This window comes from Trachypithecus francoisi, unplaced genomic scaffold (genome assembly GCF_009764315.1).
Source record: "Trachypithecus francoisi isolate TF-2019V2 unplaced genomic scaffold, Tfra_2.0 Lachesis_group15, whole genome shotgun sequence".
In the NCBI taxonomy this organism is placed as follows: Eukaryota; Metazoa; Chordata; class Mammalia; order Primates; family Cercopithecidae; genus Trachypithecus; species Trachypithecus francoisi.
Window position 1 is genome coordinate 97497276 of NW_022681460.1, and position 72089 is coordinate 97569364.

Here is a 72089-nt window from a genome sequence, read left to right on the forward strand (position 1 = left end):
GATATAGAGTTTCTGTTTTGTAAGATGAAAGTTTGTGGTGGTGTTTTTTGTTTGTTTGTTTGTTTTTTGAGACAGAGTCTCGTTCTGTAGCCCAGGTTGGAATGCAGTGGCACAATCTCGGCTCATTGCAATCTCCACCTCCCGAGTTCAAGGGATTCTCCTGCCTCAGCCTTCTGAGTAGCTGGGATTAAAGGTGTATGCCCCCAGGCCTGGCTAATTTTTGTGATTTTAGTAGAGATGAGGTTTTGTCATGTTGGCCAGACTGGTCTCAAACTCCTGACCTCAAGTGATCCGCCCGCCTGCCAGAGTGCTGGGGTTATAGGCATGAGCCACTGCGCCTGGCCAGATGAAAAAGTTTGATAGATCTGTTGCATGACAATGCCACTATACTTAACACTACTGAACTGTACATTAAAAAATGGTGTGAAGATGGTAAATTTAATGTTATTTGTTTTTTACTACAAATATGTTTTGAAAAACTGTGGTGGATTTAGCGCTTGACCCCATGTCTCCAGAATCCAGTGAAGTTTGAGCTGCCTACAAATGAATGTTGCCTACTCTTTTTATTTTGTTTTGTTTTGGTCCAGGGCTATGCTTCTATCTCAGGTTGGGTGTGTTATTTTCTTTGCCATAGCAACTTTGAGAAGTAAATGGGTGCTTTTGCTATACCTCAGAGGGAATCAGATAAGTGAGGTAAACCTACCAGAGAGTCCACCTCTTCCAAGGTGCATTCATTCATCTCCCTTAGAATGGAGATGGACCTATGAAGTAACCAGGGGTGGCATTATCAGTCCCACATGAGGAAACCGACTCAGCATGACCAGTGGAGTGTTCAGGGTCACCTGAGGGTATTGCTGATGGAGGGTGGGGTAAGACAAGATCCCAGGAATTCTGATGCTGGGTCCAGAGTTAGTGAAGTGGGAGGAGTGGCACATTTTTAAGACTTGGACCTGAAGAAAGTGGTGAGAAACTTACATGCTTTTCTTATTTTTATCATTCTATGTAAAGAACTTTCTACAGCACTGAAGTGAACAGTTGCATTGAGTTGTCCAGCCCTGACCCTTGATCCCAACGCCCATCAGTGGCCTCAGACTTGGGCTTTCTTGCAGGCTGCCAGACCATCAGATGTGTGTGACAGGCACATCCTCCAGGCCGTGGGGCCTTGTGAGTCTTCCTCTTCCCCAGCAGATTTTTCTTTTTAATGCTTGAACTCCAGAGGCCCCCAAGGGCTTCTGCCTTAATTAAAATTTAAATTCACAAATCATTTCTTAAACCATCTCACAGGCAGCCAAATAATCGCAATCATTAGAAAGTGGTCAGAGTTGCTTTTGCTTTAATGCTTTTCAAGGGTGATGGATACATGGGCTTAGTCCCATCGTTACTGCTGTCTTCCACCACCCCTCTTTCCACAAACCTTGCTCAGAGAACTTTGCTACAACACCTTTGTTTTCTCTTGTAATAGAGAAGCCTGTATTCCTGGTTCGGAATGTATTAATGTGTCTTGGTCTGTCCCTACCCCTGTCTTCTCTGCAGCTTGCCCGTGTCCCTGGGGTCATTCTCATTTGGGGACCAGTCAATTACCAGGTAATGGCTTGGAGCACAGACAGAGTGAAGACCCATCACAAGGCTGGACAGGCCTCTCTAGGAGCCACTTCTGGACCTTGGCATTGGGATAGGTCCTTGAGTCTGGCTATTTGCTCCTAGGAATTTGCAGGGTGCCCCACAACTGTCCTTCCCCTAGTCCAGGGTTGGTCAACCTTGGCACTGCTGACATTTTGGGTTGGATAGTTTGTTGTAGGGAGAATGCCCCATGCATTTTAGAATGTTTGGCAGCCTCCCTGTTCTCTACTTACTATATGTCAGTAGCAGTCCCCAGTTGTGACAAAGAAGTGTCTTGAGACACGGCCAAATGTCCCCAGGGGCAAAATCTCCCAGTTGAGAAAGGCTCTAGTCCAATAGCCTCTGTAAGACCAACACCCTTGTCTCAGTTCGTTTTGTGTTGCAGGAATACCTGAGACTGGGTAATTTATGTAGAAAAGAGGTTTATTTGGCTCTTGGTTCTGTAGGCTGCACAGGAAGCGTGGCGCTGGCATCTGCTTGTAGTGAGGGCTTTAGGGAGTTTCCAGTCATGGTGGAAGAAGAAGGGGAGCAGGTGTATCCCATAGTGAGAGAGAACGAGAGAGAGAGAGAGAGAGAGAGAGAGAGAGAGAGAGAGAGAGAAAGAGGGGGTGCCACTCTCTTTTTAAACAGCCAGCTCTTGTGTGAACTAATGGAGTGAGAACTCCCTCATTACTGTGGGGAGGGTACCAAGCCATTTGTGAGGGATCCTCCCCCAACATGACCTTGACTTTGTATGACTTACCCTTGGAAGTCACATAGCATTCCTTCTGCCAAACTTTATACATTGAGGCAGTCATAGATCCACCCATATTCAAGAGGAGGAGAGACAGACCCCACCTTTTAATGGCAGGAGCATCAAAGAATTTGCAGCCATATTTGAAAACCTCATTTCTATTCCCACGTTCAGACATGTGAATTTTTCCAAGCCTTTAGCAGAGAATTCAATCCCACTTTGAAAAATTTCTCCAGGTGTATTTACACCAAAAGCCTACTTCAATTAATCAATTCTAATGCTCCAATTACTCAGCTTATATTTTCAGACACTCTAATAAGCACCACAAATGAATAGGAACTAAGCTGATAGTGCATCACCCTCCACTATTAAAAAGACCACACTTGATTTCTCAAGCAGCCTTTACCTTTGTAAAATGAACTTCCTTCTCTCACTTGTATTTAGCACAGGAAAATGTTTCCTTAGGGTTGTGGTGGAATTGGAACAGATGGGAAGACATCTAAGAACATGTAGCAATTGTAATAAAGGTAAATTTTTCTTTCTTTCTTTTTTTAGACAGTATCTCATTCTGTCACCCAGGCAGGAGTGCAGTAGTGTGATCTCAGCTCACAAAGGTTACATTTTAAATGAAGACCAGAGCCTTGTTAGTTTATGATTTTTGTCGTGTTGGGAAGGATGTAGACTCCTATTCAGGCTCTGGGATTAAACAATCTGGACCTCAGTTTACTCATCTGTAGAGTAAGGGGTTGTGCTTGATATTTTCCAAAACCTGTACCAGCTCCTAAATTGTCTGTGATTATAAGAATATTTGCCAAGGGCGATTTTCTAACATCAACACCCACAAGGAGCACCCATGTAATAATCACATTCATTTGAATAACTTGCCTTCAAGAAATACTGTGGCACTTCTAGTAACCATACCTTTTACTCTGCATTTACATAAATACACACATGCATTTTTGTTGTTGTTGTTGTTGTTGTTGAGACAGAGTCTTGCTCTGTCGCCCAGGCTGGAGTGCAGTGGCCGGATCTCAGTTCATTGCAAGCTCCGTCTTCCGGGTTCAAGCCATTCTCCTGCCTCAGCCTCCCGAGTAGCTGGGACTACAGGCGCCCGCCACCTCGCCCGGCTAGTTTTTTTGTATTTTTTAGTAGAGACGGGGTTTCACCGTGTTAGCCAGGATGGTCTCGATCTCCTGACCTCGTGATCCGCCCATCTCGGCCTCCCAAAGTGCTGGGATTACAGGCTTGAGCCACTGCGCCGGCCCACACATGCATTTTTACGTAAGTGGTAGTATACATTTTCTTCTGCAATTTTCTTTTTTCCCCTACCACTATAAAATATGCTGAAAAGCTTCCATCTCAGTACATATAATTAAGCTCAATTCTTTTCCACTGCTACCTAATAGTCCACTGTGTGGATAACTTAAAATCTGCTATAGGAATTATCTAAGTAGACCATTTTAATGTAAATTTAAGTTATTCTATTTCTTTTGCTTTTATATTAGCAATGCTTCAATGAATAGCACTGTGCATATGTCATTGTGATGGTTAATTTTATTTGTCAACTTAACTGGGCTAAGGGATGCCTAGTTAGCTGGTCAAACATCGTTTTGTGGTATATCTGCTAACACATTTCCAAAATAGATTAGTATTTGCATCGGTAGACTGAGTAAAGAAGATGGCCCTCGGCAACGTGGGTGGGCATGGCATAATCTGCTGAAGGCCCAGATAGAAGAAAAAGGTGGAAGAAGGGTGAGTTCTCTGTCTTGTTGAGCTGCTACATTCATCTCCCACCCTTGGAGACTGGAACTCCTGGTTCTCAGGGCTTCAGACTCTGGGACTTACACCAGTGGTCTCCCCAGTTCTTGGTCTTTGGACTTGGACTGAATTACATCACTGGCTTCCTGGGTTCTTCAGCTTGCAGGTGGCAGATCATGGGACCTCTCAGCTTCCACAGTCATGTAAGCCAATTCCTATAATAAATCTTTGCCTACATACACTCTATTGATTCTCTTCCTCTGGAGAACCTTGAGTAGTACAGTCATTTTGCTGCTGTGTAGCTACACTGTAGAATAAATTTCTAGAAGCAAATTTGCTGGGTCAAAAGTTATGGGCTTTTATAATTCTGATAGCTATTGACAAATTTCTCATCAGAGAGATCATATCAATTTGTTCCTCAATCAATAATGTATAAAAGAGCTTTGTCATTGTTCAATTCCCACCTATGAGTGAGAACATGTGGTGTTTGGTTTTCTGTTCTTGCAATAGTTTGCTGAGAATGATGGTTTCCAGCTGCGTCCATTTCCCTACAAAAGACAGTGGGGAAAGGAGGGAGGGATAGCATTAGGAGATATAACTAATGTAAATGATGAGTTAATGGCTGCAGCACACCAACATGGCGCATGTATACATATGTAACAAGCCTGCACGTTGTGCATATGTACCCTAGAACTTAAAGTATAATAAATAATAAATAATTTTTTTTAAAAAGAGCTTTGTCCCCCTACACAGGGTATGATCAAACTTTACAATTCTTGGCACTCTTATAAGGCAGAAATGGCCTCATTATGGTTTTAAGTGGCATTTCTTCTTTGTGAGTAAGCTAACATCTTTTCTTATATGGAAGAGTCTTTCGTATTTCTTTTTCTCAGAAAAATGTCCTTATACACTGTGAAAGGGCATAACTTTAAACATTTATTTATTTATTTCTAATTATTATACTTTAAGTTCTAGGGTACATGTGAACAATGTGCAGGTTTATTACATATGTATACATGTGTCATGTTGGTTTGCTGCACCCATTAATTCGTCATTTACATTAGGTATTTCTCCTAATACTATCCCTTCCCCACCCCCCACCCCATGACAGGCCCCAGTATGTGACGTTCCCCACCCTGTGTCCAAATGATCTCATTGTTCAATTCCCACCAATGAGTGAGAACACGCGGTGTTTGGTTTTCTGTCCTTGCGATAGTTTGCTCAGAATGATGGTTACCAGCTTCATCCATGTCCCTATAAAGGACATGAACTCATCCTTTTTTTATGATTGCATAGTATTCCATGGTGTATATGTGCCACATTTTCTTTATCGAATCTGTCATTGATGAGCATTTGGGTTGGTTCCAAGTCTTTGCTATTGTGAACAGTGCTGCAATAAACATATGTGTGCATGTGTCTTTATAGTAGAATGATTTATAATCCTTTGGGTATATACCCAGTAATGGGATGGCTGGGTCAAATGGTATTTCTGGTTCTAGATCCTTGAGGAATCACCACACTGTCTTCCACAATGGTTGAACTAGTTTATACTCCCACCAACAGTGTAAAAGTGTTCCTATCTCTCCATATCCTCTCCAGCATCTCTTATTTCCTGACTTTTTAATGATGGCCATTCTAACTGGTGTGAGATGGTGTCTCATTGTGGCTTTGATTTGCATTTCTCTGATGACCAGTGATGATGAGCATTTTTTTCATATGTCTGTTGGCTGCACAGATGTCTTCTTTTGAAAAGTGTCTGTTCATATCCTTTGCCCACTTTTTGATGGGGTTGTTTGATTTTTTTCTTGTAAATTTGTTTGAGTTCTTTGTAGATTCTGGATATTAGCTGTTTGTCAGATGGATAGATTGGAAAAATTTTCTCCCATTCTGTAGGTTGCCTGTTCACTCTGATGGCAGTTTCTTTTGCTGTGCAGAAGCTCTTTAGTTTAAGTAGATCCCATTTGTCAGTTTTGGCTTTTGTTGCCATTGCTTTTGATGTAACTTAAAACATTTTTAATAGATGTTTTTATATTTTTATAGTGAATCCACTCCATGACACATGACATCACCTTGCCTTCCTCTTTTTTTTTTTTTTTTGAGATGGAGTCTCGCTCGGTTGCCCAGGCTGGAGTGCAGTGGCACGATCTCAGCTAACTGCAACCTTCATTTCCTGGAGAATCAGTAAACTGATTCTCCTGTCTCAGCCTCCTGAGTACCTGGGATTACAGGTGTGCACCACCATGACTGGCTAATTTTTGTATTTTGGGTAGAGATGAGGTTTCACCATGTTGGCCAGGCTGGTCTCGAACTCCTGACCTCAAGTGATCCTCCCATCTCGGCCTCCCAAAGTGCTGGGATTACAGGCATGAGTCACTGCGCCTGGCCCTTGCCTTCCTCTTTATGCATTTCCGAAGTCACATGTAAGCCCTTAGGCAGATGGTAGGATCCTCATTCTATCACTCCATCCCTTTATGGTTTTTTTAGCTGTGTCTTTAGGTGGAATGAAGCGGGACAGCTGACACAGTGACCTCCAGTAGCCACAGAATTTATTTGTATTTGCTAGAAATACATTTGGCGGATAATACGAACCATCAAAGCTTTACTTTGACTCCCCACTGCAATTTTGTCCAAGAGCCTCAGGAGATGACTGCACTTCATTTTTGCTGAGGCCTGTTTCTCTGCAGTACATTTTGTAATCATTACGGGTTTTGTCATAAGAAAAAACAACTCATGGTCTTTCTAGAAAAAGTCAAACATCGGCTGGTTTCATCATTTATCGGCATCAGCTCTTTCTGCTGATAATCATGGTAACAAAACTTCTTTCTCTCAGCACCTCCTTCAGCCTGACTTTTAAGATTTGGATGGGGAGGAGGTAGGAAGCCCAGGCTTGGCTCTAAGCCTAAGCCACACGTGTCAATGCAGTTAATCAGAAACTTTGCATTGTTAAGTTAATGGCCCCTGCCCAACTAGGGATAAAGATGATACTTTACTTAGATTTTCATGTGATCTTTATGTCTGGGAACAACTGGTTAAAATCCCAGAGGAAGGAAGTTTGGGCAATTGGCTAGATTCCAGCATTTTCCGCACACTGGATTCTGTGTTAGGGATACTAAAATGAATTAATAAAATGCAGCCCTGGCCAGGTGCGGTGGCTCACGCCTGTAATCCCAGCACTTTGGGAGGCTGAGGCGGGTGGATCACGAGGTTGGGAGTTCGAGACCAGCCTGACCAACATGGTGAAACCCTGTCTCTACTAAAAATACAAAAAATAGCTGGGCGTGGTGACGTGCACTTGTAATCCCAGCTACTCAGGAGACTGAGGCAGGAGAATCGCTTGAACCCGGGAGGCGGAGGTTGCAGTGAGCTGAGATCGCACCACTGTACTCCAGCCTAAGTGACAGAATGAGTCTGTGTCAAAAAAAAAAAAAAAATAGCAGCCCCTGGGCTCAAGTAACTCCCACATCAAAGCAGGTCCCACCTATAAGCAGATATTTATAATGCAATGTAGTAAGTACCATGATAAAAGAAATCCTCCCAATCTAACTCATAGAGGAAGGGTTCCTGGAGGAGATATACCTTGGTAAAAACATTAGTATGAATTGGTGTTAGACAAGGTGGCCAGACTATGTGATCAAACAAATGGAGATGTGAAATAAAAATGTGTATGTATGTGTGCCATGATAGGTGGTATTTCCGGAGCAGAAATTATGTCATGAGTTAGTGGTTGAAGAAGTAGACAGAACCTGGTGAAACCTGTTTGTTCTCTAAAAGACTTGTAATTTATCCCATAGATTAACTTGTTCTTCCCATGGCCAGACACCCACAGATAGCATTTCACCCTGTAATAACTTCTCTTGGGTGTGCCTAGGCTTCTGCATGATTATCAGCTCATGGGCTGTATTGACAGCCTGTTTTTTTCTATCCAGTGAGTGTGAAAGAGATGAGGTTTCCATGGTCCTTGTAAAGCCTGGATCCATCAGCACTGGAGCTTGCAGAGGAGTTGAGGTAAAAGAAATGCAATCTACCAACAGATATAATGTTTAAGTAGCTCAAATTTTTACTATAGAGTTGAATCATTTATGCATTTGGTTTAACTTAATTCAATTTTTTTTTTTTTATTTTTTTTTTATGAGACAGCCTCTCGCTCTGTCACCCAAGCTGGAGTGTAGTGGTGCAATCTCAGCTCACTGCAACCTCCACCTCCTAGGTTCAAGTGATTCTCCTGCCTCTGCCTCCCAATTAGCTGGGACTACAGGTGTGCACCACCATGCCTGACTAGCTTTTGTATTTTTAGTAGAGACAGGGTTTTGCCATGTTAGCCAGGCTGATCTCGAACTCCTGACCTCAGGTGATCCACCCGCCTCGGCCTCCCAAAGTGTTGGGATTACAGGCATGAGCCACTGCGCCCAGCCCTAGTTCAATTCTTTATGCTGATTAAAGAATGCAAAAAAGCAGGAGATGGGACATGCGAGGGACAAAATGGGGACAGTGTAACTAGCCCAGCCAATTCTGTCCTCCCCTCATGGCATAAAATAGCATGAGACAGGAGGACTGACGTTCAAGCCCCATCATCAGCCTTCGTCTCCCATGTGGCTTTCATAACCTGAGCATCCCTCTGAGCCAAATGGGAGTCTAGTGTTTAGAAATATGTGTTTTTCATACAACCTGCCCACTAAACACAAGGTAAACGGTTCACCAAAGAACCAGTGAGTGATCACCTTTCGCTGGGAGACAGACTGGCCTGGTTGGCCCTATGAAAAACCCAGCATACAGAGTTGACCCTCCGTATCTGTGGGTTCCACATCCATGGATTCAACCAACTGTGGATCAAAACTATATGGAAAGAAACTGTGTACTGAACATGTACAGACTTTGTTTCTTGTCATTGCCTAAGCAAGGCAGCATAACAAGTTATTTCATAGCAGTGATATTGTATTAGGTGTTATAAGTAATCAGAGATGACTTAAAGTATATGGGCGGATGTGTGTAGGTTGTATGCAAATACTATACTCTTTTATATCGGGAACTTGAGCATCCACCAGTTTTGGTATCCATGGAGAGTCCTGAAACCAATCCCCCATGGGTATCAAGGGATGACTGTACTGTATTTAATGGGCACTGGAAGGGATTCAAGAGTTATTTTAATTATATGCTCTCTACTTGCCTTGCTGAGTGTTTAAAAACATCACACCCAAATGGGAAGCAAAAGTACTTTGTTCACGTTTCTCAAAGACAATGAAGGAGACAAAAAACCTAAGTTCACAGCAACCTCATGAAGGTCCTCTTTTATTTCCCATCCTCTCACTATTCTTATATTTCTCCAGGGCATGCCTCCCTCCACACAGCCCTGTGAAGCTCTCCTATCTCTTCCTCTACTCTGTATCATTTTATTTATTTTTACTTTATTTACTTATTTACTTTGGATTAGGGTCTCACTCTGTCACCCAGGCTGAAGTGCAGTGGCACCATCATGGCTCACTGCAGCCTCAAATTTCTGGACTCAAGCAATCTCCCCGCCTCAGCCTCTTGAGTATCTGAGACTATAGGAGTGCAGCACCACACTCAGCTAATTTTAAATTTTTTGTAGAGATGGGGGTCCCATTATGTTGCCCAGGCTGGTCTTGAACTCCTGGGCTCAAGTGATCCTCCTAACCTTGGCCTCCCAAAGTGCTGGGACTACGGGTGAGAGCCACCGCACCCGGCCTGCATTCTGTTATTACATAAGATGATCGGAACCTGTCTCCAGCCAACAGGAATCATTATTATTTCTGAGGGACTATGAGTGGGTGGGCAAGAATTGCATTTTCTTTTCTTTCTTTCTTTCTTTTTTTTTTTTTTTAGAGTCAGGGTCTCACTATCACTATTGTTGCCCCAACTGGACTTGAATTCCAGGGCTTAAGTGACCCTCCTACCTTAGCCTCCCAAGTATCTTGGACTACAGGCTATGCCAGCATGCCTTGCAGGATTTGCTTTTTAAATCATAAGATACTGTCTGTGTTATGGAATGAATTGTGTCCCTATGCCCCCTAAAATTTTATGTGTTGAAGTCCTACTTACCAGAATTTCAGAATGTGACAGTATTTGGAGATAGGGTTTTTACAGAAATAGTTAAGTTAAAAAGAGATCACTGAGGTGAGCCCTAATCCAACATGACTGGTGTCATGTTATAAGAAGAGGATATTTGGACACAGACACATTGGAAGATGACATGATGATACCAGAAGATGGTCATCTCCAAACCAAGGAAAGAGGCTTCAGAAGAAAGCAGCCCTACTGACACGTTGATCTTAGATGTCTGGCATCTGCAACTGCAAGAAAATTAATTTCTGTTATTCAAGTCACAGTCTGCGATATTTTGTTTTGGCAGCCCTAATGCACTTTGGAAGGGGGGATCACTTACACAAACAATGCCTGTCCCATTCCACTTCAGCCTCTTCAAATGTATACGTGTAAAGGAAAACCGCTCACGAACATCGGTATTTTGGTTGCTTTTGGTCACATATTACTTGTGCTGCCCGTCATGGCTTACTAGAAGACTGTAAAAGCATTGCTATGGGGGGAAAAGGGGTCACAGGGGAATTCAAAGCAGAGAAGGATGTGATGGATCTGAAATTTGGGTGGGTCACACCGACATCAAAAGTGAAGATGGATTGAAGAAGGGAGGGCAAGACAGGAGACGGAGAACCATTAAAATGTTTTATTGGCTGGGTGCGGTGGCTCATGCTTGTAATCCTAGCACTTGGGGAGGTCGAGGCGGGCGGATCACAAGGTCAGGAGTTTGAGACCAGCCTGGCCAACACAGTGAAACTCCATCTCTACTAAAAATACAAAATATATATATATATATTAGCTGGGCGTGTTGGTGGGCACTTGTAATCCCATTTACTTGGGAGGCTGAGGCAGGAGAAACGCTTGAACCCAGGAGGTGGAGGTTGCAGTGAGCTAAGATTGCACCACTGCCCTCCAGCCCAGGCGACAGTGTGAGACTCCATCTCAAAAAAAAAAAAAAAAAAAAAAACAATGCTTTTTCATTCAGCAGGGATGGAGAATAGGGGGTGGATTTGATAAATATCTAAGTATGAGAATAATAATATTGGGTGATAGAATTGGGGTGATAAAAGGGAGTAGAGATGGATGACTTCTATCTTTCTAGTTTAGGTATCTGAGTATATGGTGGTACCACCAATAGAAAGTAGCTATAGAGTTTATTTGCATGCCACTGTATTCTAGAAAGAACTGAAGTTGGCTTATACAAATACTGATCGTGCCATAATAAATAGAAGTAAATGGGGAAAGTGAAGCAGGCTGTACTTGAAAGCTGGAAAGACAAAATGAAGCCAAGAGCGAGGTTGGCACGCAAATCCTCATCCAGAGATTCTTAACACTTGTCAGAGATGGACTGTACATTTTGCTTTAGGCCAACACATGACATTATTCACACTTGTCATTTTGGTCAATGTTTGTTTCTCACCTCTTCCAAGGACCAGGAGTCTGAAAATTCTAACACAATGAGAATCTGGCTGTTGGCTTCTGGGCTTGGGAGGCACCAGGAATGCTGGGAGAGGCACAGATTGCATATTTGGAAACTCCTCACAGGGAAAGGTGTGGAAAGTTTAAAAAGTGTGGAGCATCCTCTGCCTCACCCTAGGGTAAGGTGGAATCTGGCACTTGGGTTCAGAGACTGTCTGGGAAGATAGACTGTCTGTACTTTCATGCAACAGTGTAAAATCCATTGATTTGGGAAAATGACATGGATGTGTCATATGCCTTCTGTTGTGCCACTTGACTGATTTACATAACATTGCTGTTTTTGCTATGTGAATACAGAGGTTACATAAGCAATCTGGCAGCTTAAGTCTCATTACTGTCATTTCCAAGGTGTTAGATTGTTCAGAACAAGGGAACCCTTTCTGCTATAGAATCAAAGTGAATGTATCCTTATCCAGGCACATTTCAATGACCCCTTCATGATCACACCTTTGGAATATGCCCAGATAGCCAATTTGATAGCCTTGGGTTGGAAAAGGGAATGGTTGTTCCCAAGCTGTCTTTCCCAGAGTGTTTACCTCTTGCCAAGTGTTGAGTGGGGTTCAACAGGTTCATGTTCCTGCCTATGGGGCACCTTTCTCTATGGAGAAAGGGCCTTTAGAAGGACTATATATATAGAGGTGAGCTCTATACAGCAGCTCTTGGCACTAATAATACTACACCTTGATGGGTCCAGGACTGGTTGGGGCCTGACTTGCTGATCTTTTTTGCTTTTATAATCTCAACTTTTATTTTAGATTAAGGTGATACACACACAGGTTTGCTACTTGGGTATATTGCCTGATGCTGGGTGCGATACGAATGATCCAGTAACCCAGGTACTGAGCATAGTACCCAGTAGTTAGTTTTTCAACCCTTGCCCTTCTCCCCTTCCCCTCTAGTAGTCCCCAGTGTCTACTATTTCCACCTTTATGTCCATGAGTATCCAGCGTTTAGCTCCCACTTGTAAATGAGAACGTGCAAGTATGTCTAAGATGGTGTCTCCACTCCATGCATGCCTCCCTGTAGACAGGATCTGACCGGCTGTGGGCAGTATTGTGGAGTTGGTAAGTTTCCTCTGTGCGAGTTTACTCTTCCTTTTCTTTCAATGTGTACCAGAGTGATGGGATTGGCTTTGGAGTAGAGATTTGACTCTCTCTGGTCAGCCAAGCCTGGTACAAGTAATTTAACTTCTTGGAATCTCAGCTTCCTCGTCTTTAATGTGCGGAAAAATACCAGCCTGACAGGACTGCCATGACTGCAGTCATAATGGAAATGAGTGGCTGTGAATTTCTTCACAGCGTCCTGAGGCAAAAAAGGCCTAAATACTTCACTTATTTTATTTATTTATTTAATTATATATTTTTACATACATACTTTTTAGGGACACCCAGGCTGGAGTGCAGTGGTGTGATCCTAGCTCACTACAGCCCCAAACTCTTGGGCTCAAGCAATCCTCCCACTAGCCTCCCAAGTAGCTAGGACTATAGGTGCACACCACCATGCCCAGGTAATTTTTTAATTTTAGTAGAGACAAGGTCTTGCTTTGTTGATCAGGCTAGTCTCAAACTCCTGATCTCAAGTGATCCTCCAACTTCGGCTTCCCAAAGTGCTGGGATTACAGGTGTGAGCCACCATAGTCGTCCACTTTACTTGTTTTAAATCAGAGTAAATCTGACTGTAGGCCCTCAAGAACTAGAGTGTTGAGAAAATAAATCACAAATTTGTTTAGGAGCATTCCCTACCAATTCCCAAAGATATAGATGGTCTTCTACATCTCTTATGTTGGGATTTAAAAATTAGGGAGGGGACCAGGCACCGTGGCTCATGCCTATAATCCTAGCACTTTGGGAAGCCAAGGTGAGTGGATCACTTGAGGTCGTCAGGAGATCAAGACCAGCCTGGCTAACATGGTGAAACCCCATCTCTACTAAAAATACAAAAATTAGCTGGGTGTGGTGACACGTGCTTGTAGTCGCAACTGCTTGGGAGGCTGAGGCATGAGAATTGCTTGAACCCCGGAGGTGGAGGCTGCAGTGAGCTGAGATTACGCCACTAGACTCCAGCCTGGGTGACAGAGCAAGACTGTGTCTCAAAAAAAAAAAAAAAAAAAGAGGGAGGGGCCTGGACCTCAGTCTCTGGAGTCACCAGAGTTCCTGTTGCTCTTTCTGCTCCATGATGCTCCTGAGTTTGTCCTACTTGCTTTCCCAGCCTTTGTTCTCTCGACAGACCCAGGGCTGTTCCTCAAGACCATTGTATTTTCTTCTAGCTGGAAGTTTGACCACATGGAATTTTGCCAGTGCTATGTAAGTCTTGGCACTGTATCCAACCACCCTGGTATCCCTCAGAGATCTGTGTTCAAAGACAGCCCAATTCTAACCACCTGTGAAAACCCCAAACCTCCAAACTCTTCTCTGTTATGGAAGGCCAAGACTTTACCTGCCTCCAGGCACCCCAAACCCCAACTGTCTCCCCGATCTGTTTTCCTTCCCCATGAATGAGCTTATGTTTCCTAAACAAAGCTGGGATGAGTCTTATGTTCTGGATGTCTCATGGTTTCTATTGAGTTAATAATGATTCTAGTTGTCCTCCACAGCCGGTTTCTTTTTCACTCACACCAACAGAATGTTTAGCTACACAGGAAATGCCTAGAATAAGGCTGACATTTAGCAGCCTGCCTCATAGCTAAGGATAGCCAGGTGGTTGAGTTCTAGACAAAGGGATTTAGGTAGAAAGTGTGGGTGGCAGCTTCTGGGAGCCTTCTTTAAGGGACATACCTGCCTTTTGATGTTCTTCTCTTCTTCCATCTTGCTGTCTCCTATGCAGCTGCTGCCATCTTGGACCAAGCACATGATGGTCATATCCTAAAAGATATCAGAGTGGTGAGTTGGTAGGAGACTGAGTCTTTGTTTATAAGAAGAGACACAGAGTGGGAAAAACCCCTCTTGTTTGGTCCAATGTCATGACAATTGAGCATCAAGGGGAGAAGCTCAAGGACCAAGGTTACCTGCTGAGCATGACCAAACCCAAGAGAACCCAAGTCCTTCATGACATCACTTACCCAGGAGCATCCTCCCTCCAGACTCCTTCTAATGGGAGATGAGATGAGACATTTTCCCCACTGTTTAAGCCACTTTTCTTTGGATGTTTTATTGCCTAAGAGCACCCTAACCAATGGGATATAAAGAAGAACAGTCTCAGAGTTGTTTACTTGTTTTTCAGATGAGGCAGGGAAAATCCCTCTTGATCTTTTGAGCATCCTTCAGCAACAAGAACAAACACAAACAGATATCTCAGTAAATGATGACCCCATATGTAAAAAACACAGCATGGCGCCTGACACATTTAAGCAGTCAGTAAAAGGTAGCTATTTTTCTTTTTCTTATTAGCATAATGCCTCAATAAACATTGGTTTCCGATCTTATCCCCTTGAGTGTCTCTTCCTTTGCTGCTAAGTTTCTCCACACCTTTACATTTATCTCCCTTCTCCTCTATTAAACCTGGTTCTTGAAAAGACTGTCAACTTGCTCTCATTGAGGTGTCAGTGATAGATAAGGCTTAATGTATGACCTTATTCGCCAAACACTATCGGCTTGTCAGTGAGATTTACATTTAATAGAGGATTAAAGCCTTAAGCCAAAGGAATGAATCTTTAATGGTGAAATTTGAGGCACCAGAAGGCTTATGAAAAACTAATATTGAAGAGGGGGAGGACCTCCTTGGTGATCCCAATTTTCTGAGGCATTCTCATAAAGTTCTCCAAATTCTCCCAGATTTAAAAACGTCATGCCGTGCTGCAATTCACAATTGGCAGTTGGCAAACAGATTCTGGATGAAGCTTTGTGGAACTGAACGGGAGTGAGAGGGGGAATCGTGAAATCAAAGGCACAAAAAGAGGGTGTCTCAATTCCAGAGGGAGTTGTCTGTCGAGTGGATGAGTCAGGCTGCCTGAGCATGTGGATGGAACTTCCCTGGAGTGGCTGCCTGTGTTGAGCCACATTTGATATTGGCATTTGATGTTGACTTAGCAGTTTCCTGCTTCTTCTTGACCTTTTTTTTAGTTGGGGGTGGTGGTTGAGCTGTATCAAGTTATCTTTCTATCCCGTCCTCCCAGTTTCTTCCCTGAACCTCATCGTCATCTCAATTATTCTCCCTGCTCGTCCTGCCCTCTACAAAGTGCCTCTTTGGCCAGGCTTCTCAAAACTGTGCGCAAGACTTGGAATCTCTCTTCTCTCCTTGCATCCACCACTGAATCTTTGGGCATCTTGGCCGGTCCCCAGTAGTGCATACCTGACAGGCTGCATTCTTGGTCACCAGGATTTCTTCTCTGAGCTCCAGCTTATGCTGCTTCCTGTTCAGCATCTCCTCTTGAGTATCCCATGGATTATTTATTTAGTTATTTATTTTGATTTTTTTGTTGTCGTTGAGATGAAGTCTCACTGTGTCACCCAGGCTGGAGTGCAGTGGCATGATCGCGGCTCAGTGAAACCTCCACCTCGCAGGCTCAAGCAATTATCCTGCCTCATCCTCCTAAGTAGCTGGGATTACAGGAGCCCACCACCATGCCTGGCTAATTTTGGTATTTTTAGTAGAGATGGGGTTTTGGCATGTTGGCCAGGCTAGCCCTGAACTCCTGACCTCAGGTAATATGTCCACCATGGCCTACCAAAGTGCTGGGCTTAAAGGCATGAGCTACCTCACCTATCCCTGATTATTTATTTTTTTGAGATGAGGTCTCACTCTGTCACTCAGGCTGGAGTCCAGTGGTGTAGTCATAGCTCACTGCAGCCTCAAAGTCCTGGGCTCAAGTAATCCTCCTGCCTCAGCGTCCCAAGGAACTGGAACTACAAGCATGCTATTAGTGCTTGGAAAAATTAGCACCATGCCCAGCTAGTTTTTAAATTAGAGATGAGGTCTCACTATGTTGCCCAGTCTGGTCTGCAACTTCTGGCCTCAAGCAATCATCCTGCCTCGGCCCTGCAAAGGTGGACCCCCACTCCAAAGCACTGGGATTACAGGTGTGAGTACTGTGCCCAACCCCTACTGATACTTTAAATTCAACACATGTGGGCCAATTATCTTCCATCCATCCCCTAGATGTGCTCTTCACCCAGCTCCATCTTGTTCCTTCCATGGGAGATTGAGTCATTGGAACATCATCAACTCTGGCTGGGTTTGACCAATCAGGAGGAGAAAGGAGAGAGGAGGGAGGAGCGAGGCAGGAGTGGGAGGCTGCAGTGTTCATCCCCTAAAGGTGGCCTCAGCCGGATTGTGTTCCTCCACCAAAAGCCTGCTCCTTTCTAGTGGCCTTCTCTACCTACATGACTCCCTCTTTCCAGGTCTTGACAATCATTCTCTGTCCTTGTTCCTGCAGGCTTGGAGGCGATGGCAGCTCCTCCACTGCTGCTGGCCTCGGGTGACTGCTCTCACCCTTGCCATGGTTCCCTTGTAGGAGATTGGCATCACCTGGAAACACATTAAAATTGCAGATTTGAGGCCACCTCCCAGCGTTTCTGAGCTTGAAATTAGGGGTGGGGTCCAGCAGTCTGCATCTGTTTTTTATTTTTATTTTAAGTTCTGGGGTACATGTGTAGGATGTGCAGGTTTGTTACGTTGGTATACATGTACCATGGTGGTTTGCTGCGTGTGTCAACACATCACCTAGGTATCAAGCTCAGCATGCATTCACTATTTTTCCTAATGCTCTCCCTCCCTGTACCCCACCCCTGACAGGCCCGTGTGTGTTGTTCCCCTCCCTGTGTTTATGTGTTCTCATTGTCCAGCTCCCACTTCTAAATGAGAACATATGGTGTTTGGTTTTCTGTCCCTGCCTTAGCTTGCTGAGGATAATGGTTTCCAGCTCCATCCATGTCCCTACAAATGATATAATCTCGTTCCTTTTTATGGCTGCATAGTATTCCATGGTGTATATATGTACCACAATTTCTAGATACAGTCTATCATTGATGGACATTTGGGTTGATTCTGCAATCTGCATTTTGAGCAGATCTCTAGGTCTAGGTGATTCTGAAGCATGCTCATGTTTGAGCATCACCAAACTTTACCTTTTCAGCTTTGAAATTAGTAATAAACTCTTCCAATTATGCCAAATGAGCATTTCTTCCATTTTCTATTGTGATCCTAATGATATAATGCTAATAATAATAATAGAATTCAGATCCCCGGCATAAAACTGACCTTTGTCTAGGGTCTCTGTCTCAATGAATGCAACACCATGGGACTTGTTCTTACACATCTTTTAACTCTGCACCTACTAGCCTGTGTGGTACATCATAGGTGCTTAATAAAGGCTCATTTCAACAGAAATTTCATTTTTTTTCCCTCATGGTTTTGTGCCTTTCCTAACACACCATGTATATATCCATTCATCCACCCAGGCATCACCATATGGGTACCGGGGATCTACAGCCAAATGTGATATTGTGTTTGGTCTCATGGGTCTTATGAGTTAATGGGTGAGATGTCAGCTGTCTGAGTTTCAGTAATACCATCTATTAATGAATCATAATATTACTGACTCCACGGGGTTGTTGTGAAGATGAAATGGGATAACGCATATAGTGCTCTTGGCACAGTGCCTGACATTGAAACTATTCAATCAATTTTAGTCTTATTACTATTGCCATAGATGATATAACTTAAGCCCAGCTCCAACAGAGATGAGAACAGGATTTGTGGGCATCGCTCCATGCCGTGGGTATAAGCGTCTTACAAGTTACAGGATCATTAAAGTACTTTGTAAATTACTTGGCATTTCATAAGGTGTTTATTTTTATTTTTTAATTTTTGGAGGTACATATTAGGTGTATACATATATGAGGTACATGATATATTTTGATACAGGCATGTAACGTGTAATAATCACATCAAGGTAAATGGGGTGTCCATCAATAAGGTGTTTTTATTTTTACCAATCTGGCTATTATTCTTGTCCTTGTGTGATATCTCTGTCTTGTTTATCCTCTTCAAGGCTGCTCTTTAAGTTTCATTTTGACCTGCTTTTATTACTGTGTAAAAGTTAGCCAACACAAAAGAATAGCCTAATAATTCTGGATTGAGACACCCTTAGGATCTGTCCATTTATTTCTTCCCTTCCAAAATGAATTTTTTTATTGTTTTCATTGGTTAAAAAGATCTATGTTCATTACTTTAAAAAATGAAATGATACAAAGCAGTACAAAGTACTTTATCAGTTGAAATAAATCACTCAGAAATACCTCTTTTAACATGTTGCTGAACCTTCTCCTTGAAATATCATTATACATTTCTCTGCAACCCTATCTAGTATTTCCATGTTACATGAATAGGGTCATTCTATGCAGCCAACTCACTTTTTAGCCAGAAATCAACCGCAGAGGCTCTGGGAAAATTTCGTCTTGGGATGCAGCGCTTGCTCACCTGTAGGACCACCAGATGGCGCTGCTTCTGAATTTATCAGAATTTCCTGTCCCCAGGGCAGGCTGCAGAAATTAATGCTCAATGTCCCAATCCTGGGCCTGGTTCGTACCATCCCTCTGGCCTAGGGCTGAAGATGAATTGATTTTGTCTTCAGTGACACCTGCAGAGGGCAAAAGTCATGCCCATACTGTGACATGGAGTGAATCTGTAGTTGCTGTTGGACTGAACAAGTTATGATGTGTGTGTTAGTTATGTTTACACCTGTTTTCTCCTCCTCCCCCGTCCCCAAATTAGGTCGTGAGATCCCTGCAGGAAGAGACTGAGTCCCGTAACCCAGAGTTCTGTGTCTGTAAGGCCCTCAATACCTGTTAAGTCTCAGTTAAGAATAAGGTAGCTTGGGGGCCTGGCATAGTAGCTCACGCCTGTAATCCCAGAACTTTGGGGAGGCCGAGTTGGTTGGATCACTTGAGGCCAGGAGTTTGAAACCAGCCTGGCCAACATGGTGAAACCCTGTCTCTGCTAAAAATACAAAAATTAGACAGGTGTGGTGGGGCATGCCTGTAATCCCAGCTACTCGGGAGGCTGAGGCAGGAGAATTGCTTGAACCCTGGATGTGGAGGCTGCAGTGAGCTGAGATCATACTACTGCACTCCAGTCTGGGCAACAGAGTGAGATTACATCTAAAAAAAAAAAAAAGAAAAAGAAAAAGGAAAAAAAAAGAAGAAGGTGGCTTGGAAAATAGAGGCTAGAAAGAAAAAACAGCGTATGTTTTGAAAGCAAAAAACAAAGTATAAAATAATTAGTGAACTGGGAGTCAGAAAATACAAATTTTACATTTGGATTAGGTCTTAATTCACTGGCTGACTTTGGACAAGCCTGTTGACCCTTCCGGGGTCAAGTTGTCTTACGTATAGGAGGGTGGATAGAATGAGTTCTCAGCCTCTATTAGCACTGACCTGTTTGGATACAAAAGTTCTTCTAGTCTTTTGTTGTTGTTGTTTTTTGTTTGTTTGTTTTTGGGATGGGGGGACGTCAAATTGCATCTAGAAGTGAATCATTGGGCACTGTCCAGAAACCTAGGGAACTCAGGTCCTGGGGCGTCCAGGGCAGGTCAGGCCTGAGGCTGAGCTGCACTTAACAATCTACCCTCCTTGCAGGGCCCTTGGCGCCGACTGCACCAGCACAGCCCATACATCATTATTAGATTCCCTTCATCGTGCTAATTGACACGGGATGAAAAATATCCAGTGAAGGAACCAGCAAATGCTTTCACATTCAGCCAGAGTGCCCGGCAAATGGGAGAAACTGCTGTAAAAGTTAACTGAGATTGAAAACGGGCCTACTAATATCTTGTAGGGTGAATGTTTCCTGTTACTGGGAACTCGATCCGATTGGCGATGTGAGTGAGTGGTGGAGACAGGGAGACAGGGCAGCTTGGGGTACCATGTCTGAAGCGTAGAGGTCGAGGGGAACCTTTTCAGACAGTTTAGGTCCAGATGCACGGAGAACCAGACAGAGCAAATAAAGGATTGAGAGGAGAGACAGGGAGCTGCCTTTGTCGTCTCTAAACTGTATGATAATTGTACCCCCTTCTCAGTTTGAATTCTGTTGAGCATTATTTTCTCAAGAAGAGTCCAGTATTGGGTGGAGGAGAATGTAGAATTCCTGGCTCTAGACCAGTCTGGGGGTAAAGGAGGTTGCACCCCAGGGGACATTAGGTAATGTCTGGAGACATATTTGGTTGTCATAAGTTGGGGGCGGGTTATATTAGCATCTCCTGGGTAGGGGCCAGGGATGCGGCTAAACATCCTGCAGTGCACAGGACAGCCCCCTCCCACCAAGCACAGAATGATCCTGTCTAAAATGTCAACAGCCCTGAGGTGAGGAAGCCCGGCTCCAAAACAGTGTGTGACTTTGTACAAGTAACTAAACATCTCCGGGTCACTATTTTACCAATCTACATTACTAATTTTACATGGTATGGTAGATTGCTGGCAAAAATTAGCCCCAGTTCTCCTCCATGTCCTCCCTGGCCATTGCAATATCACTTTGCAGCTCCTGCTATCAAGACGTGGAGTCTGTTCCTCACTCCTTCAATCAGGGCTGGCCTGTGTCTTGCTTTGTTCAGCAGAATCTGCAGAATTGGTAGCTCCAAGTCGAGGCCTCAGAGGCCTTGCACAGTTCTGTTGTCTCCTTCAGAGACCTGCTCTTCCATGTGCTGTAAGCCTGGGCTAATCTGCTGGAGGAGGAGACACCATGTGTACAACAGGCAAACTGCCCTACCCTGTCTATGCTAAAAATGCAATTGCTAAAAATGCAAGATAGAACCCAGCCTAGAGTAAAACTATCTACTGACCAAGGACCATGGACCGCGGACCCTAGCTGAGATAAGAAAACCCATCCAGGTAGTCCATAGTCTCCTGGAAAATAACAGATTCTTCTTATTTTTTATTTTATTTTATTTTTTATTTTTGAGATGGAGTTTTGCTCTTTTGCCCGGGCTGGAGTGCAGTGGCACAATCTTGGCTCACTGCAACCTGCGCCTTCCAGTTTCAAGCGACTCTCCTGCCTCAGCCTCCTGAGTAGCTGGGGTTACAGGCACCTGCCACCATGCCCAGCTAATTTTTGTATTTTTAGTAGAGACAGGGTTTCACCATGTTGGCCAGGCTGGTCTTGAACTCCCGACCTTGTGATCTGCCCACCTTGGCCTCCCAAAGTGCTGGAATTACAGGCATGAGCCACTGCACCCAGCTCCAGATTCTTAATGTTTAACCCACTGGGTTTCAGGGTGGTTCGTTATGCAACAATAGATAGCTAATATGCAAGGTCTTGAAATTAAAACTCAACGGTGAATTCCGAGGGGAATGGGAAACATCTCAAGATTTGCTTCCTTTGTTAATAGCTGACATTTTCTTAAGTCCGATAGCTTTAAATGAATCAAGATGTGCATAACTGCATCCTTTGATACCCAATTAATGGAGCTGGGCAAGATCTGTCTGGAGACAAGTTTGCTAAAGGTCAATTTTATTCACTTGTATCAGGACAAGTTGCAGAAATCAACTCTGACTTAAATAATAGCCAAAGGGCATTGGTGAGAAGGACACCAGGAAGCTGATGACTATACAGCCTTCAGCAACATCAGGAGTCAGGGCCACTCTAGGGATCTTGGCAGGAGGGATTTGTGGCTCTCCTTCCAGAATGTTGTCAAGGGTGACAGAGTCCTTAGCACCTTTCATCCCTATGTAATTTGTGCTCCAGATTTGAAGACCAGGGTGGAAGAACCTCATTGGCTTTCCTTGTGTCACCTGCCCTGCTAATAGAGGTGGTATCATTTGATTGGCAGCTCTGCCATCCCCACATAGAGTGGAAAAGGGCAATCAGACAGAAACAGAAGGTGCCCTCTGCCTCCCTCCTCCTCACCACTTCCCCTGCCACCAACAACCCTAGAGATTGGGAAAGGTGGAATTAGGTAGTATGTTTAGAATTTTTGGTGTGTGGCCTGGACCTCCAAGATGACTCATCATAGCCTAGCTGGAAAATGGAAAGACTCCATCAGAAATTAAAAATCAAATGTAACAGTGCTGTTGACTCTCATATGACTCTCCTCTGGTCACCCCTCATTTGTCATGTTGGTATCAGCATTTGAGGTAATGGTTTGGGATGTGGAAAGGGGAGTGAGAAGGGAGATAATCCTCCTCCTCCTTCTTTTTCTTCTTCTTCTTCTTCTTCTTCTTCTTCTTCTTCTTCTTCTTCTTCTTCTTCTCTTCTCCTTCTCCTTCTCCTTCTCCTTCTCCTTCTCCTTCTCCTTCTCTCCTTCTCCTTCTCCTCCTCCTCCTCCTCCTCCTCCTCCTCCTCCTCCTCCTCCTCCTCCTCCTTCTCCTTCCTCTTCCTCTTCTTCTTCCTTTTCCTCTTCCTCTTCCTCTTCCTCTTCCTCTTCTTTTGAGACAGGGTCTTGCTTTGCTGTCTTTCCCAGGCTGGAGTGCAGTCGCATGAACATGGCTCACTGCGGCCTTGAACTCCTGGGCTCAAGCAATCCTCCTGCCTCTGCCTCCTGAGTAGCTCAGACTACAGGCATGGGCCACCCCACCTGGATAATTTTATTTTGTAAAGATAGGGCCTCACTATGTTGCCCAGGCTGGTCTCAAACTCCTAGGCTCAAATGATCCTACCACCTTGGCCACTCAAAGTGCTGGGATTACAGGTGTGAGCCACTGCACCCCGTCTTGATAGGACTTTTGAAGCACTCTGTATTTACCGTACTCCAGCCTGGGCAACAGAGAGATATCCTGTTTCTAAATAATAAATAAGTGTTATCTCTTAGTGCTATTTCTATTCTTGTTGTCAGCTTGCAAGTTGATAGCTGGGGTCAGAACTGTGATGGTTGTTTGAGTCAGATTTGGATCAGAACATTTTCTGCCGCTTATTCCAAGGAGATGCCAAGGGTCAATGGGGGGGGGTCCTAAAAGTCTCGGAGCCAGACATTAAGTTTCTGCCTCTGTAAGTCACCCCAAGATTCCCAAAGTGTCCCAGCTGTAGAGACACATGAATTACCTATTTCCCACCTGTAAATTAGGAGGGCTGAACACAATCTGAGGTTTACAACTTTTTTTTTCTTTTAATTTTCTTGAACCCTTCAAGTAAAATCTTACGTTAAAGTTCAGCACATGTAATCAATAAATGTGAGTCCTTTTCATAGAAGCAGTTGTTGTGTGTGTTTTGGGGAGCAGAGAGAAGCCGGGGGAGCAGGTTGGAGCCCTACTCATACTTGGCCTCCCCCTCTTCTCCATAGTGGCTCTGAAGACATCTCTAGGACGCTCTTGGTTTTGAGGACTGCTTGTGAAGACCATGGGACCAGTGACGTTGAGGCCTCTCCAAGCTTTGAGTACAATTCTCCATGTGTAGATTTGAGGAACTGGTCTTCTTCAATGCTGAGATACAGAAGATAGACCTGGTGGAGAAAGCCAGGGGATAGCAGATGCTGGACCAAGTTCTTGAAACAGTGGAAGTGGATTTCATTCAGCATTTTTTACCAAAGATGAGAGTGTTCCCAAGGGAGGTAGCTCAGCACAGAGCTGGAATGTTATGGATGAACAGTCTCAGGTTCCAGTCCCCTCAATTTTGCCACGTTAGCTGGATAGTCTCTTTATGGCTCTGAGTTTCAGTTTTCTCAACTGCAAAATGGGGAAGCGACAGTATCTACTTCCTAGAGCTGCTGAGAGAATTTCAGTGTGATGATGAATGGGAGGTGCTTGGAGAGTACACTTTGGAGAGTGCATAAGTTCTACAAAATATAGAAAAATTGCTATTGGGTGGAGAATGTAGATGAATGGAGGGTGAAAGAAGCAACTGGGTGTGGTGGCTCACACCTATAATCCAAGCACTTTGGGAGACCAAGGCAGGAGGATTGTTTGAGGCCAGTCTGGGGAACATAGCAAGACCCCATCTCTACAAAAAAATTTTAAAAATTAGCTGCGTATGGTGGCAGGCACCTGTAGTCTCAGCTACTCAGGAGGCAGAGGTGGGAGGATAGTTTGAGTCCAGGGATTTGAGGCCAGTCTGGGCAACATAGCAAGACCCTGTCTCTACAAAAAATAAAGTAGCCGAGCATGGTGGCTCCCACTGGTAGTGCCAGCTACTTAGGAGGCTGAGGTGAGAGGATGGCTTGAACCCAGGAGTTAGAGGCCACAGTGAGCTACAATTGCACCACTGGATAACTCTAGCTTGGGTAACAGAGCAAGACCTCATCTCAAAAATAAAGTATTAGCTGATGGTACTATTAATATTCTTGTTGTCAGCTCAGAAGTCGATAGCCAGGATCAGAGTTGTGAAGCCCTTATTCTTCTGCCTCACTGTGCTACTTTGTGCAAAAAAAGAGATGAAGAAAAAGGAGGGCACCTCTCACTTTTGCTAGGACTTTGCTCCCAATGTTCCCTTCTCCAAGGCTAAGGGTCCCAGTCCCCATTCTCTCTGTTACAGGGGACCATTTACTTTTCCTGTCGTCCCCTGACAAGAACTCCAGGAGCGAAATTAAAGCAATAAGAGTTAAACTGTCTGTGATCGGAGAACAGAGAATGTGATAATGATATATAAAGCTTAAAAGCACTAAGTGGGCAAAACTGGTGCTACAGAAGTGAGTAAAACCAAGACAAATCCATCCCTTGAGAGCTGTAACACATAACTCAAATAACAGGAGCAGCAGGGGTCGGTTATCCCTTGGAAGAGCAGTTTGCGCTCCCGTGGAGCACAGCCTCTGCCCAGCATCCATAATTCCCCATGTGCTTAGGGCTAGTCACTACACCCTCAGGGTTAACTACTGGTTTGATCAGGGTTTCTGCTGCCACCTGGACACATGCAGCCCACCCTATCTGGCAGCAGACATCTGAGGTCTAACCTCAGCAGTTAGATGGAATGGAGAAAGAACTGCACAGACACTGAGAGGATTCAGATTTTATTTTTGCCTCCACCCTTTTCGAGTTGTGTGTCCTTGATTAAGTTACATCACCTTTCTGAACCCTGTCTTTTGTTATGTTTTGTTTTTTTGAGAGGGAGTCTTGCTCTGTCGCCCAAGCTGGAGTGCAGTGGCATGATCTCAGCTCACTGCAAGCTCTGCTTCCGGGTTCACGCCATTCTCCTGCCTCATGCTTCCGAGTAGCTGGGACTACAGGAGCCCGCCACCTCGCCCGGCTGGTTTTTTTTTTTTTTTTTTTTGAGTCGGAGTCTTGCTCTGTCACCCAGGCTGGAGTGTAGTGGCAGGATCTCGGCTCACTGCAAGCTCAGACTCCCGGGTTCATGCCGTTCTCCTGCCTCAGCCTCCTGAGTAGCTGGGACTACAGGCGCCCGCCACCACGCCCGGCTAACTTTTCGTATTTTTAGTAGAGACAGGGTTTCACCGTGTTAGCCAGGATGGTCTCGATCTCCTGACCTCGTGATCCGCCTGCCTCGGCCTCCCAAAGTGCTGGGATTACAGGCGTGAGCCACCGCACCCGGCCTTTTTTTTTTTTTTTTTTTTTTAACTTTCTGTTAAAAGTTCATTGTTCAATTCCCGCCTATTGAACAATGAGATTAGTTGGACATAGGAAGGGGAACATCACACACCGGGGCCTGTTGTGGGGAGGGGGGAGGGGGAGGGATAGCATTAGGAGATATACCTAATGTAAAGGACAAGTTAATGGGTGCAGCACACCAACATGGCACATGTATACATGTGCAACAAATCTGCACGTTGTGCACATGTACCCTAGAACTTAAAGTATAAAAAAAAAAGTTGTGGGTCTCAACATGGGGTCCCTAGAGGAAAAGCATCAGTATCACTTGGGAACATGTTAGAAATGCAGATTCTTGAGCCACACCACAGACCCGTGGAGCTAGAAACACTGGGGATGGCTCGTAGCAATCAGTGTTTTAACGAGTGTTCTGATACATGCTAAAGTTTGGGAATGAATCTTTTAAGAAAAATGATCCCAACTTCTGTTTTTATTCCCTAGCATCCTTAACCAATTAATAAGGAGATTAGGGGCTCAATGTTAATGGGAGCTGGCTCAGCTTCCAGACAGTTCCTGGGCCAAGTCATCAGAGCTTTTGTTCCAGGAGACATTTGGGGGCATGCTGAGGCGGGAGGATCCCTTGAGACCGGGAGGTTGAGGCTGCAGTGAGCTGTGATCAAACCACTGCAAGATCTCCAAGGCTCTCCAAGATTTGCCGCAGGTATGTGTACTTCCTTCATTCCAGGCCCAGCTGACTTTTTGCCTTTCCATAGTCCTTTGCTCTTTCCCCCGTTCCTTCTCCCTAGACACAAGAAATGCTTTCAGTCTGGGAAAAGTTCCGGGAGGTAGGAACCTGTCTCCACCCAATAGCAATTTTTCTATATTTTGTAGAATGTATGCCCTAATTCCTTTTAGGTGTGAGCTTTTGAAGCTCAAAAGCTCACGTTCGGAAACTCACAATATGAGGCATTTGAAATTTAAAGCCTTTTCCTTTGCTTTTCTGCAGCCCCTTTCTTAAGTAAACAAATGCTGGTAAATCAAATTGCTGCTGGAGTCAGGGGAAGAAAAGAGTGAGGAGTAATGAGAACAATGTGGAGGAGAGAGTGCAGGCAATGATTTCAAAGGCAAATGTCTTTCCACATAAACTTATGATATAAATAAAGACAGGAACAGGCATTCCGCTGAGCATCTCTGAGCAACATTACCCTTTATTTAAAAACTCTACACACCTCGTTTTATTGAAAGTTCTGGAACCCAAGATAGGAATGTCACTTATGTACATATTCCTATTCCAGCTTTCCTTCCCACATACCATTATGATAACTCTCCATCCCTGTAAATAACCGGGGCTCTCTCTTCCTTCTGACCCTTGCACAACGTAGCTAGCTGGAGTGATCCATTCCTTTTTTTTTTTGGAGACAGAATCTTGCTCTGTCGCCCCAGGCTGGAGCAATCCATTTCTATCTTTCATGATACCCGTCTGGTACTCCTTTGAGAACTAGATGAAAACTAGAAGTGCTTTGTGTCTATTTTAAAACCTTATTATGCTGGTTTCAATGTGTTTTTTGGTCGTTACAATTCTGAGAAGCGTGGATTTTGCAGTTCCACACTTTTGAGCATCTCACTGTTGTGTATCTGGGTAAAAGGAGATTTAAAGGCATCGCAAGGAGCCAAGCTTCCATCTGATGAGAAATGCAAAGAAGACACAAGGGGGCCATTCCTGGAAGTGTGAAACTGTGTTTAACAGGACCAAGAGAGGGGTCAGGTGCATATTTACATTTTACATTTATGTGATGCATTAGAATTTATAAAGCATATTCACATGCATTAATCACTAAGATGGAATTTTAACAGGCAACTGTAATGAGCTGCATTGGAATAAAAGGGATTGATAGTATTTAAGGACCAATCAGAAAAGGACTGATGGTATTTAAGGACCAGTTACAAAACAGGCTGTTGGCAGTGACTCACACCTGTAATTCCAGCACTTTGGGAGGCTGAGGCAGGAGGATCACTTAAGCCCAGGAGCTCCAGATCAGTCTGGGCAACATAGTGAGACCTCTATCTCTCCAAAATTTTTTTTAAAAATTAGCCGGGAATGGTGGCATGTGCCTTTGGTCCCAGCTACCTGGGAGGCTGAGGCAGGAGGATCACTTGAGCCTGGGGGGTTGAGGCTGCCATGAGCTACGATCACACCACTCCTCTCCAGACTGGCTGACTGATCCTGTCTCAAAAAAAAAAACAAAACCAAGCAGAAAGTAAAAAAAATAGTAATAGAGTATATTTCTTTGAATCATGCCTTCAACTGCATGTGCTCCTTGGTTATGAACACTCATTGAGGATTATATTTAACTTTTCTGTTTTATTTTATATAGAAAAACCCATATTAGAACAAAATATACCTTATTAGCAGTAAGCTGTGGTGACTCTGATTAATACTGCTTTCTAACTACTCTACAGGAAAAATGATCTACAGGGTTTGCCTGTAGAAATATAGCAGTGCCACGGCCAGGCATGGTGGCTCACGCCTGTAATCCCAGCACTTTGGGAGGCTGAGGCAGGCGGATCACAAGGTCAAGAGATTGAGACCATCCTGGCCAACATGGTGAAACCCTGTCTCTGCTAAAAATACAAAAATTAGCTGGGTGTGGTGGTGCCCACCTGTAGTTCCAGCCGTTTGGGAGGCTGAGGCAGGAGAATCACTTGAACCCAGGAGGCAGAGGTTGCAGTGAGCCAAGATCGTGCCATTGCACTCCAGACTGGGCAACAGAGAAAGACTCTGTCTCAAAAAAAATTAAAAAAAGAAAAAGTAGCAGTGCCACTAGTCACTAGTGCCAGAGTGGTTGCATGCATCTGGATTCCCTGGAAATTCCTTGGAGCAGGAGTGACAGAGCCCAGTCCTGTCACTGAGTGGGTTCTTCAGATGACCATGGCTCCCGTTTTCCCACAGCCCTCTGTCCAGTCTTGACCAATGGGCAGACAGCACAGTTCTAATTTCAGTCACGGCACTGGCTTGCCCCTCTTGCTTGGCAGAGAAAGGACAGTGACTCCCTCACCTGGAAGGTTGTGCTCTTATCTAACAGAAGGAAGATGAAGAGGTGCAGAGCAGAGAATGACAGCCTGGGGGCAACATGACTTTTGCTGGACGTCAGAAATGCCAAGTCAGTCGCTATACCGACTTTAGTTCTTCAGCCCCACATCCCATTTGAGGTGCATATTCCTGCATTCTAGGGATACACCCAACTGACCTGTTTCATGGAGGGAAATTAGAGTTTGGCTTTGGCTGTCAGTTTCTGAGAGTAATTAAACGGTTTGCTCCTCATCCTCCACGCCCTGCTATAATACACCAAAATGACCACCTGGCAGTTTGCAGCTGAACTCAGACATCAAATAGTCAGTTACATATCTCTTGTCAGATTACAAATGTCTCGGACCCCACTGTGGAGAGGTAGTGGGAATTCAGCTACCATGGGGAACTCTACCTTAATTGCTGTAAAGGATGACAGCAAGGGGGCCCAAATAGCAGAATACATCCCTGTATCGTTTTTTTCTTGGCTTGGCAGAGGTGTGGGTAGTGCTGGTGTATTAGGGTTCTCTAGAGGGACAGAACTAACAGGAGACATGTATATATAAAGGGGAGTTTATTAAGGAGTATTTACTGACACAATCACAAGGTGAGGTCTTACAATAGGTCGTCTGCAAGCTGAGGAGCAAGGAAGCCAGTCTTGAGTCCCAAAGCTGAAGGACCTGGAGTCTGATGTTCAAGGGCAGGAAGCATCCAGCACGGGAGAAAGATGGAGGCCAGAAGACTAAACCCGTCTATTCTTTCCACGTTCCTCTGCCTGCTTTTATTCTGGCCACACTGGCAGCTGATTAGATGGTGCCCACCCAGATTGAGGGTGGGTCTGCCTCTCCCAGTCCACTGACTCAAATGTGAATCTCCTTTGGCAACACCCTCACAGACACACCCAGGAACAATACTTTGCATCCTTCAATCCAATCAAGTTGACACTGAATATTAACCATCATAGCTGGGTTCTATCCGTTGCTCTCCCAGGACTTTCCAGGGAATTCAGGTTAACAGAGATAGAAGAAGATAAGGAAAGACTATTGCCTGGAAGAGCTGCCTTAGTGATGTTGAAATTGGAGGGAAATATACAGTGCTGCTGTGTTGGAATCTTCCCCATAAAGAATGCTTTCCCACCTTGGATCTACAAGGATGTCTTTTGTAATAGGGTGTGGCAGAAAAAGCAACAGACTAGGAGTCAGGCGGTCTCTGCTCTGCTATTTACATCTACCTAATTCCTGGAACCCAGACTCAACCCGCAAACTACTAAGTCCTGGCAAAACCGCAGCCATTAGCATGAGATCCACGTTCCCAGTGCATATTTAGATGGCCTTCTCTTCACCCTCTCTGATTCCTGGTTAATGGTTTCTTTGCCACCCTGACTAATGAGTGTCAGGATTCATGAGCAGCAAGAAATAGAAAACCCAGCTCAGACTGACTCAGGCCAAAAAGGGTTATCTATTGGCTTATGTAACTGATCTAATTGTAGGCATTGCTGGGTATAAGGACTCCTTTGATTTGATTGGGACTCAGTTTCTTGCCATCTCTCAGTTTTCAGTTCCTTTTCCTTGACTCCATTTTTAGCAGGGTCCTTCCTACTGATGATGAAATGGTTGCCAGAGATGCTCAGCTTATATCTTCAAAGCTTCAACTTCAGTAAAACAGAGAGCCTGCTTCTGTTTTGGCAATCTCAGTAGTGTATGTCACTAGCTTTGGAAGGGTGATGCTCCTGATTTGGGACTAGATCAAATGTTCCCCCCGGCCAGGTGTAGTGGCTCATGCCTGTAACTCCCAGCACTTTTGGAGGCTGAGGCAGGCAGAGGACTTGAAGTCAGGAGTTCGAGACCAGCCTGGCTAACATAGTGAAACCCCATCTCTACTAAAAAGTACAAAAATTAGCCAGGCATGGTGGTAGGCACCTATAATCCCAGCTACTTGGGAGGCTGAGGCAGGAGAATTGCTTGAACCCAGGAGAAGGATGTTTCAGTGAGCTGAGGTCACACCATTGCACTCCAGTCTGGGTGACACAGCGAGACTCTGTCTCCAAAAAAAAAAACAGTCCCCCCTCCCCAACCTCTGCGGGAGAGGAAGCCCCACTTGAATCACTTGGGTTAAAAGTAGGGGAAGGGTTAATCTCAGGTGAAAAGGAGGTAGTGCTATTTCAAGAAGAGGGACTAGATGGATGTGGGTGACCCAACCACAAATACCTACTCTCCCTTAGCTCCCAAAACATAGCTCAAGGGTTCCTCAGTAGCAGGAATTTTACAAAACACTGCTGCCAGTTCCGATAAGAGGTATATTGCAAATACCTAAAATTAGCTGGAATTTGTAACAAGTTTTTATTTTTAAAAATAAATTAGAGTGGATTCAGAGTTACCCTGGTAAAGCTTTTCAGTGGTGGATATGTGAGCATTTTGATAAGGTTGGCTCTATTTGTGTAAAACTTTGAAAATTTTCACAACAAAAAAGGTATCCCCTAAAGAATATCAATTTTGCTCATTTGTTTTCCAAAACACTTTTTTTATATGGGAAGCAGGTTGTCACAGAAAGGGTGCTCGGGCCTGCTTGTTAGACTAGAGAAGGCTTCCTGGCCAAGTGACAGCTCAGGATGTGGGAAGTAGAGTAACAGCCGAGTGAGTATGCATTTTTTTTTTTTTTTTTTAGAGATGGGATCGTACTCTGTCACCCAGGCTGGAGTGCAGTGGCACAATCACAGCTTACTGCAGGCTTGACTTCCTAGGGTCAAGCCATCTTCCCACCTCAGCCTTCCTAGTAGCTGGGACTATAGGCACACCACACCACCTGGCTAATTTTTTATTTTTTGTAGAGACGGGGTCTTGCTATGTTGTCTAGGCTGGTCTCAAGACCAGAACTCCTGGTCTCAAGTGATCCTCCCACCTCTGCCTCCCAAAGTTCTGGGATTATAATTATGAGCCACCACAGCTGACCCACATTTTGAATACAATAGCAGAAGGGCTTTGTAAACTGTAAAGTGCCATAAAAGTATTGTAAGTATGTGGTAGAAGAATATTTTTGAAATATTAACATGATTTTCCCCTCAGCTTTTTTTCCCATTCTTACTGCCCTTGTTTTCTCCTCACTCAGCTAAGCCAATCTATATTCATTCTGTCAGGAGGAAGACTATGACAGCAGGAGGAAGAACAAAGGGTATCTTCCAAGGGGCACAGAAAAGAGAGAGTTACTAAGTCTTCCCCACCACCAGAGTAGTAAAGAGTTTCCCCACACTGGGGGAACAGAGAGAGCCAGAAGTTCTATGCCTGAAGCTTTTCAATGGCAAAGTAAGGATTCCCTATGACGGGTGAATGGGTAAACAATGGAAGCGTCCCATCCATGAATTATTATGCAGCCATTAAAACAAATGCATTAAATCTATGCCAGTTCATTCGGAGGGGGCTTCTGGTTTACAACACCAGCAAGATATAGAGAAAGATGCTACAAAATTCCTTTTTATAGAATAAATGATGACCAGCCCCCATTATTAACATAGACATTTGCATGTTTGCATACAGTTGCATGGGCAAAAAGTATGAAAAGATACAATTTGCTTCCTAACACTGTTTACCTGGGGAGAGAAAATAAGCGGGAGGAATAGAAACTTAAAAAGCGTGTGCAATAAAAAAGCATTGGTGGCAATTCCACTTATGTAGCATTCATATGTATACATATGTGTGTGAATGCATGTGTGTGTATATGAAAAGATTACCACCAACTCAAACAGTACAGATATGTATGAAGAAACTCAAGATAAATAATAGTAACATTTTGATTATTGAGTTTCCTTATACTTATCTAAATTGTTCAAATCATTTTCTCAAGCTTCATGTATTTTCCCACTTTTAAGCAGGCAATAACAGAACCCATCTTAAAGATAACACATTTAAATGTACTGACACACAGTAGGCACCTAATAAATAGTTTAATGAAAATGAATATAATTCTCAAAATTCAATAAAGCTCTTGTCATTGTGGAGACAGAAAGAACCACACTTGGAGAAGCCAAGACAGCTGAGAAGATGCTCTCTCTGTCCTCTCCTTGAAAGAAAAGCCAACACAGATTTAAGAGGTCCAAAAATGATAGAGAGGAAAAAAGAGAGAGAAAGATTTTCAACCTGCTGCTTTACAACCAAAACACTGCAGCAAGGGCTGCAAGCCACATCATGGAATATACTGAGAATTTAGCATCTGATCATGAGTAAAATCAGAGACATGGATGGGCCTTCCAGCTACTGCTTTGAGTTTGCAGGGCTTGGAGGCTGTGGCAGTGAGTGGTGCTGCTGTCCTAATGTCCTGACTATACTGGGAGCCACTCTTTCATCATTCTTCTGTCCATTCAGATGAGTAGAGACGGGCTGCATGAACGGTTTTATCCCCAGGGTCAAGTGGAGCATCTGGCATGGAACAGCCACTCAGTAAGTGTTGGGTGAATGCATAAATAAGTAAGGGAATGAGTAAATGAAGGGTTGAGTATGTGAGTGAGTGAGTGGGTGGGACAATGGATGAATGAATAAATGTATACCCCAGAAGAAGCCCTGACACAGCTTTGAATTATTCCTCCAGGCGAGGCTGGCTTTGTGGAGAGCTGTCCATCATCCTTGCCTGCCCAAGGACAGTGACCTCTCAGCTTTCACCGTGCATCTTGCAGCCATGGAAGGAAGCAAAATTAACTGGTCTCCATCAGCCTCCCCATTAAATTTGCTAAGCACCCATCATGTGTGAAATATTGACTAGGAACTGTGGGAGATGGGAAGAATTCTGGAAATTCCTGACTCCCAAGGAATTTGCAGGCTTATCAGACAGTTACCACACAAAGACATAAAAACATCCCCTGCTAAAATATAAGACCACACCAGATATGTGCTGTAGGTATTCACCCCTACAGGAACTCTGAGGAAAATGGGGCAGGAGGAGTCACCCTCGAAGTCACAAATGGCTCTCCAAAGGAAATAGAACAATATCACAGCATGAACTCTGAAGTCAGCTCAACTGTCTGCCTTGAATTACAGCTTCCACCAGGTGTCTGGCCTTGGACAAACTACTTAACTCTCCCATCTGTCAAATGGGGATAATAATAGTAACACTCTCCCAATTATTGTTGTGAGGATGAAATAAGCTAATACTTAGGAAAAGCTTGGAACAGTGCTTGGCGCATCTTAAGTGTGATATGTGTGAGCTCTTTCCATGATTCTCATTCTGACTTGAAGAGGACTTTTAGAGGGGAGACCCAGGGAACAGTGGGGCAGCCTAGACAAGTGGAAGGTGTTATGCTGGAGGCTTAACCTAACCTGGTTCAAAGCCTGGTTCTGCTATTTCTACCAGTGTGACCTTGACTTAAATTCTCCAAAGCTCAGTTCCTCACTTATAAAATGGTAATAACAACACCAATTTCATTGAAAACCTATGCTAACGATGCCATGATAAATAGTAGTTATTATTAAAGAGAAACAGTAAAGAAGACCCCAGAGGGAGGTGAATAAATTAAGCATGATGAGGCGCCTTGCTACTTCCCCATCTTTCTCTTCTTCCCCCAGATTTGTTCGAGGTCTCATCATTACTGGTTTGCATTTCTATTTTAATCATGTTATAGGTTTACAGTATTTTTCCCCCTGCATCTTTATATGCTATAATTTGGGTACTATTTTTACACAACGAAGCCATTTTTAACCGAGAACAGATTCAATTGTCTTTCAGCATATATCATTGTTTATCTTAATTAATGCTAAAATATTCTTAGGGGGAAAAACACATCCCACAGAGTATTATGCAAAGAAACTTAGCATTCATTTTTGCCTCCCTCTTTTCTGGCATATCAATTTATAAAGGTTTTAGCATCCTGTTATTTCAATGACAATAATGCATGCTCTTAAACGCAGACACCCATCTGTGGGAAGCAAGTCAGAAGGTGTCAACAGCAGCAAGGTGTGTGTTGCAGTGGAGGTGGAGGATTGACAGCTGAAAGAAGAAGGGGGTTTTGCTGGTGAGAATAATGCCAAGTGAAGTCACAGGCTTTGTCTCTGATTGATCCAGGGAAACATTCCTTGAGTAGAGCTGAATCTAGCTAGACTCCATGCTTGGAGTCTTTCTTACTAAGGCTACTATAACTCTAAGCCCAGATGATGGAAAATGAATGATGTTTTTACTCATCATCCGTTCTCCTTTCTTCTAATAAGATGCCCCATGCATCTCTGGGGGAATGACCCTTTCCACGTTCAACCTAAGTTTTTTGCCTCTCCCTCCAGCTCTAGGGTGGACTTGTGAAATAGAGCTGACCAACCAGTATCTACTATCTTTCTGGCCACAGAGACTGGGCAAGGGATAGCCATGTGACCCAATCAGAGCCAGCAGGACTCAGTTTTGAGATTTGAGATAGAACCATTGGGAAAGAGGTGTTCTCTTTCTACTGGGATGCTGACCTGGTAGAAATATTACCCAGAGCTGCCTATGACCATCTTTACTATGAAAAGGGAAGAGCTTGCCAAAGAATGAAGTGTATTAGTTTGTTCTAATGCTACTAATAAAGACATACCTGAGACAGGGTAATTTATAAAGGAAAGAGGTTTAGTGGACTCACAGTTTCACATGGCTGGGGAGGCCTCACAATCATGGCACAAGGCAAATGTGGAGCAAAGGCACGTCTTACATGGTGGCAGGCAAAAGACTGGTTGCAGGGAAATTCCTGTTCATAAAACCATCAGATCTCGTGAAACTTATTCACTATCGTGAGAACAACACAGGAAAGACCCACCTCCATGATTCAATTACCACCCAGGTCCCTTCCATGACACATGGGACTTAAGGGAGCTGCCATTTGAGATGAGATTTGGGTAGGGACACAGCCAAACCATGTCAGAAGCCAATATGAAAGAAAACAGAACTGACAGATGGAGGCAGACTCTTGATGACAACTCCTGGACCCTGGATCAATTTTTGTTTAAAGCCAGTCTGCAATCTGCGTCTTTGATGTAAGCCAATGTATTTCCTTTATTTGTTTGTTTAAGCTAAATTAAGTCATTTGTAATTTAAAGAGTTCAGGGAGGTGCAGTGTTTCAGTAGGGAACTATAAAAAGCAGGGATAGTCTGTAGATTAGAAGGGAATAATGTGATGTTGACCACATCTGGGAGAATGTGCATCTGAGGGCGTCTTGCATCCCAAACCCACTGTCTTCCTAATCAAGCAATAGTTTGGTATCTGAGAAGTTCCAAGTAGCCTTTAAGTCACACAATCATACTAGAGGAACTCCTAAGAAGCTGGGTGACATTGCGATATACAATGTGGAACTTCACTAGGTTATGCAAGAACCTCTGTAAAGGGTTGATAGGAAGGGTGTACATTAGGTGTGTAAAGAACGAGATGTGGGGGAACTAACCTAGTACAAAACAAATCTGGTGAACTTGGATTCTACCCTACTCGAGATGATGTTGGAGGTCTCTGATCTAAGTAGGGGTTTGGGGGCAGAATTATGACAAGTATCTATAGGAAGTCACTATCTTTTATTAAAAATTTGTTGTGAACCAGATACTGTCCCAAATGACTTACCTACACTTATCCTCTCAACAACCTGATGAGTTTTGTGTCTTATTATCTCCGTGTTACATGTAAGGGAACGGAGGCTTAGAAAGCTGGAGTGACTTGGTCTGCCATGACTAGGATTTCAACTCATGTCTGTACAACTTGAAAGCATCTAGTGGGTGTTGACATTGGGTTGTGGACTTGAAACAGAACTTTGGCCAATGGCTGGGGGACATGGAAGAAGGGACAGAGTCCAGCCTCCAAAAGTTAGAAGGCTGCCAAGACTAAACTTTTGGTCAGAGATTCAACCTTCCAGGGGCAGACCCTGATCCCAATGGGAGAGTAGACTTGATAGGGAAACTGAGGCAGGATCCTGGGACTGGAGCCAACACAGGGAGCATTAGTTGGGAGGGTTGTTGTGGCCAGTCAACATGCTTCTAGGGGCTTGTCGCAAAGAACAAACACAGAACTCCAAATGAATTCCCTGCCAGAACTTGTTCAGAGTTGGCTTGGGGATAGGAGAATCTGAGGGGAGAATGAGACAGAGAAAAAAGAGAGTCTTGTGGAATCCTAAGATTAAAAAAGAGAAGAAGAAAAGATGCCTTTTATTTATTAAACAATGATTACAAAATACCTAACACATGGCTACCATTGGACTAGGTTCTTCCCACACATGAAGCTCAGAGAGGTCAAGTGATTTGTTCAGGGTCACACAGGAGCTATACCTGGGTACGAAGCTGTATCTGCTCAAACAAAAGTCTTTTCGTGGTACCAGAGTCTACATTTCCCAGAGCACTAAGGTAGTGACTTGATCCTCACCACCAAATATGTGTTGTAAGGACAGCTTACATTTACAGATATTATAGCTACTCTGTGTCCTGCAAGTTGCTAAGGACTTTACTTGGATTATCTCAACTTATCCCCCAGACAACCTGTGACATGTAGCCAGGCATCATCATCATCAATCATCGTTATCCTCATCCTCATCATTGTTCTTGAATGATGAAAATTGAAGCTCAGAAACTCAACCTGTGTCAAGATTACAAAGCTAGCAAATGCAGGGTCAGAACCTGAACCCAGGAAGCCCACACTTTTAGATGTGCCCAAGCTTATATCTCCACCTACAACTCTGCCTCAGTTTCTCCCTCTGTAAAATGAAGGCAGTAATAAGGCACCTCATAAGGTTATTGTGAGAACAAAATGAACTGCTGCATACTAGGAGCTTAACAGACTGGCAAAGAAAACTCCATCAATGTTGGCTTTCATCGGGGCTATTTTAATTTTTGCATCACCCTCTTCAAAAGGGCACTTCTCGCTTTCCCACGGCTAAGCTGCCACCCTCAAATGTGCTGGAAAAAAAGGCTGGGTAGCTTACAACATGCCGGGGCCTCTTAGTGTAATCCTGGGGCGAGAGATAAAAGAAGCTCGCTTGACATAACTTCATAAACCCATTTTAATCTAAACATTGATTTTCCTTTGGAATGATCCCTTTCCCCTTGCACACAGTCCCACCATGCCTTTAATACAGACACGGGTATTGATAACATTATTGAGATAAAACAGTCGCCTCTTTCTTATTCCCTTTATTCATCAGTCACCCCGGGCCTGTCTTTGTCTTTTTTCATCCTCTGCTACCCGCTATAACTCAAGGTGAAAGTTTCCAGTAATGACAAATAGTAAAATATGAGAGATTTAAGCAAATTCAACTGGAAATAATGTGAAAAAATATTACTCGCTCCGGACACATGCTTCTCTTTTGATCTTCCTTGTCCAAGATACATTTTTTTAAAAATACTCCTTTGATAGCAAGAAGCGAGCAGGCGCTAAAAGGAAACCTTATGTCTTTGTTGGGAAATAATTAGTCTGACTGAATCGCTTGCTTTCTGATGGACAAAGGAGTCTTTAAAGAAAATCATTTGTGTTCTCTGGGCTCCTTCAGGCAACACAGCTTTCTGAGGCTTGGGCTTTTAGATGAGAGTTTGGGGAATGGAAAATTTCCCTGAATAAGAAATCAGAAAGCTTGACCTACACAGTTACCTCTCTCTTAACATGACAACAATTGGCAATTACTTTTTGATCCAAAGTGTGAGGATGAATATGGAAAGGTAGGGCGAATCATTCTCCTTCTTCTCAAGCTCATTCTCTCTTTAAACCTGCACCTGAAGCTGATTTTCTTTTCTTTTTTTTCAGTCCCAGCGATTCAATATAATCTATAGCTGGAAATACCTATGTTAGCTGCAGCTGGGGGAAAAAGCAGTTGGCAAATTCATGAATCAGGGCTTCTTTGCTTTTTCGATTGTGAAAGGTAACTTCCGACAGCTTAAGGGTGATTTGGAATGAAGCGTGGGATGGTTCCGTGTGTCAGCACATTGCCTAGTTGTTCCAGCCAGGCTGGCTGTAATGAAGCGTGGACATCCATAGATAGTTTCAGTGTCAGGGACACCAGTGGCTCTAATGAAGAGAGGACCTTAACTCTGATGCAGAATCATGATTGTTTATAGCTGTGTGGTGAAGAATGCGGCTCTGAAATCCATCATACTTGGGTGAAAACGCTGCTTGATCTGCAATGTGAAGCTGATTGCTTAATTCCTCTGATACTCAGTGTCTTTACCTGTAAAATGGTGCCAATATCAAGGTAACTGTCTTGTATAGCAGGGTTTCTTAATCTTAGCATTATCAACATTTGGGGCCAGGACATTCTTCATAGTGAGGGGCTGCCCTGTGCATTGTAGGGTGTTTAGCAGCATCCTTAGCTTCTACCCACTAGATGCCAGTAGCAATCTCCTTCCCACCCCATTATGACAACAAAAATCGTCTCCAGACACTGCCAGTGTCCCCTGGGAGGTACAATCCCTCCTCCCTCCCCTCATTGAAAGCCGCTGCCATGGAGTTATTGTGAGGATGAAATGAAATAATCCATACAGTGCTCTCAGACACTGTTTAGTATACACTCCATAGTCAATGCTCAATAAGAATTAGTTGTTACTCAGACACCAAGAGGGTAACAACAGGTACACAGACACTGGGGCCTATTTGAGGGTGGAGGATGAGAGAAGGGAGAGGAGCAGAAAAAATAACTATTGGGTACTAGGCTTACTACCTGGGTGACAAAATAATCTGTACAACAAACCCTGGTGGCACAAGTTTACCTATATAACCAACCTGCACATGTACCTCTGAACCTAAAATAAAAGTTTGAAAAGTGAATGAATGAATATTAGTTGTTACTGTATTAATAAAACCTTCAATAGAAATACAACACAATCAATTTTTTTCTCTTGAGGAATCTTATAGAATCTCTGGATCTTTAGGGTCCCAATTTCCCTGATATCAGCTAGGAATCCCCAGTTGCCCCACCTGCCACTTGCAAAATGTTTTACTTTTTGGCAAAACCACCCAGTGCTAGGAACAGGGAAGTCGATTTCCAAGTGGTTCTGCGAATGAAGGGTGTCCTCTCACCGTAGTCTCAGGGAAATAGCTAACGCACCTGGACTTAATGCCTGGGTGATGGGTTGATAGGTACAGCAAACCACACAGGCACACTTTTACCTGTGTAACAAACCTGCACATCCTGCACATGTACCCCAGAACTTTAAAAAACTGTTTAGAAAGGATCAGGAAAGGGGAGATCATATCCATAGCAGTAGGGACAGCAACACTGAGTATCTGAGTAATTAGACGTCAACTGAAGCCTCCTCGTCCTTTGGGGAGGAAGCAGGGTGCCCAGAAGAGGTGACTGCAGTTGCTCCCTGGGGCCTGAAGGTCTTGTGTGCATGCTGGAGTGGGAACGGGGCAAGGGCAGTGTTCTGAATTGCAGACGGCAAAGAGAAACAGATGCAATCAACTTTTTCCATCTATGCTTTAGTTCTAGCGACTTCTGCCACTTGATGGACTGCACAAAATAGTGACCACTGTTTGAACTCTATCATGGCCTGAGTTGTGTCTCCTCAAAATTCAAATGTTGAAGCCATATTTGGAGATACAGACCTTAAGCAGGCAATTAAGGTGAGGCCCTAATCCAATAGAGCCGATGCCCTTAGAAGAAGAGAAAGACACAAGCGTTCTCTTTTTCTCCTTGTGCAGAGGAAAGGCTGTGTGAGGACAGAACAAGAAGACAGCTATCTGCAAGCCAGGAAGAGTGATCTCACCAGAAGCTGAATTTGCTGGCACCTTGATCTAGAACTTCTAGCCTCCATAACTGAAGAAAACAAATGTCTGTTGTTTAAGGCCCATCTTGCGGTATTTTGCTACGAAGGTCTGAGCAGACCAATACAAGTGTTTACCAGGTGCTTGGTGTGGTCACTCATTTCGTTCTCATGATGACACTTTGAGGTAGGTTTTACAGAAGAGGAAACAGACTCAGAAAGGTTAAAAACATGTCCAGTGTCCATACAAATAGGAAATGTCCTGCTGGACCCGTCCATCTTCAAAAAATGAGGTCCTTAACTGCCATCTGAATGTGGGCTGTCTCTATCCGCACATCACCATTTCTAGAATGTTGACATTGTTCAAGTCTCTGTGTCAGGGATTTAAACACATCAGCCCTTTCACTTTGGGAGACCAAGATGGGAGGATCACTTGAGACCAGGAGTTTGAGGCCAGAATTTCCAATATGATGAAACCTTGTCGCTACTAAAAATACAAGAATTAGCTGGGCATGGTGGTGCACACCTGTAGTCCCAGCTACTCAGGAGGCTGAGGCAGGAGAATTGCTTGAACCTGGGAGGCTGAGGTTGCAGCGAGCTGAGATCACATTACTGCACTCCAGCCTGGGCAACAGAGCTAGATTCCATCTCAACACCCCCACTCCCTGCCCCTGCCCCCCCAAAAACAGTACATCAGCTCTTTTAAATCTCTGGGTAGGGAACTCTTGCTGTGAGAAATGAGCTGATATTTGGTCTTTAGATATCACAGAAACAGCTACTGAATTTTACTGTCTCTGCAATTTTAATCCAACCAAGGATTCTGAGGGTACATGGGGGTGAGGACTCAGAAAGAGAAGAGCACATTCAACTCCAGGTCACTCCAGGTGAGTTCACTCCAGGTCAAGAGTCAGTCAGTACTATTAGTGGCTGCAATTTGCTTTTCAGGGATCTGCTTTTATGCAAATGAAAGCAAGAGGTCTCCAACTAAGGAAGGGGAATGAACATCCCTCCTCTGCCCTATGATTCTATTCCAAGATTTCTTTCTCCAGCTGGGGGCTTAGCAACAAATTGCATCTTCCTCCTTCATTTCCTTCCAAGGACAATGAATAATAATAATTCAAAGCAGAGCAAAGAGCCTGCATTTACACAGTGCACATTTCCAGTGTGTTTCGAGATTACCTGATTTTACCTTCAAGTCATCACAGGAGGCAAGTGCTTTCTGACAGATGAAGTAAAGACATAGAAGTGAGGACTCTTGACCTCACCCCACTGCATTTTCCCCAGGTAGTGACATTTGGCTGGCGGTAATGCTGTAGCCACTTGGCATCCATCACAGGAAAGGGCAGCAGAATTAGAGGCAGACAGACCTAGGTTTGAATCCTGCCTCTGACCCTAGTGTGTCCTCTGACATTGGACACATTAACTTATCTCTTTGAGAATGGTTTAGAGAAAATGAAGATGGTGATCCTAATGATCTCCTGGGGTCAACCACATACAATTTGAGGGGATCTATGGAAAGCACAGTGCTTGGCATATATATGATCAGTGCTTAGCAGTTGTCTTTGCTGTTCTCAATGGACAAGAACTTTCTAGAATGTGTAAGGTCTGTGACTAAGCACTTTCTTTCATGATCCTTGGGCATCTCCATGTCATGGGGTCCTCTGAAGGACCTTAGAGGTCATTCTTAGTTTGGCTGGTGCTTCCCTTGGGTAGGAAAGATGATGTAGTTCTGAACCAGGTAGTATTTAATGAGTGCTCACCCAATTCTTGGCCAACTACTCTAATGAACAAGAGTCCACAGAGTCTGTTGTTTATGAACCCCAACCTTGAAGTCAGATCGAGTCCCAGCTCAGCACCTACTAGCATATGTCCCATTGGGCGGTGTGAGAATTCACTGGGATAAGGCATGTGCTATACTCAGCACACTGGCACACAGTATGATGGAGCTGACACAACCTTACCACCAGCCCCTTTCTCCCCATTTCCTCCCAGGGCAGATGGACGTATGTAGCTCTGCAAGTTGGTTAAGTTTCCCTTTTCCTTCTCTCATTCCTTCACTGGAGGATGGCTAAGGTTGCAGTGAGCCAGGATCACGCCACTGCACTCCAGCCTGGGTGAAAAAAAAGATATGGGTTTGATTAGGGGCTACACACAGAGGAGAGAATGCAGTGGTGGTGGGCTGTGCAGGAAAACCTCAACTGCTTGCAAACAGCATGTAGTTTTGGCTGGGCACGATGGCTCACGCCTGTAATCCCAGCACTCTGGAAGGCCGAGATAGGTGGATTACCTGAGGTCATGAGTTTGAGACCAGACTGAACAACATAGTGAAAGCCCGTCTCCATTAAAAATACAAAAATTAGCCAGGTGTGGGGGCACATACCTGCAATCCTAGCTACTCGGATAGTTTTCCTGGAATGACCCACATTGGTTCCTGTGCTCAATATCTCCTTTCCATCTAGATGTAGGAATCTCTCCTCCATAGCTACAGCCCTGATGGACAGAAGCAGATTTAGAATTTTTTTTGGCTTTTGAACCATCTAATGATGACTAGGCACTTAGACCTTCCTCCCCACAACCCTGTTACAGTTATGCCCATAGCATAAACATGGAATCTGGTGTCAAGGAACCTCGGATTCTAACCTCAATTTTTATTCTAATGGGGCTAAAAGGCAAGACAATGTCTAAAATTTATCCCAGTTTGGATATTCTGTGTTCTTGTCATTCCCTTGATAAGCAATGCAAAAGTTGATCAATCCTAAGAACTAAGATGATGAAGCACTCACACTACATTTTATATTTCATCCTCTTTCCTGTGTGCTTAGCCTAAGCTCTGCTTCTCATCAGGAAGATTTGTGACAAGTAATGATAAATTATTCCCAAAGCTCACTTTCCCACGACGAACAACATCCCTCACCGTGGGTGTTGGGCTAAACCCGTATTAACCTCATTAGGGAGGCACCAGGTTCAAGAGGCTGAAGAAGAGACCCGGAGCCTGTAAATAAGACATGGGGTGGCTGGGTGCGGTGACTCACGCCTGTAATCCCAGAACTTTGGGAGGCTGAGGCGGGCGGATCACCTGAGGTCAGGAGTTCGAGACCAGCCTGGACAACGTGGTGAAACCCTGTCTCTACTAAAAATACAAAAATTAGTCTGGTGTGGTGGCAAGTGCCTGTAGTCCCAGCTACTTGGGAGGCTGAGGCAGGAGAATCACTTGAACCTGGGAGGTGGAAGTTGCAGTGAGCTGAGATCGCACCATTGCGCTCCAGCCTGGGTGACAGAGTGAGACTCCATCTCAAAAAAAAAAAAAAAAAAAAGACATGGGGTTTGATTAGGGGCCACATACATGGGAGAGAATGCAGTGGTGGTGGGCTGGGCAAGAAAACCTCAACTGCTTGCAAACAGCATGTAGTTTTGGCCGAGTGCGTTGGCTCATGCCTGTAATCCCAGCACTTTGGAAGGCTGAGGTAGGTGGATTACCTGAGGTCAGGAGTTTGAGACCAGCCTGACCAACATGGTGAAACCTGTCTCCATTAAAAATACAAAAATTAGCCAGGTGTGTGGGCACATGCCTGTAATCCTAGCTACTCGGGAGGCTGAGGCACAAGATTTGCTTGAACCGGGGAGGCAGAGGTTGCAGTGAGCTGAAATCGCACCACTACAATCCTGCCTGGGTGAACCGAGAAACTCTATCTCAAAACAAAAACAAAAACAACAAAAAGCAGCATGCAGTTTATATAGCATTTTCACTTAGCATCCTCCCCTTAATGACCTCCACCTGGCAATTTTCATTTAATCCAAAACTTAGGGTTTCAATTCCCTGTACAACACACGTTTCATGGGACAGGCCAGGAACTCAGATGTTCTTCACAGACAAGGAAAAAAATCTCCAGGTTGGCTACTCCTGATTCCCTAGCTCAGAACACACATTCAGGTGCATCTGCCATACAGAGTCATTCTAAGAGTGTGCTTTAGTTATTACTCTAAGGTGCATTTACCCTACAGTGGCTTACGACGTGGTTAAGAGTAGACGTTTGAAGTCAAATCCCATACTGGCTGCTTGCTAGCTGTGAAACTGAGACCTGTTCCTTCTTCAACATTCATTTATCGATTCATTTCAAAAACTAGTACAGAGATATTCCTTTGGTGCCGTGGATACAGTGATGAACAGGGCATACACTATCCCCTCCCTGCCTTCCAAGAGTACAATCTACTGGCAAAGACAGCCCTGACAAAGTGTGACCCAAGCGAGGACATAGGAAGACCCATTTTTATGAGATCATTTGCAGAAGCCCCTACTGTGGTCTGGACAGGGTAGAAGTCAGGGAAGCCTTCGCAGGGGAGCCAAGACTAAGCAGAAAGCGAAGGCTGAATATGAGATGGAGGAAGGGAGCCTTTGCTGGGCAGACAGACCCCCATATATGGAGGCCAGAGAGCTAGAGACGGTGGAGTGCCTTAAACTCTAAATAAATTGAAAAATGTTAATCCGGAAGTTTCTACTGTGTGTGTGTGTGTGTGTAGTTTCTTTTTACTTTCTTTTTTTTTCTTTTTCTTTTTTCTTTTTGAGATGGAGTCTCACACTGTTGTCCTGGATGGTATGCAATGGCACCATCTCGACTCGCTGCAACCTCCACCTCCCGAGTTCAAGCTATTCTCCTACCTTAGCCTCCCGAGTAGCTGGGATTACAGGCACCCACCACCACACCTGGCTAATTTTTTGTATTTTTAGTGGAAACGGGGTTTCACTGTGTTGGCCAGGCTCTTCTCAAACTCCTGACCTCGTGATCCGCCCACCTCGGCCTCTTAAAGTGCTGGGATTACAGGCATGAGCCACCACACCCGGCTGTTTTTTTTTTTCTTTTCTTTTCTTTTTTCTTTTTTCTTTTAGTGGAGTGTGTGGTAGAGAGGGAAATGGTGAGAGCTGGGACTGGAGAGCGACTGGAGAGCTAATTAGGGCCAGGTTATGAAAGGGATTCAGGACCTATTAAGGAGAATAGACTTGTATCCTCAAAGTAATGGGAGCCTCTTAGACAATTTTAAAGAGGGAATTACATGATCGAGTTTTTATTTTGGAAAAATCTACTGATTTTTGGAGAATGGTTTGTGTGGGAGGAGAACAAGTTGGAGGATAGAGCAGTAACCTAAAGCGATGGCCAGAATGAAGGCTGCTTGAGGGCTGAGATCTTCATCAGTTTTGTTTCTTTGAGCATCCCAGGTTCTTGGAACAGAGATTGGTACATACTAGACAATCAGTCATTACTTGTTGAGTGATCGTGGCCTAGACCAGGGCAGTGGCTGTAGGGATAAAGGGATTCATGTGAATTTGAGACCTAATTTGTGGGCCAAAGGAAAATAATTACTGATGAGTAGAAGGGAGTTAAGAAGGATTCTCAGTGTTCTGGCTTGAGCAACTGAAGGGAAAATGGTGACATTTTCTGAGGTGAAAAATCCTTAAACTCTTTGAGCCTCAGTTTCTTCATCCATAAAATGAGACCAGTATCCCACATCTCACAAGTATGTAAAGGGGGTAGCCTAGTGCCTGATACATAAGGGGTAATCAGTGTGTCAACGTGTCCTCCACACTCAGATCTCCTCTATAGCATGCAAAGTCCCCTCTACAGGTTATGAAGAAAGCCCACACGGACATCTTCCCAGGGTCTCCAGGTTTGAAGTTCCCAGAGATGGTGTCAGGAGCAGCAGCAAAAGCCCCACAAGTGGAAATGTATAGCCAGGAAATGAAACAAGCAGCTGAGATTGCTAATTGGAGTTTATTTTCTAAAAATGAACAGCGATTTTCAGTATGGCGCAGTCACCTGCAAATCTGATCCTTAATAAGCTATTCTGGTCTTTGTCAACACGAAGAATTTGATTGGATAGAGCAGTAGATGGGTGGTGAGGCTTTCTGTAGCTAACGGGTAGTTGGGGTGGTGGCAGGTGGGCAATAATTTAGCAGAAAGGAAGCGAGTTTGCTTTTAAACTCACAATCCTCCCTGGGGTACAACTACTTAGGGTCATTTCTCCAGTCTCATTTTCTGGGAAAGTGGAATTGTACCTGATTATGAGCAGCCAGGGCATTGTTGAGGCTGCAGTTTCCTGTGGACAAGTTGCAACCACTGGTGTTAACAAGGCCTAGGAGGTCACTTGGAGCCACCGCCACCTCTTTCTCTTCTATCTACTCAATGGATGGAGACCAAGCAACAATTCTCTGCCATGCACCACAGTATGCTAGTACTGAGGTTACCGAGATGCACGAGTCACAGCCCCTGGCTTTTGCAAGGGAAACAGACCAGCAAACAGGCAATTACAATCCCATAGAATGGGCATCCGTATTTATTTCCTAGGATTGCCATAACAAATCACCGTAATCTTGCATGGTGGTGCAAGTTTAACACAACAACAGAAACTTCTTGTCTCACATTTCTGGAGGCTAGAAGTTCAAAATAAAGGTGCCAGCAAGGCTAGGCTCTCTCTGGTGGCTCTAGAGATTGGTCACTTTTTGCCTCTTCATGGTTTCTGGTATTGCTGGTTATCTCTGGTGTTTCTTGGCTGGTAGAAGCATCACTCCAGTGCTTGCCTCTGTCACCACATGGAATTCTCCCTATGTGTCTCTGTGTTTCTTCTCTTCTTGTAAGGATGGCAATCATATTGGATTTAGGGCCTACACTATTCCAATATAACCTCATCTTAGCTCAGTTACATTTGCAAATACCCCATTTCCAATTAAGGTCACATTTGCAGATACCAGAGGCTAGGACTTGAACATATTTTTTAGGAGTCAGGGGACACAATTCAGCCCACAACAATGTGAGTACAAGAGTGCCTGATGTCCTGTCGAATCAGATTTTACCTTGTTACAAGTGTTATGGGAGCAATCCCTGTGATGTAATCTACAGTTCTCTCTCTCCCTTTTTCTTTTCTTCTTCTTTTTCTTTTTTTTTTTTTGAGATGGAGTTTTGCTCTTGTTGACCATGCTGGAGTGCAGTGGTGCAATCTCAGCTCACTGCAACCTCTGCCTCCTGGGTTCAAGTGATTCTCCTGTCTCAGCCTTCTGAGTAGCTGGGATTACAGGCATGCACCGCTTGGCTAATTTTTTGTGTTTTTTAGTAGAGATGGGGTTTTACCATGTTGGCCAGGCTGGTCTCAAACTCCTGACCTCAGGTGATCCACCTGCCTCAGCCTCCCAAAGTGGTGGGATTACAGGCATAAGCCACCACACCTGGCCTACTTCTTGACTTCTTTCTTCCCCTTCTGTAGTTTTGTCAGCTCATACTAATTGGTCATCTCCTGCATATTAGGCAGAGTTGTAGACATCAGTGATGGAGTGCAGAGACCAAACAGACACGGTTCCTGCCTCTGAGACTTATGAGTTATGGGGGAAAGAGACAGCAGCCAAACAGCCACATAAACACATGTCAAATGACAACTGGAACAATTGGAAGGGGATCCCTTCTGAGTATGCGGAGTAACAGCTTGAACTGACCTCCCAGGGGAACAATTCTAAGGCCGTAAAGACCAGTCGTGAGCCATAGAGTGTATTTCTGCTCTGTAAGCATCAACATCTTCTAGTCTGCAAGATACAGGAAAAGGAGAGATAGAAGGTCATTGATTTACTTGGGTCCATGTATTTGAAACCCTCTGCCTGAGAAGCAGGCGAATAGGGAATGAGGGTAACCAAGGGTTAAGATGTAAGCAAAAGAAGAGCAGGTGCAGCCAGTTCTAGGCAAGATTGGGCAGCATACAGGCCACATCCTCACTCCTGAAACAACAAGATGGAAATTTCCACTTCGGCACTGATTGACCACAGGCCAGGTCTCCACTTCAGCCTCTGATTGGTCATGTGCCATCTCCACTTCAGCCTTTAATTGGTCCTGGGGCAATCCTTCATAAGGTGTAACCAATTGGAGCCCTCTAAAGGGCACCAAGTGGGTGTTACCAAATTCTTTTAGCTTAATAAGAACCCTGAAGAACATTATAATTGGAGCTTTTGAGCTGCTTGTTCAAGCCTGCTCCAACTCTGTATATTTTGCTTCAATAAATCTGTGCTTTCATTGTTTTGGCTTTTTTGTTGCTTTGTTTGTATGTTTTGTTTGATTCTTTGTTCAATGCACCAAGAACCTGGACAACTCACAGTCAAGCATTTCCATCCCGTAAGAGTTGGAGAATGAGCCTGCGTGACAGGCCTTCCATTTAGCAGGTAAATCTCAGCTGCTACGTAAATCGTCAAAGCCGGAACTTGGAATGTGAATAATGCCATGAGAGTACCTCAGCAAGGAGCCATTATGAGGTACTGATAAACTGACCACCCTATAAAAACCAAGGGGGCCAGGAAATTATAAATGGTTCAGCAGCATCCAGGGAAGTGGGAAACACAAACCTGAGATTTTCTGTGGGGACTCTTGAGCAGCCTTGGGGAAGTCACAACCAGTGGTGAGGGGCTACAAAGGCAGGGGGTACGTGGGGTTTGAGGGTAAATGATAGGTTGGACCTGGTCAGGGTGGGGAAAGGGACTTCCCGGGAAGCTATGCTCGTGCTGTTTCCCAGGCCCATGAAGACTAAAGCTGTCAAAAAATAAAAAATAAAAAAATAAGGCTTCCCATCCACATCCATACAATACTGTGAATGGATCTCAGAGTCTGGTGTCAAAACTCACCAAAACATACACTTAGATGGGTGCATTTTATCATATGTAAATGATATCTCAATAAAGTGAATTTTCAAGATGCTGGTGATAGCCCTCTTTGTTTTTGTTTTGTTTGCTTGTTTTTGTTATTTCAAAAGAAGTTCTTGCCCTGTTTCCCAGGCTGAAGTACAGCAGTGTTATCTTGGCTCACTGCAGCCTTGACCTCCTGGGCTTAAGTGATCCTCTCACCTTAGCCTCTCAAGTAGTTGGGGCTATGGATGCATGCCACCATGCTCAGCTAATTGCTTTATAATTTTTTGTAGAGACAGGGTCTTGCTATGTTGCCCAGGCTGGTCTCAAACTCCTGGACTCAAGCAATCCTCCCAGCTTGGTTTCCCAAAGTGCTGGGATTACAGGCATGAGCCACCATGCACAGCCCCTCTTTGTTTTAATTCTGGGTGTCAAAGCCATGGTAGAAGTCTTTCTAATCTTGCTCAAGGGTCATTGGATCCTATATTATATAATGTCAGGGCCTGGAGAGAATCCCAAGACAATTGAGATCAAACACATCATTTTATGCAGGAGGTGACTTAGTCTCAGGAGAGACAGCAAGGTCATAGTCACAGCAGTCAGAAGGATGCACCATAGATTGGAAAAATCCAGAAGGTGGGACATGGGTGGAATGGCATGCTCTTAGACAATCTAGCCCATGTGCTGAAGTCAGAAGTTAGATCTGAGGTCATTCGATTAATCAGATTTTGGTCCTAAAATTCCCGGCCGTCCACTTCCTTCTGTCCTTAACATGTTCTGTGAACACTCAGTCATTGCTACAGTCATACACTGTATTTTCATATCTCTTTGCAAAGGTTCTTCTGCATTGGGTGTCTTAATGTGTTCCATGATCTGGGTCTATTTAGGATCAACTCAGACTCAGAAACCGGGGTGGAGCCAACATAATGAAATGGAGGAAATTATAAGCCAGGCGTCATAGTCTGGAGCATAGATCTTCAAACATTTGTATGCATCAAAATTAAAGTGCCAATCCCTGGGATTCACGTCCAGATATTTTGATTTACTAGGCCTTGGTGTCCGGGAATCCGCATTGATAACCCACACCGCAGGTGATTCTGATGGAGGCAGTTCCAGAATTAGAGTCTGAGAGTCCCTGTCCTCTAGCAACCTCTGGATTAAACACGGGAGAAAACAAATAGACCTGGGTTGTTGACTGACCAATGAACTTTCAAGGTAACCCATTTTCAAAATATTCTATATTTTTCAAAGGATGGTGATGGAAAAGAAACTGACCACAAAAGCCTGTCTTGAACACAGACTTATTTGTGGCAGTTTTCAGGAGTGTATTATTTTCTAGTGATGGAAGGATTTTTTAAAATTCTGCTAAGCCTTCTTTTGAGTCACTCTCAATTATAATTATACCATATAATTCAACCATTTAAAGTGTACAATTCAGGGTTCCAGTATATTCAGAGTTGTGTAACCATCATCATCAACTTTAGAACATTTTCTCCTCCCTCCCCAAGTCCTACTCCCATTAGCAGTTACTCCCCATTTCCTGCCACCCCCTCCATCCCTAGGCAACCACTAATCTACTTTCTGTCTCTGTAGATTTGCCTATTCTGGACATTTCATATAAATGAAAGAAAATGACACAGCTTCTTTCGTGAGTGGATTCTTTTGCCTTGTATGTTTTCAAGCTTCATTCATGCTGTAACATGTATCATATCACTATTTCATTTTGTAAATTGCCAAGTAGTATTCCTGATGATGGATTTTAAGATGGAACTTCTCTCTTTTCACAAGTTGAACACCTATCTTTCCTCTAGAATAACATTTTCACAAGTTGAACATCTATTTTCCTTCTAGAACAAGAGGCTTTGTAGCAGATAGGAATGTCAGATACATTGCAGACTTAAGAATGTTATTTAAGGCCCAAGTGACCTTTCCAGCCTCATCTCCATCAATTTTGCACTTCCTTCCATGATGTTCTAGCCACACAAGATGCCTCTGGGCTCTCCCCTACTGGTCTTTGGTCAAAATAACATGGATTCTTGTCTGTGCAGTGAATGCCTCCTCTAATTCTGAGCTCAAGCATGTCCTTGCCTGAACCTTTCTCTCATTTTTGCCCCTCATCCTGATTGTAGATCTTTTCATTTTGTGCAATGATGGGTGAAGTCACCACCCTCTAGGCTGGTGACTTCTCCAAGAGAGGAACTGAATTTTCTTAATTTTTGTATTCTCAGTGCCTAACTAGTTCTTGGCAAGTATGGGGTACTTGGTTGAGATTTGTTGAATGACTGAATGAATGAATGAATGAACAAGTAAATGAAAGCTACAGAAGCCAGCATATATAGAATGAAAGTCATTTTTCCCTGCAGCTTTTAACGTAGCCATTTAACGTACCCAAGGATGCTGAGTAAGAGACTCTATAACGTAACTCCTTCTGTTTGAAATGACTTGTTTGCAAAAGATAAAAATGACAATTTAAAGAATATTAAACTGTGTAAGCGTGAAAAACAATCTGCTAACAGTGGTTATCTCTCGGGGAGAGTTTAGAAGAGCTGGGGGTGTTTTCACTTTTTCTTTCATTAGAGACTTCAAAAGAAGAAAGGTGGTGTAAAAATTGGTGATTTTTTTCTTTTATGGTTTTTGGGGATTTTTTAAACATAAAAATTATAAAAAGTAAATAAACAATAAGAAACAGAGAAAAAGGGAAGTCTACACATTGTTGGTGGGAATGTAAAGTAGTACAGCCACTGTGGAAAACAGTATGGATGTTCCTCAGAAAATTAAAAACAGAACTACTATATGATTCATACGAAATTTCTATCTCAGTTTAAGCCATTGCTAGTTTGGGTCTCTCTTACTTACAGATGAACCTAATTCTAACAAACACAGATGCTTTAGACTAGGATCTGAGTACCAGGCTGGCTCTGGGTGACTTGTGGCAAATCACTTATCCCTTCTGTCCTCAGTTTCCTCATCTGTTAGAGGAGAATGAAAAAACTTACCTCATAGGATCACTGTGAAGTTTCAAAACCCCAGTGCCTGGCACAGCAAGGGCATTTAATAAATGACAATTCTTGCCATTATTATTAGCAATAATGATAACAGCAATAAACAGAAAAATGACAAATCAACGTGTATGAAGGTCCCTTTTATCTGTGAGAGACTTTGAATCCAATTTGATTTATAGCCTGTCCACTTATGCTGGGTGGCATAACATATTGATTATTTGAAAATCATGTGGCTTAGCCCTAGAATGGAGGCTCATTTAGTAAACTCCACTTATTGGGTGATTATGCAGAAGACAGCTGCAATGACCTCCAGGACAGAGAAGCCTGATAATAATAGTAGCTACCATTTATTGAACCCTTACTATGAGCTACCACTTAGTCTTTAACACAATCCCATGAGACCTTATAATCCCCATTCTACAGATGAGAAAATGAGGCCAGATAGGTTAAGTGCTTTAAGATAGGTTAAATGCTTTAAATAATCAGTAAGTGGCTTAGTCAAGATTCAAACCTAGGTTTTCTGAACCAAAGTTAGTGATCTTTTCATTAGACTAGTTGCTGCTCAAGCTACAAATAATATGGTGTTAAAAAAAAAAAAAAAAGAGGGCTGGGGGTGGCGGCTCATGCCTGTAATCTCAGCACTTTGGGAGGCCGAGGTGGGCGGATCACTTGAGGTCAGGAATTCAAGACCATCCTGGCCAACATGGTGAAACCCCGTCTCTACTAAAACTACAAAACTTAGCCGGGCATAGTGGCAGGCACCTGTAATCCCAGCTACTCAGGTGGCTGAGGCAGGGGAATCATTTCAACCTGGGAGGCAGGGGTAGCGGTGAGCCGAGATTATGCCACTGCACTCCAGCCTGGGCAACAAGAGTGAGACTCCATCTCCAAAAAATAAAAGGAGGACGGGAGACAACAAAAGGGTATTGGGGCTTTAAAGAACGGTCAGCAGTTTTCCAATTTTCACATTTGATGACTCATGTAATTCCCCAGTGTGTCCTCAAAGTGTTGGAATGAAGTATAGTAACTTCTTGCTGTAGTCACTCATGCCAGGGAGTTCTGTGAAATCTGGGGAGGGGTTACTTCTAGTACCCGAGGATGCTGAGCAAGGGACTCTCAGTTGTCCATGTCCAATCTTCCTTCTTCCAAAGTAAAATGATTTTTCATGGAGCATATATTAATTGTTGCCTAGAATCAAGACTATGTTTCCCATCCTTGCTTGCAGCAAAGTGTGGCCATGTGTCTAAGTTTTGGCTAATGAGATATAAGTAGGAAGTTTTATGTACAACTTTGGGGATGTTTCTTTAAAAGGAATGGGCATGCTCTTTTCCTTTGCTTTTCCCTTTCTGCTGGTTGGATTGAAGATGTAATGGCTGGGGCAGCCGTCTTGGCAATGAGGTGAACATGGAATTTGTGGTAAAAGACACAGATAGAAGGAGCTGGAGTTTATAATGCTGTCGTAAACCATACCAGCTTTCAACTACCTTACTAGACTTTTCGTGAGAGAGAGAAAAAATTTTCTAAGTTTAAGTGATTGCTAGTTTGGGTCTCTGTCACTTACAGCTGAACCTAATTCTAACAAACACAGATGCTACCCTACCATTCATTATCCTATCCTCCCTTTCAGTAGCCCCCAATTCCTTTTTGGGAGAATTCTGTCACCAAATTAGATGCCTTTTAAAATTGACACATTGTATTGTACGTATTTGTGCAGTATAATTTGATGTTTTGATACATATGTATTGTATAACGATCAAATCAGGGTATTTAGTGTGTCAATAACCTTGTGCATTTATCGTTTCTTTGTGGTGAGGACAATTACAAGCCTCTCTTCCAGCTATTTGGTAATCTACAAAATACCTTACTTTTAATTATCCTCACCCAACTATGCAACAGAACCCCAGACTCATTTCTCCTATCTAACTATAACTTTGTACCAGTTGATCAACCTCGCCCTTTCATCCCCTCTCCCACTCCCTCCCTAGTCTTTATTAAGCATTGTTCTATTCTTTGCTTCTATAATAGCATCTGTTTTTTTTTTGTTTGTTTTTAGATTCCACATATGAGTGAGATCATATGATATTTGTTTTTTCATGCCTGGCTTATTTCACTTAACATGATGTTCTCCAGGTCCATGTTGTCAAAAAATGGCAAAATTTCATTCTTTTTCATGGTTCAATAGTACTAAATTTTATATATATATATATATATAGTTATATATATAGTTATATATAACTATATATATATAGTTATATATATACTAATAATACTAAATAATAATACTAAATAAATACTAAATTATATATATAATTATATATAATATATATACAATAGTACTAAATTATATATATATATAATTATATATATATAATCATACATATATATGATTTTCTTTATCCGTTCATCTATTATAGGACACTTGGGTGGATTTCGTATATTGGTTATTGTAATAGTGTTGCAATAAATATGGGAGTGTAGGTATCTTTTCAACATGCTAATTTCATTTCCTTTGGATAGATACTCCATAGTGGGATGACTGAATAATATAGTAGTTCTGTTTTTAATTTTCAGAGGAACATCCCTACTGTTTTCCATGGTGGCTGTACTACTTTACATACCCACCAACAACGTGTAGACATTCCTTTTTCTCAGCATCCTCACCAACATTTGTTTTTATTTGTCTTTTTGAAAATAGTCTAACTGGAGTGAGGTGATATCTCATTGCAGTTTTGATTGCCATTTCCCCAATTATTAGTGATGTTGAACATCTGTTCATGTAACTGCTAGTCATTTCCATGTTTTCTTTGGAGAAATGTCTTGTAAGGTCATTTGCCCATTTTAAAATAAGGTTTTTGTTGTTGTTGAGTTGTTTAAGTTCCTTATATATTCTGGATATTAATGTCAGATGTATAATTTGCAAATATTTTCTCCCATTCTGTAGGTTGTTTGTGCCCGTAACAGGGCACAAAATGCACTACTATAGCTTTGTAGTGTATTTTGAAGTTGAGTAATGTGATGTCTCCAGCTTTGTTCTTTTTGCTCAGGATTGCTTTGGCTATCTGGAGTCTTTTGTGGTTCCATATGAATTTTAGGATTGATTTTTCTCTGTTTGTAAAAAATGTCACTGTTCTTTTGATAGGGATTACATTAAATCTGTAGATCACTTTAGGTAGTATGGTGATTTTAACAATATTAATTCTTCCAATACTTGAACATTGTACTCTTTGTGCAGGAATTTAAGAAAAAATTTTAAAAATTAAAAAAATTAAAAACCCAATACTTGGACATGGGATGTCTTTCCATTTATTTGTGTCTTAATTGGTTTTTTTCATCAATATTTTATAGTTTTCAGTGTGGAGATTTTCATCTCCTTGGTTAAGTTTATTTCTAGGTATCTTAAATTTTTGTAGCTGTGGTACATGAAATTTTTTTTTTTATTTCTTTTTCAGATAGTTTGTTATTAGCATATAGAAATGCTCCTAATTTTTATGTATTGATTTTGTATCTTGCAAATTTACTGTATTCGTTGATCAGTTATAACTTTTTTTGGTGGAGTCTTTAGGGTTTTCTGTATATAAGATCATGTTGTTTGCAAACAGGAACAGTTTGACTTCATCTTTTTCAATTTGTATGCTTTCTATTTTTTTTTTCTTGCCTAATTGCTCTGGTTAGGACTTCTAGTACTATGTTGAATAGGAGTGATGAAAGTGGATGTCCTTGTCTTGTTCTTGATCTTAGAGAAAAAACTTTCAGCTTTTCCTGTTCAATATGTTCTTAGCTTTGGGTTTGTCATATCTGGCCTTTACGGTGTGGAGGTACATACCTTCTCTAACAAATTTGTTGACAGTTGTTACCATAAAGAAATGTTGAAAGTTATCAAATGCTCTTTCTGCATCTGCTGAAATGATTATAAGGTTTCTGTCTTTCTGTTAATATGGCATATCACATTTATTAACTTGCATATGTTGACTCATTCTTACATCCCCAGGATAAATCCCACTTAGTCACAGTGAATGATCTTTTTAATTTTCTGTTGAATTTGGTTTGATAGCATCTTGTTGAGAATTTTTGCACCTGTATTTACCAAGTATACTGGCCTGTAGTTTTCCTTTTTTTTTTCTTGTGTTTACCCTGTATTGGAATCAGGATAATGCTAGCCTCATTAGGTCCTGGGCTTTTTTTCAATGGCAGACATTTTATTATTGATTCAATTTCCTCACTCAGTATTGGTCTGTTCAGATTTTCTATTTATAGTTTAATCTTGATAGGTTGTATGTGTCCAGGAATTTATCTATTTCTTCTATGCCCTCAACTTTTTTGATATATAGTTGTTCATCATAACCTCTATGATCCTTTTTATTTCTGTAATGTTAGCTGTAATGTCTCCATTTCCATCTCTGACTTTATTTATTTGAGTATTTTCTCTTTTTTAAGTTGGTCTAGCTAAGGGTTTGTTGATTTTGATTATCTTTTCAAAAAACCAACTCTTATTTTTTAATTTTTTTGAGTTTTCTTTTGTTCTCCAGTTCATTTATTTTTGCCCCAAGCCTTATTATTTCCTTCCTGCTACCAATTTTGGGTTTAGTTCTTATTTTTTTTAGTTCCTGGAAGTGCATGGTTAAACTCTTTATTAGAAATCTAGTAAGGATTTATTAGATAGATAAAAAAGATGACATAGGTGTTTATTGCTATGAAATGCCATCTCAGAACTGCTTTTGCTGTATTCCATAAGTTTTGGTATGTTGTATTTCCATTTTTATTTATCTCAAAGAATTTTTAAATTTTCCCTTTAGTTTCTTCATTGACATATTCATTATTTAGGAGCATGTTGTTTAATTTTCATGTATTTGTAAGGTTTCCAAGGTTCTCTTGTTGCTGATTTCTGGTTTTATACTATCGTGGTAAAAAATGATACCTGATATAATCTGTCTTCTTAAATTTGTTAAGACTTGTTTTGTGGTCTAACATATGATTTGTTCTGGAGAATGTTCCATGTGCAGTTGGGAAGAATGAGAATACTGTAATTGTTGAATGGAATATTCTGCAAATGTCTGTTAGGTCCATTTGGTCTATGGTGTCATTTAAGCCCAAAGTTTCTTTGTTGATTTTCTGTCTGGGTAATCTCTTCATTGTTAAAACTGAGGTGTTAAAGTCCCTCACTATTATTGTATTGCAGTCTATCTCTCTCTTTACATCTCATAATATTTGCTTTACATATTTTGGTGCTTCAATGTTGGGTGCATATATATTTACACTTGTAATATCATCTCATTGAATTAATTTCTCTATCATTATATAATGGCCTTCTTTGTTTCTTTTTATTGTTTTTGACTTAAAGTCTCTTTTATCTGATAAAAGTATAGTCACTCCTGCTCACTTTTGGTTTCTGTTTGCATTTTTTCTATCCCTTTCAGTCTGTCTTTAATGATGGGATAGGTCTCTTTGTAGGCAACATATAATTAGGTCTTGTTTTTTAAAATCCATTCAGCCACTGTATATCTTTTAATTGCAGAATGTAATTCACTTACATTAAAGATTGTTATTGAGTAAGGACTTACTCCTGCCATTTTGTTGATAAATTTCTGGTTGTTTTATGGATCTTTTGTGCTTTTATTTCTTTCTTGTTTTCCTCTGTGATGTGATTTCTGTGGCACTAAGCTTTGTTTTCTTTCTCTTTCTGATTTGTGTATCTACTGTAATTTGTTTCTTTGTGGTTACCATGGGGCTAACATAAAGAGTCCTATAGTTATAATAGATTATTAAGCTGATAACAACTTAATTTTGATCACATAAAAATCCTCCAGAGGACTGGGCATGGTGGCTCACGCTTGTAATCCCAGCACTTTGATGTGGGCAGATCACGAGGTCAGGAGTTTGAGACCAGTCTGACCAATATGGTGAAACCCCATCTCTACTAAAAATAAAAAAATTAGCCAGATGCAGTGGTGTGCATCTGTAATCCCAGCTACTCAGGAGGCTGAGGCAGGAGAATCACTTGAACCTGGAAGGCTGATGTTGCAGTGAACTGAGATTGTACCACCGTACTCCAGTCTGGGCAACAGAGCAAGACTTCATCTCAAAAAAAAAAAAAAAAAAAGAATCCTCCAGACTCCACACACACACACACACACACACACACACACAATTTGTATTTTGTTAGCCTTATTTTACATGTTGGTCTTTTGTATGTTCCTTAGCCACTAATTGAAGTTGTTGATGTTTTTGACCTTTTTGACTTTAAACCATCATACTAGAGGATTTGAAGATTTACACAGCACCATTACAGCATTGGGGTATTCTGAGTATAAGTATGGATTTACATATACTGGTGAGCTTTGTACTTTCATATGTTTTCATGATAGTAATTATCATCCTTTTGTTTCCAGTTGTAGTACTCTCTTAAGCATTTTTTTTTTTTTGTCACACCTGTCTATTTGTGATGAGTTCTCTCCATTCTTGCTTATCTGGGCAGGTCTCTACTTTTCCTTTATTACTAAAGGAGAGCTTTGCAGTATATAGTTCACTTAATGGTATCTCATAAGTCTTGTAGACTTCTTCATTCTTTTTAACTTCTTTTTTTGTCTCTGACTGGGTTATTTCTAAACACCTGTCTTCAAGTTTAGAAATTCTTTCTTCTACTTGATCTAGTGTGTTGTTGAAGCCTTCAGTTATTTATGTTTCATTCATTGAATTCTTCAGTGCCAAGGCTTTTTTCCCTCTATTTTTATTGATATACAACATTTGTAAATATTTATAGGGTACATGTGGTATCTTGATAAATGAATATAGTGTGCAATAATCAATTCAGGATATTTAATATACCCATTACTTTAAACATTTATTATTTCTTTGTGTTGGGAACATTTCAAATTCTTCAGCTCCAAGATTCTGTTCCCTCTTTTTTTATTGATACATAACATTTGTAAATATTTATGGGGTATGCGATATTTTGATAAATTCATACAATGTGTAGTGATCAATTCATGGTATTTAGGATGTCCATCACCTTAAACATTTATTATCTCTTTATGTTGAGGACATTTCAAATCTTCTAGCTACTTTGAAATGTATAATATATATGCAATATTTTGAATATACAATAAATTGTTGACTATAGTCACTCTACTGTTCTATCAAACACTAGAACTTATTTCTTCTATGTAACTATATTTTTGTACCCGTTAACCAACCTTTCTTCAACTACCTCCCACCCTTTCTAGCCTCTGGTAATTATCATTCTATTCTCTCCCTCCACAAAATTAACATTTTACGCTCTCCCATATGAGTGAGAACATGTGATATTTGTCTTTCTGTACCTAGCTTAATTCACTTAACATAGTGACCAATGGTTTCATCCATGTTGCTGCAAATAATAAAATTTCATTCTTTTTTATGGCTGAATAGTATTCCATTGCATATATATACACTACATTTTCTTTACCTAATCATCCAAGATATGGTTGATTCCATATCTTGACTATTATAAATGGTGCTGCAATAAATATGAGGGTGCAGGTAACCCTTTGATATACTGATTTTCTTTTATTTGGGTAAATACCCAGTAGTGGGACTGCTGGATCATATGGTAGCTCTATTCATTTTTTGAAAAACATCCATACTGTTTTCCATAATGAATATGTTAATTTATGTTCTCACCAACAGTAAATTTCCTTTCCTCTGTCTCTGTACCAGCATTTGTTATCTTTTTTGTCTTTTTGACAATACCAGTACTAACTGGGGTAAGAAGATACCTCACTGTGGTTTTGATTTGCATTTCTCTGATGATTAGTGATGCTGAACATTTTTTTCTATACCCATTGGTCATTTGTATGTCTTCTTTTGGGAACTGTCTATTCAGATCTTTTGCTCATTTTTTAATGGGATTATTTGTTTCATCTCCAAGATTTCTGTTTTGTTCTTTCTTTTTTTGAGACAAGGTCTTACTTTGTTGCCTAGGCTTGAATGCAGTGGTGCAATCATGGCTCACTGCAACCTCAATCTTTAGGGCTCAAGTGATCCTCCCACCTCAGCATCCTGAGTAGCTGGAACTACAGGTATGCATTACTACATCCAGCTAATTAAAACAAAAATTTTTTATAGAGACATTGTTTCACTCTGTTGCCCAATTTGGTCTTGAACTCCTGACCACAGGTGGTCTTCCTGCCTCAGCCTCTCAAACTGTTGGGATTACAGGCATAAGCCACTGCACCCAGCCCTGGTTCTTTTAAAACATCTATCTCTTTGTTAAATTCCTCATTCAGATAATAATTTTTTTGTTTTATTGAATTATTTGTATTATTTGGTATATTCTTGAATTTCTTTAAGATTATTATTTTGAATTCCTCTTTAGGCATTTCATAAATATCCTTTTCTTTGGCATCTGTTACTGGAGGCTTATTGTTTCTCTGAGGGTGTCACATTTATTTGGTTTTTCTTGTGTCCCTATGTTGATACCTACACACTTTGTGGAACAGTTACTTTTTTCAATTTTATGGAATAACTTTTATAGAATGAGGCTTTTCCCTGTAGATGGGCTGTAGGCTGTCAGTTGAGAATGGTGCACTGGTTTTGGTTCTAAGTGGACTGAGTCATGTGGTCTCCATACAGATTATTTAGCTATGACCTTTGTCGGCAATGTCTGCAATTGTGTCAGTGGCCTTGGCTATGGGAGTTTTTGACAAAGGTAACATAATGTTTCTGGGGCCTAGGGCATAGAGGTGGTTGTTGGGCCAGGTATCTGCAGGTGTGGTGGGTTGATAGGCTGTGTAGTGGGCTCTCTTGGAGGATGGGCCCATCACTGGGCTGACTCTCGGGGCAGGTGTGGGTGTAGCATGCCAGGTGGCTGTGAGGGGCTTTCTCTGTGTGATGGGACCACCTCTGAGCCAGCTCTTGGTTTGGGAGTAGGCTGACTGCCTGTGCAGGGCAGTAGCCCCAATTTCTATTAGTGGTTTCATGCAGTTTTAGAAAGTCTTCACAGGGTGGAGCATATGACCTAGACTAAACCGATCATAACATTTTATTCCTTCAGCTGCAGTGATTGATTCGGGGATGGGTTTGTGACCTAAGCTTGCCCAGTCAGAAGGAATCTTAGGATTCTTGCAGAGATTGCTGAGTCAAAGACATGCTCTTTTGCTATGGAAAGTATAGCGTGTACATGTGAAAATTGGAACTGTGCATATCATCTTGCTATGATGAAGGAAACCTGGCTGAGAATGAAGCTGACATAAGGAAGTAAAAAAAAAAAAAAAGGTACAATGATAGACAAACAGAATGAGAGTCTCGATCAAATTATGCCTAAAATCTGTTACTTTCTGTGTTCTTCATATTTGTGAACCAATATGTTGCCTGTGTTGTTTGCTATTACTTTTTGGCCCTTATATTCTAAGTCAGGTTTGGGATGGATTTTCTTATTTGCAGCCAATTATATCCTAATTGAAAGAGACGTCCTGATATGGTTTGGTTCTGTTTTCCCATGCAAATCTCATCTCCAATTGTAGTCCCCACGTGTCAAGTGGTGGAGGTGATTGGATTATGGGGACGGTTTCCCACATGTCATTCTTGTGATAGTGAGTTCTCACGAGATCTGATGGTTTAAAAGTGTGGCACTTCCCCCTTCACTGTCTCCCTCCTGCCACCATGTAAGACATGCCTTGTTTCCCCTTCATCTTCCACCATAATTGAAAGTTTCCTGAGGCCCCTCCACACCGTGAGGAGCTGTGAGTCAATTAAACCTCTTTTCTTTATAAATTACCCAGTCTCAGAGAGTTCTTTATAGCAGTGCGGAAATGAACTAATACACGTCACTTCACCTTCTACTGCATATAGAGCTAACAACAACAAAAAGAGGAAAGTACTTTGATAGCTCTTCTGAAGGAAGGTAGAGTTACAGATTGAATCAGAGATATCATTTCCTCTGTGATCCTTCCCTAATGTCCCCAGGTCTGGGCAAAGAGCCCTCCTTGGTATTCCCATAGCTCCTTTTCATTCTCATCTCTTATAGGAAAGTGAGTCTTTAGCATAATACATCATTGCAATTATGCTATGAGTGCCAATCAGTATGAGCTAGAAGTTTGCTTATCTTGTGTTCAGTTCATTCTGAGGAAGTTAAGAGAATTACCATGAAGAAAGATATCTGCCATTTTTCTTTCAGAATGAAGCCAGGAATAACAAAACCATGCCTTTGACCATGTAGGGAGCTGAAAGGATGGAGTCAAGGTCTTGAGGAGACAGCAGAGACGCAACCAAAAGAAGATGGCAGGCAGCCAGAAGAAGGCACATTCCCAGGTAGCCATTTGAGGGAATCCAATGCGGGAAAGTAAAGAAGTCTGGATGTTTTAAGTGTGGTGATCAGATTATGCTCTTTCTTGCCAAGGACTAGGACAAGGCCATCCAAGTGCAGAACAAAATGGTGGATTTGCATTTGTTTGCTGTCAATCTCCCTTATCAGGTCAACTCCATGAGGACAAGGATCATAATGGCTTAGTCACCATTATCTCCCCACAGCACAGCACAATGCCTGGGATAAATATATGTGGGATGGATGGATGGTTGGTTGGTAACTCTCGGTTTATATCTTTGGGCTGAGTATTATAGTTAACAACACAATTTCCCAGAGTGACTCAGTTAAAGTTGAGCTTCTTTTATGCAAACTCTCCTTCCCTGTCCTTTGCTGAATTTCACTGACAGACCATGAAAACTTAGAAGAGAAGGGGATAATGTTGAGGCAAATCCTATAATGTCAAGGCAAATCCTATCCCCCATCTAGAGTCCAGGGAAGGAAAATAATCACTTTACTAAAGTCTGGAGTTCTAGTTCCTCTGTCTGATGGTTGATTTAAGGTCAACCTCTGCTTGACTTAAGGTCATGGTGTATTATTTTTTAACATCTTCTTTATGGGCCACACTCATGAAAATGCCCAAACATAAGAGAAAGATGATAGCTTGTTCTCTTGCTCCACATGTACATATATCTGACTTACATTCAACATTCATTTAAACTGTGATTCAATGAGCATCTACTATGTGCCATGCCCTGGACTCAGCCTTGGGGATAGAATGAAGGACAAGATACAGCCTCTATTCTTACCTAGTTTGTAATCTAGTGGGGGATGACAAGCCAATGATGATAATATAGCAAAAGATGCAGAGAGGCAGAGGTTGCGGTAGAAGCCCACAGAGGAACATTGAAGTCAGCTGGTGGGATTGAGAAGAACTTCCTGGAAGAAGTTTTGCCTAAGCTAAGCACATGAAAAGCACTGGCCAGGTGAAATGGGTACAAAGGAAAGGAATGTTTCAGGAGGAAAGTGGGAATGGTGATTGGAGGGTGACAGCGCCAGAGTGAAGAGCTGGGATCAAGCATTTTAGGGCCTTCTGAGTCCTGCTTAGCATTTCAGACATCCTAAGAACAGTGTGTGCTGGAGTCACTGGGAAGTTTTAATATGGAAATAATATCACATATGGCCCATAGAAACTTCCTCTTGGGCAGTGTGGAAGGGAGATAGGAGAGGTCAAGGTTGGAAATGAGGACACCAGTTTGACGGGTATTTTAACATAAGCACATGCACTCACTAGGGTCCAAGCATATGTGCTCTCTCTCTCTCTCCCTCTTTCTCTCCCTCTCTCTGTCTCTCTCTCACACACACACACACACCAAAGATATATGCAAACAGCACCAAACTATGCCCACCACTGGGGCTAGAAAACAATGTCTTAAGCTGCTCCATTTCCTAATGCCTTAATTTTCTCATCTGTAGAATGGGAACAGCTGCAACTGTCCCTCAGTGTCTCCCATGATTGCTCAGAGAGTGGAAATGTCATATGGTGAAAGCCTTTACAGCTCAGTGTGGATAGGTGCAAAGGGTTGTTTCTTCCTGGCCCCTTTTCATTTCATCCAGTCCTTCAATTCCCGACATCTGAAGCATCTCTGGGAATTGCATATGGAATAAGACATTCTGGATAGGCCAGCAGATCTTCCGAAAGTCAGGTTTTAATTAGATTTCCACTCAATCTCAAAGTCCCCTACTCTAATGGGGAAATTGAGGTCTTACCTCTAGACACTATAACTGAGAAACTATAAAATTGGCTGGAGACTCCCAGGCAAGGGTAGGAAGCCCTCTGGCTTGGGACTCTTTTGAAGGGATGATTCCACTGATTGGAGAGCGTTCACACTCTTGGCTGTGGAGTACCTGTGTGAGTCTCCTAGGGCTTCTTAACAAATTGACACAGACTAGGTAGCTGAAAGAACAAAAATGTATTCCTTATTCCAGAGGCGTCTCCTCACTTTATAATCTGGTCGGGGATGGCAAGCCAGTGTTGATAATATAGCACAAGATGCAGAGAGGCAGTGGTTACGGTAGAAGCCCACAGAGGAACATCAAGGTAGTAGCAGGATTGGTTCCTTCTGAGGCTACCCTACTTGGCTGTCATCTCGCTGTGTTCTCACATGGTCTTCCCTCTGAGCATATCTGTGTCCTAAGTTCTTCTTCTTATAAGGACACTAGTCATAGTGTCCACCCTGGTGACCTCATTTTTACTTATTTAGCCCTTTAAAGACCCCATCTCAAGTACAGTCACATGTGAGGTGCTAGGGGAATTTTGGCAGGAGTGGGAAACAAAATTCAGCCCATAATAATTCCCAGATGGTCTATTTAGATAGTGGATATAAACAGTGAGGAAACCCAAAGACTACACATTGCTGCTGAAGTTTATCCTCAGACAAAGAGTCCTCAATTGAATAGATTTGCTGTCGTCTCAGTTGTGGCAACATCCACATTTTCCTGTTCTTTATCTCAGCTCCGAGGTGCTGCTGCAGAAAGGATCCGGTCTACATTCAGTTCTCTCCTTCTTTACCACTTTGCAGAACAAGTTTTGCTATGGCAACCACTGGCTGGGAAGAGATAACCCAGGGGGTGCCAGGGTCAGCTCATGTTCTTCTCTCCTCATTTCTTGGACAGCTCTGTTGTGCTTCAGCTGCTGGGTAAATCCCCAGAGAGGAGCTTTTTGCTAATAATTTTGTGTGTGTGTGTGTGAGTGTGCACCTGCATACATACATGTGCATGTACGTGTGCGTGTGTGCCTGTGTGTGTGTGTCTGTGTGTGTGTGTATGCATGTGTCTGGGCAAAGTGGTACCTTCAAGAAAGTAGCCAAATAGAAGATAGGATCACCCTGGCAAGGGAAGCCATTCATTCATTGACCAATGGGTCACACTTGGATTTTCTGTCTCAGACCAACCCATGTTCCAGTGACTGTGCAACCCTTGGCAGTTTTTAACAGGCTCCTCCTGCCTTCTCTGCAGAGAAAATATGATTCTGCAAGAGAATCCTCTTGATTCTCTCTCCTCCAGGTTTTGAAGGCAGATTTTATCTATTATGCCTCTTGGGCTTTGGTGTCTGGGCCATTCAGAGCTACCCACCTGGAGACCCCTGAGATGTGTCAGGAGCGGCAGTTTGTCATGGGAAGAGGAGGCAGCAATGTGAAAGCAATGTGAATTTTGCTATTCGAAAGGGCACATGACTCACTGAGTCATCTGCCTGAAAGCCATCTTCAGTGTCCCCTGGACCTTGAAGACTGTGGGAGGCAGTGTTTGTGGATGAGAGATGGGGCATTCAGAACAGAGATTTGTTAAAGTCTCCTAGCACAACTCAGGTCCTCCACCTTGGGGGCTGTCTCGGGTGGTCCCAAGCATCCTAAAGCCTCTGGAATCTGCCCTGAACATTTGGATTTCCTGCTAGGGTCTTCAGTTTGCCCAGTGATGTGTCCATGGCCAGCTTTGTGCAAAGTTTGCCTTTCCAGCTCAGTTGCTCTGCTGCAGTTTACAAAACTTGCTAGTGGACAGATACAGCCTTGAGCAGTCCCTGTGGCTTCTCAGGGCATCTGTCAAAGATGTGCACAGAGAATTCAACAAAGTTCCAGTTCCTCCTTCAGGAGGATAATAATTTTGTGTGTGTGTATATGTGTGTGCATGCATGCGTGTGCGTGTGTGTGTGCGTGTGTGTGTGTGTGGCTGGGCAAAATGGTACCTTCAAGAAGGTAGCCAAATGGAAGATAGGATCACCCTGAAGAGGGAGGCCATTCATTCATTGACCTTATCCTTGAGAAGCCAGACGTGGTACCTACAGAGGCCAATTTAGATCTCCAGCTGTTTCTCTACTTCCCTGTTGGCCCTATTTGTATATCTCTAGCATGGCTTTTCTTTATTTGTTCATTCACTTATTCCTTTTTTCCACAAATATCTATTGAGCACCAATGATCTGCTAAGTATGACTTAAATTTACTCTGGGAACACAGAAGTGAAATAAACAAAGCTCCTGCCCTTGGGTGCTTATATTTTACTGTGAGAGGGAGGGTGAGTGGATGGAGGGAGGTAGGTCTTTGCATTTGGGTTTTCATGGATTATAACAATTTTCACAGCACTTTTAATTCCATGATAATCTCTAACTGGAAAAGCAATCCCTTCAATACATACCTCCCACCACTTCATCCTGAATCTCTGTCCTGGATTGTGAAGGGATGTCAGACATGGCAATATGCTTTTATGTATTTTCCTTTTGCTCAACTCCGGGCTTTTTAACCCATTCTGTGCTCCGGACTCCTTTGGCGGTCCTATGGACCCCTTCTCAGAATGATGTTTTTAAATGAATAACATAAAATACATAGGGTTATGAAAAAACACCATACTTTGAGAGGCAGTTCTCAAAATCTTTTTAAAGGCTGTAATATCATAACTTATGTGCCCTTTTATTAACACATTAAATAACATGATTTAGTAGTGGATTTCATAACAACTGTGATTTCAAAGTACGAATGAGCATAAATGATATTTTGAAATATCTGTAACACCTGCAACATGTTATGAAAATACCCCTGATTTCTATTGGTGACCAAGTCCTAGGTACTGCAAATAGTTCTGTGGTTTGTTGTCACTGTATTAATCTGCTAGGTCTGCCATTACAAAGTCCCACAAACTGGGGGAGCTTAACAGGTGTGTGTGTGTGTGTGTGTGTGTGTGTGTGTGTGTGTGTGTGGTTTGGCAAAGTGACACCTTCAAGAAAGCAGCCAGATGGAAGATAGGATCACGTTTCAACAGAAATGTAAGACAGTACATTTCTGTGGTTTAAGCCCCCCAGTTTATGAGACTAGCCCAACTCTGTTACTAGGGTCTTTGCTTTAAACCTAAAGGAGTATTTCCTCAATTGCATTCAGGTACAAACAGAAAGGTACTTTGAGTTCTGGAGGTTCAAAATCCAAGATCGAAGTGTTGGTAGGGCTATGTTCCCTCTGTAGGCACTAGAAAATGGCCTAGATAATACAACAATCACACATACACCTCACACATAGGAAAGAGAGGTGGGCATTGTGTTTGTGAGAAACAGAAGGCTCCAACGAGCCCAACCCTGGTACTAGAATCTTACTTTTTGCTTGATGGCCCACTACATGCCTCCTTCACTCTCAGTTCTCTGACAAACAACTATAGCAACCTCAAGTGACCCAATCTTCTAACACTGAAATCACCCAGGATATTATGGAACACTAGGAATACATGGTGAAGGGAAACTACCTCCGTTTTTAATCTAAAAGACAAATGTCATCATGTCACCCCCGGCACTACTCCTTGACCTTCTCATTGCTTTCAGAAATCCTTAAGGTAGCTTTCAAGGTTCCTTATGACTGGCCCTCCCCACCTCCCTGGCCTCATCCCACTCCTCACTAACCCCTGAGATGGTCCAGCCACCTGCCTTCTCACAGGCCATTGAACACACCCATCTTTCTGCCTCTGGCTTGAGCACATGCCATTTGTTCTGCTGTGGTTCAGAAACTTTAAGGATTTCTGAAAGATGTCGGGAGGATATGGTTTGGCTGTGTCCTCACCCAAATCTCATCTTGAATTGTAGTTCACATAATCTCCACATGTCATGGGAGGGACCCGGTGGGAGGTAATTCAATCGTGAGGGTGGGTTTGTCCCATGCTGTTCTTGTGATAGTGAATAAGTCTCATGAGATCTGATAGTTTTATAAAGAGCAGTTCTCCTGCACACGTGCTCTTTCCTGCTGCCATGTAAGACGTGCCTTTGCTCCTCCTTCATCTTCTGCCATGATTGTGAGGTCTCCCTAGCCATGTGGAACTGTGAATCCATTAAAGCTCTTTTTCTTTGCAAATTACCTGGTCTTAAGTATTTCTTCATAGCGTATGAAAATGGACTAACACACAAGGGAATGCACTTTTCTGGCCTCTGAATTAGCAAAGGGAAAGATGGTATAAAACCCAAGAGTTTAGAGCCCTGAGGAAGGTACTTTACATATGAGTGACAGTCCAGTTCATCTAAAGCATTGCATTTTTGAATGGAGCTATCAGTTCCTGGGCTTAAAACTCAAGTTCTGATTTACGTCTCTGTTGTGTTTGTATGTTTTGTAAAGGCTTGGAATAATTTATCACAGGCTTGGAAAAATGAGTTCCCTGGATGTGCAAGCTTTGGAAATAGTAATCTACCTGTGCTAGATACTGTGTCTGAAATGTTACCTGCTGAGACAAGAACATTCCTGGGAGGTGTGATTGGATATATTCTGTGTGTGTAAGGGGTGTAGTGTGTGTGTATGGAAGAGAGAGAAAGACTTTAGCCTAAAGGAGTGTTTCCTGAATTGTATTCCTTTTTTCATTGCCTTTAAGATTTTTGCTATATTCAACTACCATCTGTACTTACTTTCTTACAGGGATACATTTTCATAATGTTTTTCTTTAAATTGACCCATTTTTTGTAAACGTAGCTTCAACCTGAAAAGACTATCCAACAAGCCACAGACTTGGAGGCAATAATTGAAAACACATATCAAAGAAAGGTCTGGTACCTAAAATATATACAAAGAGCTCTTCAAATCCAGCTATAAGAAAACAAAGAACCCAAATTAAAAATAGACAAAATACCTGAACAGACACCTCACCAAAGATATACAGATGGCAAATTAGCATATGAAAAGATACTCAACATCATATATCACTGGAGAATTGCAAATTAGAGTAATGAGGGGATACCACTTCACACCTATTAGAATGGCTACAATCCAAAACATGGACAACAGCAAACGCTGAAAAGAATTTGGAGCAACAGGAACTCTCATTTACTGCTGGTGAGAGTGCAAAATGGCACAGCCACTTTGCAAGACAGTTTGACACTTTCTTACAAAACTAACAGTCTTACCATATGATTCAGCAATCTCACTCCTTGGTATTTACCCACATGAGTTGAAAAGTTATATCCAAACAAAAACCTGCATATAAATGTTTATAGCAGCTTTATTCATAACTGCCAAAACTTGGTGCTAGGATGTAAATGTTTTTTATCCCCTAAATTTCATATGTTGAAATCCTAGTCCCCTGAAGTGAAAGGGGTGGGGCCTTGCGGAGGTGACTAGATCATGAGAGTGAAGCCTTCATGAGTGGGATTAGTGCTCTTATAGAAAGGTCCAAGGGAGGTTGTTTGTCCCTTACGCCAAGTGAGGATGCATCCAGAAGGTGCTGTCTTTGAGGAATGGGCCCTCACCAGACAGTGAAGCCAGTGCTTTGATCTTGCACCTCCCAGTCTCTACAACTGTAGGAAATCAATATTTATTGCTTATAAGCCACCCAGTTTATGGTATTTTTGTCATAGCAGCCAGAACAGACTACGATACTTGGAACAAACCAAGATGTCCTTCGGTAATAGGTGAATGGATGTCTATGGTACACCCAGACAATGGAATATTATCCAGCAATAAAAGAAATGAGCTAACAAGCTGTGAAAAGACATGGAGGAACCATATATACATATTGATAGGTGAAAGTAGCCAATCTGAAAAGGCTATGTCTAGTATGATTCTGGCAATAGCACATTCTGCAAGAGGCAAAACTGTGGGAACAGGTAAAAGATTAGTGGTTGCTGGGAGTGAGTGGATGGAGGGATGAGTTAGGTGGAGCACAGAAGATGTTTACGGCAGTGAAACTGCTCTATATAACACTGTAATGGTAGATAAATGTCGTCAACATTTGTCAAAATCCTTAGAATGGACAACACCAAGAGCGAACCGAGATGTAAACTATTAACTTTAGTTAATACGAATGTGTCCATATTGGCTCGTTGGTTGTAACAATTGCTACTACACTAACAATTAGTACCACACTAACAATTAGTACTACATTAATGCAAAATATAAATAATAGGGGAAACTATGAGGGGAAGCAGAAGAGGATATATGGGAATTCTTTCTTCTTTCCAGTTTTTCTGTAAAATAACATTGCTCAGAAAAAAACATCTGTTATTAAAAAAGAATATAATATCCAAGGAATCACATGGTTGATGTTCTCCTAGTTATATGTTTTCCTGCATGTGAATGCATATACAACTATTAGAATAAATACAAAGTAAGGAAAATGTGCCACCCGAAATCATCTCACCAGTGGAACTTGAACCACATACTTTAAAAACCACCGTTCCATCCCTATGTTTTAAAAGTAGTGGTCACTTCCTCATTCTCCCTGCCTCCCCCAAATAAAATCTCAGCAGGTAGACAGGCTAGAGTAGAGCTGCTTGGGCTAAGATGGGGAGAGGAGGCTCAGCATTCTGCAGCCCCCTCTCTTTCCACCTTATTTTCCATGACCCTCTTTCTTTAGCCCTGACAACACCACAGAACTCTGGTGCTATCAGGAACACAGCTGAGAAACCATTGATCTAAAGGTCAGCATATTCGGTAGAGTGCAGGATGCTCTGATTCCCATCCAAAGACCCCTGGCAACTGTAGGCAATCCTCTAAGCTCCCCTCTGCCTTGGTCGTCTCCTCTAACTGGAGACCCCCTGGATCTATCTTGCAAAGGTGTGATGAAGACTCTTTAAAGACTAAGACAGATCCATGTGTCCTTGGAAGAGTCTTGAGACACAGTTATTCCAGGCCGAAAGGATGCAGATTTAACCCTTTAATACATACTGCTTGCTGGTGGGAGTAGCAATTGGTGTGACCACCACAGAGAACAATTTGGCCCTATGGGGTCAAATTGAAGAAGGAGCTGACCCTTTGACCTGGCAATGCTTCTTGCAAGTACATGTCCAAGTGTGAGTTCAGAAGCTCTTAAATATGTTCATGAGGAACATGGTCAAAGGTTGTTATTGCAGTAGCATTTGTAAATGTGAAAAACTGGGAACAACCTGAATGTCTATCAGGAGGAGAATGGATAATGGCATTATTGTAGACTCACACAATGGTATGCTAGGCAGCTGTTAAAATAAACTAGATGTGTGTCAGCATGGAAGGATCTTGAAACATAATGTTGGTTGAAAAAATCTAATTCCAAAATGATATGTATGACATGATTCTATCCTTATCAATCTAAATATACTAAATAAACTGAATATAGTTTATAGATATATATATAGGTAATAAATTATAAAGACATTGGAAAAATATGTATTAAATTCATGACAATAGGCAGGGAAGGGGTTCTGGGGAGGAGGAACACAAGAAATTGGGTAGCTTTACACACACATACATACACAAACACACTCTTACACAAATCTGATAAGATTCTAACTTTTCTCAACTTTTGGTAAATACATATTTATTTCAACATAGTTGTTTTTACTTTCTACATTTAAATTAAACATTATTTTCATTTGGCTACAATCTTTCAAACAGTTCT